The 72,089-nt window shown below is 38.6% G+C and overlaps 5 protein-coding genes, 1 non-coding gene and 1 pseudogene across 6 annotated transcripts in view; 4 read left to right on the forward strand and 3 right to left on the reverse strand.

The window, feature by feature from the left end:
- The first annotated feature begins 2,135 nt into the window (after positions 1-2,135).
- LOC143591163 (endochitinase EP3-like) lies at positions 2,136-3,908 on the forward strand. Its single transcript, XM_077071457.1, has 2 exons — positions 2,136-2,544; positions 3,417-3,908. The coding sequence occupies exons 1-2, from the start codon at positions 2,136-2,138 to the stop codon at positions 3,824-3,826; spliced, it is 819 nt and encodes a 272-aa protein (XP_076927572.1). The 3' UTR covers positions 3,827-3,908.
- A 12,634-nt stretch (positions 3,909-16,542) lies between these two features.
- On the reverse strand, positions 16,543-17,460 carry LOC143591170 (metalloendoproteinase 5-MMP-like; annotated as a pseudogene).
- Positions 17,461-18,547: 1,087 nt separating this feature from the next.
- LOC143591164 (F-box protein SKIP16-like) lies at positions 18,548-20,531 on the reverse strand. Its single transcript, XM_077071458.1, has 4 exons — positions 19,781-20,531; positions 19,010-19,228; positions 18,818-18,924; positions 18,548-18,727 (listed from the first exon to the last, which is right to left on the reverse strand). The coding sequence occupies exons 1-4, from the start codon at positions 20,087-20,089 to the stop codon at positions 18,649-18,651; spliced, it is 714 nt and encodes a 237-aa protein (XP_076927573.1). The 5' UTR covers positions 20,090-20,531; the 3' UTR covers positions 18,548-18,648.
- A 12,587-nt stretch (positions 20,532-33,118) lies between these two features.
- On the forward strand, positions 33,119-38,771 carry LOC143591171 (5'-3' exoribonuclease 3-like). The gene is made up of 23 exons (XM_077071462.1): positions 33,119-33,301; positions 34,055-34,160; positions 34,545-34,621; positions 34,698-34,889; positions 35,005-35,124; positions 35,207-35,269; positions 35,366-35,404; positions 35,493-35,600; positions 35,676-35,846; positions 35,938-36,015; positions 36,106-36,255; positions 36,316-36,384; positions 36,460-36,552; positions 36,637-36,732; positions 36,794-36,993; positions 37,070-37,146; positions 37,225-37,265; positions 37,357-37,431; positions 37,521-37,660; positions 37,737-37,796; positions 37,868-37,943; positions 38,024-38,100; positions 38,396-38,771. The coding sequence occupies exons 1-23, from the start codon at positions 33,119-33,121 to the stop codon at positions 38,769-38,771; spliced, it is 2,667 nt and encodes an 888-aa protein (XP_076927577.1).
- Positions 38,772-61,637: 22,866 nt separating this feature from the next.
- LOC143591165 (beta-galactosidase 3-like) lies at positions 61,638-67,978 on the forward strand. The gene is made up of 16 exons (XM_077071459.1): positions 61,638-61,709; positions 61,823-61,915; positions 62,563-62,706; positions 62,796-62,884; positions 62,959-63,064; positions 63,151-63,238; positions 63,528-63,646; positions 63,727-63,891; positions 64,133-64,305; positions 64,411-64,520; positions 64,619-64,728; positions 64,807-64,914; positions 65,071-65,181; positions 65,279-65,487; positions 66,474-66,789; positions 67,808-67,978. Exons 2-16 carry the CDS (start codon positions 61,829-61,831, stop codon positions 67,916-67,918), a joined length of 2,046 nt encoding a protein of 681 aa, XP_076927574.1. The 5' UTR covers positions 61,638-61,709; positions 61,823-61,828; the 3' UTR covers positions 67,919-67,978.
- A 293-nt stretch (positions 67,979-68,271) lies between these two features.
- Positions 68,272-68,345, forward strand: TRNAV-AAC (transfer RNA valine (anticodon AAC)). The gene has a single exon. It is a non-coding gene; the product is annotated as a tRNA-Val (tRNA).
- Positions 68,346-68,897: 552 nt separating this feature from the next.
- Positions 68,898-72,089, reverse strand: part of LOC143591172 (uncharacterized) — a gene marked incomplete at its 5' end in the record, with an annotated part of 5,314 nt that continues 2,122 nt past the window's right edge. Inside the window, 8 exons of the mRNA XM_077071464.1 lie at positions 68,898-69,186; positions 69,390-69,482; positions 69,561-69,778; positions 69,857-70,023; positions 70,362-70,504; positions 70,586-70,804; positions 71,355-71,435; positions 71,539-72,049. Of these exons, the coding sequence (XP_076927579.1) occupies positions 69,031-69,186; positions 69,390-69,482; positions 69,561-69,778; positions 69,857-70,023; positions 70,362-70,504; positions 70,586-70,804; positions 71,355-71,435; positions 71,539-72,049 (1,588 nt within the window). The remainder of the gene's footprint in view (positions 69,187-69,389; positions 69,483-69,560; positions 69,779-69,856; positions 70,024-70,361; positions 70,505-70,585; positions 70,805-71,354; positions 71,436-71,538; positions 72,050-72,089) is intronic.

A 72,089-nucleotide genomic window follows, 5' to 3' on the forward strand; every position in this document is an offset into this window, starting at 1 on the left:
TACAACAAAAAAAAAAGTGAAACAACCAAGAGCTTATAATAACAATCGTAGTACCTTAGTAATTATCCTAATTTCAATTGCAGTCGGCCTTAATTATAACCTGCAACAATAGTCGAAAAGATCTATAAGATTATAAAAAAACCCTAATTAGAATGAAACCCTAATAGCGGGAGATGAAGATGAAGAAGGAAGAAAGCGTGATTACCTGGAACCAAATGATGGAGGAGGTTATACAGGGAGGTAAAGTGGTTGTGCTGATTCAAGGTTTAAATTTTAGAAGAACCTAGGCGCGATTTTGAAAATTGGGCAGGTTTATAGATTTTATTGGTAGATGACGTGCTCTTTTTTTTAATTGCAACTTTTTTTCACGACACTAAATCAATGACACACAAAAATAAGTGTCGTAAATCTTATAAATTTTAAAATACATGACATATTTTCAATGACACGCACATTTGCAGGTCATAAATCATCGCATGTCATAGTGTGCATGTCATTAAATGCATTATTTCTACTAGTGTCAAGTTATAAGTGACGGGCATGTGTTCTTATGGGGGATTTAGAGGTTACCGTTAGCTTGTATGATTTTTATGCATATATGTTATTCTCTTAAAAGTTTACAAAGAACACAAGTACATGAAAACTAAATTAAGATTAATGTAGTTCATCAAACTATATACACATCAAGTTCTATAATAGAAAATATGTAGACTTAAAAGGTCAAATTATTGGGTGGATGACTTATAACAAATATGTGGACTTAAAAAGTCAAATTATTGAGTGGATGACTTAAGATTAATAGTCTTTTGACTAGTTTAAAGATATAGTCTTCTTTTACCACCAATTGGTGGTGACTTTTGACAAATTCAAATTTCAAGTGATAGCCATTAACATGGTCATTAAAGTCTAAGTGGGTGGTAAAACATTCATAAGACTAGTGTAGTTTAATAGTTTTTTTGAAGCGCGCTGTATAATATTTGCGCAAGATCTAGGAAGGAGTCGGATTGCGTCGCGATCTGATGTACGTCACCTTACCCTACTCTTTATGCATAAGGCTGTTTCCTGTGGCTAGTAAAATAACAAAAAAAAATTGTAACGATTTGTAAAAAATAGACGGTTTTGAGTTGATTCAACCTAAAGTAACAAGAAATTATACGTTACAACATCTAACACGTTCATTTTATATCTCAACTAAAGTGCGTAACTATCATATGTAATTACAATGCGTAATTATTATAAGGACGAATAAAGCCATATACCCCTTGTCATACTGCATGTGTAATGTGTGATATCCTGATGGCGTCCTACACTTCTAAGGTTAAAACACATATGTACTATTTATCTTAACTCTCAAGTAATAACTTTAACAAGTTACTTAACAAACCCATGGATAGTTACTTCTAATTCTAGCCCTGCATTAACACGGTACAAAATATATATTTCACTTTTTTTCATAAGTATGCCCTATGAAATAAAACTATATTTATAGCGAGGACCAATAAAGGTTTGGAGGTGATCGACGACTGAGATTTGAGATCTTTATGGTCTTAGATGCTGTTTGTTTATATCTGAATGGAACCATTCAGATGGAAACATCTGATTCATTCGGACTTCAGCCTCTGAATAGTTAAAATTTGGTATGAATTAGTCAGACTCTTGTTGTTGAATAAGACAGAGGCTTATTCAGATCTGAATGAACCAAACAGTCCCTTAAGTTTTAAAATCTGACTCAATGGGGTTTTCCCATTGATGGTGTTCCTGAGTTAGTCGTGCCGGGAGTGTCAAAATTATTATGAACAGTTAAAATCTCATTTATGGAATACTTGAGGGTAGTTCCAAACACTATTAAAAAAACTATGACCAATTAAGGTGGAGGAAAGTTATGGCTTTAATCAAAGGGTCCGTATGTTAGTTTAATCTATTGGCATGATATACACTTGGTTCATTTTGTTTGGGAGGCAGTGAAATTTATTTTTTTTACTTATAAATCAGTAAACAAATACCAACCAATGTAACTCTATATACCTGCTTTGCACCACCTTTTAAATGTACTATTGTACGTAGTGGGAGACTTTGTAGTAGACTTTCACCTTATAAATATTCCTTTTCACCCTTTAATTAACCAAAAAAAAAAAATGAAAACAAAGCTCTCAACCCTGGTATTCCTTGGAGTGTTCCTGACGGGAACACTCCTTTCCGAGCCAGTTACATCTCAGAAGTGTAACTGTGCTAGGGGCTTGTGTTGTAGCAAGTACGGTTACTGTGGCACTGATGATGCTCATTGTGGAAGAGATTGTCGAGGCGGCCCATGTTCTCTACCGGCCCCTCAAAATAATGTTGATGTCTCTAGTATTGTGACACAAGCGTTTTTTAACCGATTATTTTCCGGGGCTGCAAGCAATTGTCCCGGAAGAGGTTTTTACACACGAGAGGTGTTTCTTAAAGTCATTAGAGACTACCAACATTTTGGTAGATCTGGTTCGGTTGCGGATTCAAAGCGTGAAATTGCGGCTTTCTTTGCTCATGTTACTCATGAGACAGGACGTAAGTTACTGAGTCATATATTTATCTTAACATGCTTGTTGTTATTGTAATCGTTTGGTACTTATAACGTGGGATTATAACGAAGATTTGGTCTAAAGGACTTATGGACTAATCCCCTAAAGGAAGCCTATAATTGGGCCTAACAATGGGCCTAATAAGCCCGAACCAGTTATATATAACTTGGGCCCAATACAAATAGGTAAGCTTTTCAAAAATCTAAAAATCCACAAACGAAGTCATTGAGCAATACAGGACAGCACATTTATACCATTTTCAAATTGAGCCGAGCCGAGCCCGAGCTTGTTTGGGCTTGAGCTCAGATAGCTAGAATTTAAGAGGGTTTGAACTTGAGATTGGCTCATTTAAATTTATAACTTTAAAGCTTGAGCTCGGCTTGTTTATTAATTACCAACTATTTAAATTTTTTGATGTGTATTTTATAACTATTTTCTCATATAGTCATGGTTATAAATTTTGTATATAATATAATATACAGTATGTATATATTTTTATCATATTAATATACATAATAATAGTTATTACATAGATACATTAAATAAAAATTATACAAATAAAAAGCTCTTTTAGGCCCGAGAGCCAGTTCGAGCTGGGCTTGAGCTTGTTTATTAAACAAACATTAATGAAAGCCGCAAACTTGTTTAAACGCGACTTTATTCAATTTTTTTAACTAACTGAACTCGAGTAGCTCAAAAGTGGCTCGACTCATTGACAATTTGCACCCCGAATCCAAAGGACCAAAATACTTCTATGGTCCTATATACACATTTATTAAAATGAATACAACACAAGTATAATAATATACATACAATAACATTTTACTTCTGATTTTGAATGTATGCATGCATACATAGACTTGTGTTACATAGAAGAGATTAATGGTCACTCAAAAGACTATTGTGACAAGTCGAAAACCGACTATCCATGTAACCCGAGGAAGAGTTACCACGGTAGAGGCCCGATTCAACTCTCGTGGAACTACAACTATGGTTCAGCGGGTGAGAGCCTAGGGTTCGATGGGCTTAACAACCCGGATATTGTGGCCACAGACTCAATTGTTTCATTTAAGACCGCGTTGTGGTTTTGGATGGAAAATGCTCATTGGGACTTTGCTTCTGGTACCGGGTTTGGTGACACAATCCGAGCCGTTAACAAGATAGAATGTGATGGTGGGAACCGAGGCGCTGTGAACTCTCGGGTTAGGTACTATACCGATTATTGTAGGCAGTTTGGTGTCGCGACAGGAAATAATCTTATGTGCTAGACTTATGTTGTAACTTGTATCGTGTCATATGAAAATGGTCTTGTGTAAGTCTAGCTAATTACTAATTATGTAATATATGTATTGTATGGAATAAGTATTCTCATGGTGACAAATATTGTAATAAATAGACATATAGTTGCTTCAAACTCGATTGGTATCAGTTCGGTATGTTATGATATCGGTTCGTACTATGTAACTTAATGGTACTTGAATGTTAGCCAGATTAAAAATGTTAAATTAGACTAGAACGTAAAACATAGAAAAAAATAAATAAGTCGAATAGTTAAAGAATGTTACACATATAAAAATAATTAAGTTGAAATGATAAATAACATTATTCAAGCGGGTTTGACTTAATAAAAGTATATAATAATAAACAAATTTATAAAGTATATGATTTATTAATTGAAATCAAATGTATAAAGTAGTCATAAGTGTTCTCGTGGTGACGAATATATTGCTTTAAACATGTGCGTTGCAACATAATCTCAGTTGGTATTAGTTCGGTTTGTTAGGATACATGTTCGTGTCATAAGGTTCTTTGTGTAACTTAAGAAACCCGAGGGTTACCAGATTAAAAGGTTAAGAAATTAATTAATTATATTATATTATAGGAAACTGTTCTAAAATATTATGAATAGGGTTACAAAATATTTACAAAAGAGGAAATGATACAACCTTGTCTCATTTACAAAAAATAAACTATACAACGCTAGATTTGCACAAAATAAACAAGGGTATTTTTGTAATTTCAGTATACCAGCTTATATTTATGTCATCATTCTGCTTGTTTTTCTATTTATTTTCCTGTTTATTTAAGAAGGCCAGCTAGCTTGTTCTTTCTTCTTCTTCATTACTAATTTACTATTCAAAGAGTTTAATATCATTATGTTCCAAATGCATACAATCTTGCCGGATTCACCGCTTCGTAAACGTCATAAATCATCGGTTTTACAAGAAACTAATGAGGTTTTTGTTTATGTTTTTGTTCAGCAATTTATATTACTGTGTATATTGTTTCTCGGAATGATAAAGAGTACTAGGGTTTATTGTTATTATTGTTTCTCGGAATCATAGCGGGGGCAACCGTCAGCAATTGGACGGAACCCACCTGGTGCTACATGTTCCAAATGACGCTTGTTGGGGCTGCTAGAGCTTGGTTTGATCGTCTACCGGTCAATCACATCTACGACTGGGCAGACTTCCAGCAGAAGTTTAGCCAACACTTCAGCCAGCAACGGAAGTATACCGAGGAGCAATGGACAATCCTCAAATGCATACGAGAAGAAGATGAATCCCTGCCAAACTTCATCACTCGCTTCAACTCAAAGAAGCTAAGTTTGGGCAATATCAGCGAAGATCTTGTTCGCGCTGCCTTCATCCAGGGCGCGCATGACCCAGAGCTCATCCGCACCCTAACGGGTAAAGATGGCATGCCGTCCACATGGGATGCCATCATGACAGCAGCAAAACGCTATGCGGAAACGGAGAAGCAACTGGGTAGAGATCTCCCCCAGAGCACAAACCTCTACACTCAGAAAACGAGAGAAGACAACGTCCTCACCGCCCGATTAAATAAAAAGCGGAAGCTAGGCATTTGGCAGTCAAGGGTAAACTTTGACACCTCATCCGGCTTGCAACATCGATTGGGCGGAAGGGATAATGTACATCCGCACCGAAACTCCAGATGGACGCCACTCACCAAGAGCGTCACTGAGATATTCGCTACTGAAGAGCTCCCATGGCCAAAGCCTCCAATAATCCGACATCGTCATGATGCTGATCGGAGCAAATACTGTGACTTTCACAAGATAAAAGGCCACAACACTGAAGAATGCATAGACGTAAAAGACATGGTCGAAGCATTTGTCAGAGATGGGACGCTCGCGCACCTCGTGGCGCAATAAAGGCTGAGCAGGCGGGTGCGTGTAGAACCCCAGCTGGGGAAAACACGAATCAAAATTCCAGCTTCAATATCGAGACTACATGCTGCGTAAAGAACGAGATCCCGAACCAGGTGCGTATCGGCTCGATGGCACTCCCATCCCAACATGATGGAAGGGAGCTCATTTACACAGTTTGCATGTAAATCAATTCCAATTTGTAAAGAAAATGCCAAGAGCCACTTCTAATGGAAATGATTCTCTTTAAGAACATCGAAGCTGATGATTTTACATTTATACTTTTCTGAACACTAATATGCCGGTTTTCACCGCATAATTACGTGAAGTCATTGCATGGGAAGGCGGTCCTACCCGCCCGAACCCAATAACGTGACAAACCTTCACGCAGGTCAGTTGAAGGGGAAAAAGTTCAGCACCCATTAAATGAAAGTGCCGGTCTATCCGCATGAATCATTAAAGGAAACTGAACAAAAACCTATCAACAACCGCGCGTCGAACGGTTAAACTATGCAACACTGGTGACGGCACACATTACGTGAAGTCGTTGCGTGGGAAGGCGGTCCTACCCGCACGAACCCAATAACGTGGCAAACCTTCACGCAGGTCAGTTGAAGGGGAAGAGTTCAATTATCCCATTAAATGAAAGTGCCGGTCTATCCGCATGAATCATTAAAGGAAACTGAACACTAACCTATTGACAACCGCGCGTCGAACGGTTCAAAACAATTCTTAAAAAGGATGAGGAAAACCTACACGCAGGTCAGATAAGGGTAAAGTTTTGCCATCCTACTAAGTGCAAGTGACGGTTCTACCCGTACAATCACGAAAGAGGAAGCAAAACTTCACACCTATTATCAACCACGTTCAAAGGTTAACTTATCCTCAAAGGATGAGGAAAACCTACACGCAGGTCAGATAAGGGTAAAGTTTTGCCATCCTACTAAGTGCAAGTGACGGTTCTACCCGCACAATCACGAAAGAGGAAGCAAAACTTCACACCTATTATCAACCACGTTCAAAGGTTAACTTATCCTCAAAGGATGAGGAAAACCTACACGCAGGTCAGATAAGGGTAAAGTTTTGCCATCCTACTAAGTGCAAGTGACGGTTCTACCCGCACAATCACGAAAGAGGAAGCAAAACTTCACACCTATTATCAACCACGTTCAAAGGTTAACTTATCCTCAAAGGATGAAGAAAACCTACACGCAGGTCAGATAAGGGTAAAGTTTTGCCATCCTACTAAGTGCAAGTGACGGTTCTACCCGCACAATCACGAAAGAGGAAGCAAAACTTCACACCTATTATCAACCACGTTCAAAGGTTAACTTATCCTCAAAAGATGAGGAAAACCTACACGCAGGTCAGATGAAGGTTAAAGTTTAGCCATCCTACTAAGTGCAAGTAATGGTTCTACCCGCACAATCACGAAAGAGGAAGCAAAACTTTAACCCATTATCAACCACGTTCAACAGGTTAACTTATTCTAAACACTTGGAAAATTGCTAATTTAAACTAAGTATGCAAGTCATAAGTTTATAAAGCAAGGAACCCAAAGAAGGAAATAACAATCTTATACGCAAAAAGATTTATATTTCACAAATGAATTATTACAAGAATGGCCGGGTAACTACCCGCCTACGAAAAGAAAAATAAATACATCCGTACAAGACTATCCTAGCAATGGGAAGGGATCTTCGGGATCAAGCCTCAGGGCCGCCTCCACTTGGACCCGCTCCATCAGAACGGGCCGGTTCGAGGAAAGCTTTAAGGATAGCTAACCCATCATCAGCAGCAGCTACTTGGTTCACCTTCTCCACCACTGGATGCGGGAAGGCAGCATATTGGTTTACTGCTTGGTCATATATGGCTTCAGTGTCAACATTGTACAAAGGGAAGTTGGAAGGCGGGAAGCCTTTCTCAACGAACCCTAGACCAAGCAGGAAGCCAGCCCATTCCCCATCCTCGTGAGAAGCATTAAGAGCTGCACTCATAGCATCGTCATAGGATGTCTCTGAGAAGACCCGATGCACAACCTACAAAGAAAACACAAGTGTCAAAACATCTTTTCTATGTACAAAGGAAAGCGTGAAGACGTAAAGCTAAAATACCTGAGGCAACGCTTCTCGAAGAAGCCATTCCTTGGCAACCAGGGCTTGGGTGCAGGCGCGTTCGGCTTCGCTTTTATTGAGGTTGGCAAGATGCACTTCCTTTGCAGCAGCCTCTTCAACGCCCTTAAGCTTCCGCTCTGTGTGGTCAAGCACGCCCCTCTGGTCCAGGATCTCTTGGAGCTTCTTGGCATCTTCCATGGCCAAGGCATCATGAGCACGTTGGAGAGCCTCTAATTGGGCCTTGAGCTCCTCGTTCTCCATACGTAAAGGCTCAGCAACGGCTTCAGCCTTGGTAGCCCTCTCAGTCGCGTTCCTCGCAGTCTCCTTAGCCAGCCGAAGCTGTTCGTTAACAGCTTGGGCAGCCTTGGAGCGGGCCTCGAGTCGCGCTTGAACTTCAACCTCGAGGGCCTTGAAAGCCTTCTCCTTCTCCGCAGCAGCTGCGGTCAATCGTTGGTTCTCCTCCCGAAGAGCACGCGCCTGAGATACATCCTTGGCGCGAGCTGCTTTCAACTTGTCGTTTTCACGACAAAGCAGCTCGACGCGCGGCTGCATCCGGGCTTGGAGAACCCGAAGCTCATTGGTTAGCCTACCCTCCTGGTAGCTAGCCATGGCTTCCCCCAACGCACCATGGGGAGCAGCGTGGCGAGCCCATTCCACGCACTCCACAGGGGTGCGAAGGGTTGTTCCTCGGCGTATGTTCCATCGCGGAACATACACTTCATTGGAATCCGACACTGCAAAAAACAAAAAAGCAGTTAGGAAAAGATGATAAAAATAATTTAAAAAGGGCCAAAGGAACCCTACGCACCTGTAGGGTCTATAACAGGCCGATAACCGCCGAACCCATCACCTGAACCCAAAGGAAACCCATCCAAAAGGTCAGGCAGATGGGAAGGTGGCAAGGACTGGCGAGTACTCCCATGCGTACCTGATGGGCCGGCCATCGGTGCCGGTGGCGGGGGCATGGTGGCAGCCGCCGCAGTCGCTGCCGCAGAATCCGCAGCAATCGTAACCGCCGGCTCGGTGAAGGACGCCGTAAAAATCGCACTCACGGCCGGCGGTGGCGTAAACTCGGCTGGAACAGTCGGCTCAGAATGAGCAACTGAACCAGCGGGACCAGGCGCAGGCGCCTGGGTCGACGCCTCAGGTAGGCTGACCAAGCCTACCGTCATCGGCGGAGAGGTACTACTCGGTACTTCACCCTGGAATGCGTCAACATCCACGCCTGCACAAGAAGATAAGTGTTAATAAATTTATGAAGTGATAAATCTACAAAAAGAATGTTTGTACTTACGGGTTTTCTTGAGCCTGAACGTACAGAGGGGCGGGGACAAGCCCGATGGGGCCGGTCTCTTGACGCCGGTCACCGTCGTCGTCATTGGTTCTCCGGAGATAACAGTCGTAGCCTCCGGAGCAGTGGTCTTCTCACCACCGGGGTTCCCCGCCACCTCTTCACTATCTGACTCGGTGTCAGATAGAAGCACCGGATCAGCCGTGGAGGCCACCTTCTCCTTTCCCTTCCCTCCGGCAGCCTTCTTCTTCCGCACAAGGGGAGGACCATCTGCGGATTCCTCAGAAGAAGACAGGATGTAAGGATTTCCAGCAGCGGGTACAGCATTGAGGGGTTGAGGATAGAATATCGCCTTACCTGGCCGCCGGTGGCTCAGGATCTCTTGGCCCGGCGGATAGACCTCCACAAACCGATCCGCCGTTTGCTCCAGGATGGGCAACTCATTGTCGTCCAGAGCACGAGTGCCCACCCGCACGGGACCGTCAGCTTCCCGCGGGAACAGGAGCGACTCCAAATTATTCCCCTCTGAAAGAAAAGAAACAGTTAGAAAATAAACTAATATCAGCAAGAAAGACAAGACATACCATAAGGAATAGAGTTCAAACCGTATTCGAGAAGGATAGGAAACCGAGACGCCACCTTCCATACCCGGCTCATCCCCAGCAGCACCATCCCGGACTCCGCAAACCGGTAAACCGGAGATTGGACCCGGGATATCTTCGCGAACCATTCCGCCTCCTGGTAGCTGGAAGCGTGAAGGCTCGGAAGCGCTTGACCCTTCTTGAACTTCATGGCAATGGGGATGGCGCGGGCAGAGATGTAGAAGAACTCCCGCTTCCACGATCGGAGACTGCGCTCGGTCACGCAGATCTTCAAACCCTTAATACGGGTTGTCAGGGTGTACCACCCCTGGACGCACCTCCAAGTATAGAAGGTCATCAGGCGGTCCACGTAGGGCTCAATACCCAGAATCCGGCACACCCACTCGAAGTGCCGGATCTTGGCAATCGCCATCGGATGCACCTCGGTCAGGTGCACACCGTGCCTCTCCAGGACACGGTACATAAACTTTGTCAACGGAAACCTAAGGTTCCCATAGACAAAGAATGCAGCATATACCCCGATCTTGCCACTGGGGGCATCGTACACAGTCTGGTGGGATTCAGGAAACTCAGGCTCAAGAGACTCAAGCATGAACTTCCTGACGATATACTGGTACTGATCGACAGGTAGAGCACACTGGCACTCGCCAGCAGTACTCCTATCGTCGGCTACAGCTTCAGCATCATGGGAAGACATTTTGCAGAAAGAAGAAAGTGATTTCGGGAAAATGCTTGCCTGAGAAGGGGAGTATTTGCCGGAAATCACTAAGAAGAAGAAGAAAGGTGAAAGTGTGGATTACAAAGAGGCCTCTCCCCCTTTATATACTAATCGCAATTAATGCGGTGAATTTAATGCGGAGGAGAGAGAAATCGAAGGTGCAATGAAACTATGACACGTGGCAAAAAGCAGGCTGGCAACAGCTGTTGACAGGACGTGTGCCAGTAATTTCGCGGCCACGCGCCCGAAAAATCGCGCCCACGCGCCGTAAAAAGCGTCTGGAATGACCATATAATGTCACGTCACCATAACTTCCTGCACGTCCTGACACAGTCAGAAGAAACTGTCGCACGACGTTTCAGAGGTTTGGACTGTTCCTATCTTTCCACCAACCTTTCGAATTTCAAAAATTCAAAATTTAAAAATATTAAAAAGTAAGCGGGAAAATACCCCTTACCTTGGCAAACAAGTAACCGTAAGACGGATGCGGGTACAGTGTAAAGGCAAAACCCTTCACATACCTAGCACCCGCAGGGAATTGAAGCCAAGAAAACTTTGGCGAACAAGTAACCGTAAGACGGATGCGGGTACAGTGTTAAGGCAAAACCCTTCACATACCTAGCACCCGCAGGGAATTGAAGCCAAGAAAACTTTGGCGAACAAGTAACCGTAAGACGGATGCGGGTACAGTGTTAAGGCAAAACCCTTCACATACCTAGCACCCGCAGGGAATTGAAGCCAAGAAAACCTTGGCGAACAAGTAACCGTAAGACGGGTGCGGGTACAGTGTAAAGGCAAAACCCTTCACATACCTAGCACCCGCAGGGAATTGAAGCCAAGTACCTCGGCAGCCAAGTAACTATAAGACGGGTGCAGGTACAGTGTAAAGGCAAAACCCTTCACATACCTAGCACCCGCAGGGAATTGACGCCAGGAATACCTTGGAAGTAAAGTAACCGTAAGACGAGCGCATGTACAGTGTAAAGGCAAAACCCTTCACATACCTAGCGCTCCGCTGGGAATTGAAACCAAGAAGGATCTTCTGGGCAATGCTTGCGGAAACGGAAATAACATCCCCGCATAGCGGGAACGTCGAGAACTACGTTGTTTGAAGCTCTAGGATGGAATTGGTGGTTTTAACATAATTGATCACTATGTTCAAAACTACCAAAACCTCATGGAGAATCCACACAAGTGGGACTCAACGCTCCTGACTTGCGAGGAGGTTACAGACCTACCCGCATCATACCCAAAGACCAAGCAGGAAACTCGGGAATTTCTGCAAGTGACAAGGACTTCCGCGGGAAGAATCCCCATGGAAAACCTTAAAAAACCCTTTTCAAAACCCTCTGCTTAAAGTCCAAAAGTTCACCTCACTTTATTAAACACTCATGAGAAGAACATTGGACTGGGGGGACTTGAAGAGGTAGGTCCCAGCAGAGCCTAGTTGGACCCGCAAGACTCACCTAAAAGAGGGACGTCTGCGCAGAAACCAACTGGATCCGCAGGACCAACCATGCTCAGAGACGTGACGTCCTTACGCGCAGTACGCAAGCTGGTCCCGCAGGAAATGCCTCCCGATGGTGAAGGACTCCGCCTGTTCCCGCAGCCTCGGATACAAGCCATCAGGGAAGGCCACCCGCGCAGCAAGGCTACACGCACAAGGCACTTAGCTCTCAATCACTCAGTGTCACCTGAAGGAATGAGCGAAGCCGGGAACAATCCCGCACAAGGGCGGGAGGGGGAATACTCCCGCCCAAATAAGCCAGTCCGTACGATACAGGAAGATCTTCTGTACTGTACCTGACGAGGTATGGGAAAAAGATCTGACTAAAGATACGACAGCTTACTGACAACAGTATGGCGAGCAGCATGTTCCTGCACTGTATGTCACTATTAGCCGCTGCCTTCTCACCAACTACTGCCATACCACGTGCGTAGCCGTCAGTTGGTGGAACAGGAATAGTATACAGCAGGCCTGGTCGCTATCAGCCGCTACCTACCCACCAACTACCAGCAGGGCACGTGCGTAGGCTACTGTTGGTGTGGAACAGGAACACTGTTGCAGCCGGCCATACCTCTTTGGAAACCTACCTTCGGCTATAAATACCACAAATGGTATGACCATCTGATCTCATCATATCTTACTACATTATCATCATATTATACCTGATATCTGCTCTAGCAATCTCTTAATATACTTTTATATTTAAAGAGCAATCTAGTCTGATTCTCACGCCGGAGGGTGGTCACAAGGAGGAACCCCCCCCTTCTCAGTGACGAGCTCACGGTGTCTGTTTTGCAGGTTATTAGAAGAACCATCTTCCAAGGGTCTAACCCCTCGTGGGAAACATCTCTCCAACCCCCAGGTTACCAGTAATCTGCCCGGGGTCTGGTTGGTGTTTCTTCAATATCCAATTAATGTTTCTTTGATTTTTAATTCAAAACCCAACTATTTGAATTTTTTTTCTTTTTTTTTATCATTAATTAGGTTTCTGATGTAGTACTTAAAATCTAAAAACTTGGATTTTATTTATTTATTATTATTATTATATATTATTTTTTTTGGTATCTCACATAGTTGGGTTTGGGCCAAAATGGGTTCAGGTTAAAACCGCTATTTCACGAAAATTATCAATTTAGTTCGGGTCATAACGGGTTCACCTTGAAAAAGATCTTTATCTTAGTTCATTAAAAAGTATCAAAATTGTGTTAGTAAATTTTATAATAGCGACTCAATTTGACCCGTTTAGAGTTTAGACTAAAGTTGACCCGTTGTATAACTTGAGTTGACCCAAACTGACCCGTTATAAATGCTATAAGTGTAGTTATATCTTTTGATTTAATATTTGCAGTGGAGCAATGAGTCCTCGGACTCAAACCATCCGCTTAACGAGCCCGGTCCTTTGGGCTTAAAGCTAAAGAAGACTCCATCAGAATTGGAGATATATAAAGCACATCTTTGTGCAGCCAGTACTGAGCAAAGCAAGAAGAAACGAAAGCCAAGAGCCCGAGCCTCGGGCCCTGCTGATAAAAAGGCATCCCATTTTCGACCTCTACTTTTAAGAATTGGGAAATGGGAGGTACACGTTCTTTTATACTTTGCATATTGTTTTGCGTAGCTGAGCGGGTTAAATGGGTACGGGTCAAGGGTCAAATATTGTGACCAAATTTGAAATTATATAAATATATAAAAAAAAAAGTTGAAACATTGGACAGAAAAGTATGGATGGGCTGGTTCAGGAAAGTAGCTGGTCAGAATGCTGCAGTGGCGAAGCTTAGACTAAGACACCGGGGGGGGCTCAAATGTATACAAAACTTCACAAACGAAGGGGGCCAGACTCAAAATTTCGGCCAAAAACAGCTAAATTTTACACTACGTATAAAAAGTTTGGGCGAAAACGGTTAAATTTTACACTACGTATAGAAAATTTCGGTCGAAAACGGCTAAATTTTACACTGTGTACAAAAATTTCCGGCCGAAAACAACTAAATTTACACTATGTATAAATAATTTCGGACGAAAACGGGAAAATTCACACTTCTACGTAAAAAAACAGGGGGGCGGGGCCACCTGGGCCCTAAGAAACCTTCACCCTTGTCAGAATGGGTAGGCTCAAAACATGTCATTTTTTAAAAAATATGTCAAATTTGTTTGGGTCGAAACTAGCTATGATCAAATTTGAAATTATGAAAAAGATGTTGAGAATTTGGACATAAAAGTTTAGGTGGGCCAAGTCGGGCCAAGTAACGGGTCATTAAAAAAATATCAAACTGGTTCGGGTTAAAACCTGTTACCGAATCTAGAACTATAAAAACCAGTTAAAACTTTTAACTTTTAACTTTTAACGTGTTGTTTGTGGCAGTATAAGTCGAATAAAGCGGACAATTTAGTTGCAAAATTTTACTTTGGACAGCATAAGATTGTATGGGAAGTTCTTTACGGCGGACTTAAGAAAAAAATAGAATTCGAATGGGAAAATATCGTGGGCCTCAAGGCCCACTGTCCAGTTAATGGGCCTGGCACCTTGTCTATTGTGGTATTCACTGTTCACCTTCTTCCATTTATATATTTATTATAGGGGTGTGCGTGGTGCGGTTCGATTCGTTTTTCCAGCTAAAACCAAATCGAAAACCATAACTTTGGTTTTCAGAGTTTTAAAAATTAAAACTGTTCGGTTTTGGTTTTTTCGGTTCCGGTTTTTCGGTTTGGTTTCGGTTTTTTCAGTTACTGCCATTTGAGCTTGAAAATTTTAGGCCGAAAAAAAAGTTGGCAAAAAATAATGAATTTAGGTACAAATATTTTGTTAATTGTAAAATAATGGACTATTATATATATGACCAAAAATATTTGAGTTACATGTTTATTAAATTCTTATAAATTACTTAATATAAAATATAAAAAAACAAAAATTTAGGAATCCGGTTCGGTTTTATCGTTTTTTATTATATGCAAAACCAAAACCGAACCGTTAGTTCAGTTTTTACAAAAACGTAACCCAAACCATCGTTTTTGTTACGGTTCGGTTTATTCAGTTTGGATTTTTCGGTTTTTTTGTTTCGGATCGGTTTTTCCGGTTTCTAGCACACCCCTAATTTATTATGCTATTTCTAAACATATTATTAGTTCTTAAATGAACGTGTTGTATTCCCTATTATTATTGTTGTTGTTGTTGTTTATTGATATGGTAATTTTTAATTTATAGCTTAATAAAAAACCAAAATTCTTCGGAGAGACCAATTCGGAACCTAGAAAACACACGGTTTGGGAAGAGATTTATGATTTTACTAATGAAGAGGCAAGTCGAAACAGGTATGTATGTGTACTTTTAAATTGTATATATAGAGCCCTTACGTAACCTTATTGACGCGCGTAGGGAGCATTATCTACTATGTGAACCAGGGGTGCTAAATCAACATTATGAAAAGTTGATGTATAACGATACACGACTTAACTTACTTAGCCAACAGGCGTCAAAAGAATCAGTTAAAGATTCAAATGCGTTAAACGATAATGGTTCTAGTTCGGCCCATGGTGATATTTCGAAAAATGATGGGCTTGTAGAAGGTTGGAGTATCGTGCAGGCAAAGGATACCGCGTTGGTCAACACAACTATGTCTATGCCTAATATTGTAGCTTTGGCAGAAATACCCGCTCGGGTCAATGAAGTCAACCAAAATGAGTTAGTCGAGGATATTTCTCCGATTGTGTTGACTGACACAGGGTTGACCGCACCTTCGGGTGAGAGGAATCCTGTGTTGGGAGTCAACTCACTATGTGGTATTGTTTTGGATGGAAATGACGGTCTCACCCCTTGGTGTAACCCGACACCAGTGAATGAGAATGTTGGGATGCCAAAGGCCGACTCGCATAGTGATTTTCTAACTTATCAGCCTCCATCGTTCGAGTCCATCGAGGAATGGCTTGGTGGAAATGACGGTTTTACCCCTGGGTGTAACCCGACACCCTGAGAATGAGAATGTTGGGATGTCGAAATCCGACTCGTGTAGTGATTTGCTAAATATGCTTTTCGTCGACACCTCTCAAGGGTACGATATCATGGGGTTCTAACAAGACTCGGGTGTTAGGGGTAAATATGGAACTAGATATTTGCATATATATATTTTGTTTATTATGTTTGGAACATTTCCAACCATAATTGATTATTTAAGAACTAATCATAAGCTTGTTTTATTTTTTATTTTCCTGTTATGACTAAGTTATGAATATTTGAATTCATTTTGGATTTTACTAATGATGTATAATACATGATAATATATGTTATACACATTGCTACATACAAACCACCGTATTATATGATATACTAGACGATTGTTCATGTGATAAAACAGGAAACATAGACCATGATAATAACGTAATAATATATATGGTTCATGTGTTTTAACACAAACAAATGTATATTAAGAGCACTACACAACAAATCACAAACATCAAACATGTCATTTTGTTTTATTTTATGAAGGTACAATGATAGAAAACAAACATTATTACATAGTTCCACTTTTAGTTATAAGCAAACTAATAGCAAGAAATCACCTTTTTATTATTCCACTCTTAGAACAATTTAACTAGTAACTACCATAAAGAGCTCGAAGCCCTCGGATGTCGTTCTAACGTCAACTCTTTCGATACTCCCGTGCTAATAGTAGCCCACATTATCGCATTTGGATATTGGCTATGACCAAGGCCAAGTAGATGCCCTATTTCGTGCAATGCCACAGTCTCAATATCATAAGCGTTAGAAACTGTTCCAATCGACCAACGTTCGTCCACGTCAAAGTGGAGCCTTCCATCCGTGGGGGGCAAACGCATGGGCCATAACTCCACCAAACCCGTCAAATGAGGTCACATCTCCATGGGCTCGACGTGCAAAACTAAACTTTAAGTCAGCACTTTGACGATTCCTGGCTCTTGAAAATGTGAAATATTGAAAAGTAGTAGCCCATCGGGTAAAAGCTCGTGCGACCGGAGGCATGAATCGGGTAGGGAAACGTGAACCAAAATCGTAAGTTAGATGACGTTTTCCTTTAGGCCATTTTGTTCTACTTGTAGATAATCGATAATGGGAGACAATACGTAAAGATTTATCATCTTTGTCGGGAAAGCCACAACGAGGCTTGACCATCATGGACATTGTTGGTGTGTCAAGTCTTCCGGTGACGTTGAGATGGTAATAGACTTGGTACGATTTGATGGCGGCCTCAAGAACGTCGTCAAAATAATCTTCTTAGGGTTTGTGACATTGGTTTGATAGTTTAGGTATCCAAACGACTAAGATAGAGTTTGAGACCGCTTAAGCCTTTAGTGTTCTTACCTTTTCGACACCCTTTCAAGGTTTTAAGAAACCCGAAAGGCGATGTATATGTGATGTTATCCGATAACTTGTTTTGTTGAACATGAGAGTATTGGAAACATGATATTGCAGGTAGAAGAAAACAGAAGAAAAGAAAGAAAATGCATGAAAATGAAGAGTGTTTTGATACCATTTCAAAGACTAATCTTCAAATGTTGGAACAAGTTGTAAAGCTTTCTGAGGTTTATTTATAGCATTAACACCAAAGGTATTGAGTTCCTTATGTCCATCTAAAATCTTGCTAGTGAAAACGTGTAAATCTTTTCTATATTCAGTTTTTGAATTTGTGAATACCGTTCAGTTTCGGTTTTTCAGTTTGTCTTCGTTCGGTTTTGGCTTTTTCACGTTTCCACTTTTCCTGAATCCACAGTTCTCTTTTACATTTTAACTAGGGTTGTAAATGAACCGGACGAAACCTTGTTTGTGGTCGTTCGTTATACTTTTGTCAGACAAACGGACGGTTCACAAACGCTACCGAACATATATTCATGTATATGTCCGCCCATTAAGAGATTGAGTTTGTCAGTGTCCATTTGTGTCCTTTAGTTAATATTGTAAACTAGGGATGAGCAAATTCGGTACAGGTGCCGGTACCGAAATCGATACCAATTTGGTACCGTCGGTATCGAATTGGTACCAAAGTTTTGAGTTTCGGTATCCGTACCCCTAGCTACCGGTATTTCCCATTTTTTTTACCTTCAATACCGGTACCGAAAATTTGCGATTTTCGGGACTAATATCGGTCGGTTCCGGTACGGTACCGATCTCATTCCTATTGTAAACTAATGTTAAAAGACAAACAAGCACTAACAGACCCTAACAGACACTAATGAACATTAATGGACAAACATACAAAAACGACTCTAATGAACAAAAGAACATAAACGATTACATATTAATTTCAAAAATATAATCATTATTGGACGGATGTTACCGGACTCTCACAAACACCATTGAACAAACACGGTTTTTGTCCACTTACCGAACGAGCTTTTATTGTTCAAGTTCGGTTCATTTATTAAACGGACGAACATTAACGAACTTCTTGTCAAACAGACGCCTGGTTCGTTTACAGCCCTATTTTTAACCAACTCTATAAATCAACCCATGTAAAATTAAAACCAAACAACCCTTCTATATATATATATTTCAAAAGTCTTGGATGTTACTTAGCACACAAGCACCAAGTGATATCTGTCATCAGACTCATCACACCATATTTATCAACATCCTTATTATAAACTAGACAGAAAAACAGCAAGCAAACAAACAAATGGTTTTAAGCTAAAGATAGTTGACCATGAAGAACAAAACAGTTTCATCAGAAGATGTAATCTGGTAACACCAGAGGAAACCTAGGAACTTCAACCTCAAAGGGGGCTCCTTTTGATTCAGTCAAACTACAAACATGTTATGCAAACATATTACTTTCTACCGTAACGAATCTTAACCAAAACAAACGTTGAAAAAAAAAAGATAACGCAACATACCTGCCCGGTATAAACGTGAAATAACCCTCAATTGATCCTGGTGAAGCAGGTGACGGTGTGCAACTTTCATACACAAACTCCTTCTGCCCCGGTCGTAACAATGGATACTGTAAAAAAAAAAACTAAACTTTATTTTCTTGAAAATTACATAGTATCATCAAGATAGATTGAACTGAGATAAAATAATGTTACCTGGCCTATCACAACTTCACCATTAGGATCTGCCACAACATTATCACCGGATTTAATAATCCAATGTCTCCAGTAGAGCTGGCACGAATCAAACTTCATACCGTGGACAAAACACCCCTCGGGTTTAAGCGACATACGGATCGAGTAAGCAAACATATATTTCCTAGCTTCATCCATAAGGTCACTAAACTCGGGTATAAACACAGCCGAAGCACGAACCTGCGACAATATAAGCGAATTATTATAACGTTAAGAGTAAACTGCGGTTTTCGTCCTTATGGTTTTTCACATACGCAGTTTTAGTCCAATAGTTTCAAATTTGCGATTTTCGTCCATGTGGTTTCATTTCACTTGCAATTAACCCCGAACTTACTAACCCTGTTAAGTCTAGTCGTTGAAAAACCCGTCAGCGTGCCCCTCACGTGAGGGGCAGTTTTGTCCTTTTTCTACCCACATAAAACCACGCCCTAATTCGCAAGCACCCTCACGTGAGGGGCTGGGTGTATTTGGCGGAAAAAGGACAAAACTACCCCTCACGTGAAGAGCACGTTGATGGGTTTAACGACCAGACTTGACGGGGTTAGTTGGGTAAGGTTTAATTGCAAGTGAAATGAAACCACAGGGACGAAAATCGCAAATTTAAAACTATTTGACTAAAACCGCAGATTTGGACAAACCACAGGGACGAAAACCGAAAACCACAGTTCACTCTAACGTTAAAGTTAAATTATTAGAACTAGAAATTGTATTGTTTTTATAATTTAACAACACCTGAACACCACATGTTGTAGCCTCTGAACACGCTGGTGGTTGTTCGTGAAACAAACTGATGCTTCGTATATTTTCTTCTTCGCATAATTTAATAATCCCATTTTCAAGGCGGCGAACATGTTCTTCTAGCCATAACAACATCGCATCTTGCTGGGGGGCGTTTCTTGAATCATGCACCGAGGTTATTAATTCATTCGGTACACACGGCATCATTTCACGATTAAGTAACAGGTTCTTAGTCCCGACATAGAGTTGACCAACCTCACAGTCAAGAAAAAACATCTTCTCGGAGTAATAAGAAGCCGCCATTACAATATACTTCGGTCTGGTAAACTTAACTCGGCGTGTGATATCTCTCGTCTCGTTAATTATAACGTTTAATGGTAACAAGTAAACGTTTACAAGAAAGTTGTAGTAAGAGTAACCACCAATCAACCCGCATAGATTTCGTGCTATTGTTTCACTTGATTCATCTATATCACAGCATGGGTTTTGACCGTCACAGAACCGATAGAGGACTCGAGTCGGAAGAGGTAGTTTGACTTTCAAAGACTTCTCTAGCTCGTTTAGTTCGGCCTCTGATGCACCTTTACGAAGGGTGGGCAAAACCTCTGGGAAATTAGCGGTTAACCATGTTTTAATTCGGTCCCAAACGTGTTTCACTCGTTTAACTTACGGCCATGGATACATACCATAAGCTTCCCTCCATGCTCCATAAGCTGCCTGGAATGTTAAAATACGCATCAATTTGTGATTTTTTGCACGAAATTATGTAACCAGATAATATTTAGAAGAAGAAAACATACACACAAGTTATAGATTCAAAGCTTCAATTGACTAATTATCTGAACATTCAGATAAACTACAAATTACCTAAGCATTCACAAGTTCAATTGATTAATTATCCTAACAATCACTTCTAAATAGGGCTGTAAATTTCTAAAACGAACCAGTTAACATGACACGAAACTATATGGAGTTAAACAAGTTTGGGTTTTAGCTTAATATGTTGTGTCGTGTACCCTGTTCCTAACAGGTTCGTGTTCGTGTTCGTGCTTGGAAAAAATGACACAATTAGTTATCGTGTCATGTTCATGTCTAGCACCACAAACAATCGTGTCTTGTCGTGTTGTGTATGTCTTATTATGCCAGCCCTACTTCTAAATACACTGACTCTAAACAGGTCGTGTCATGTGACCTGTTTCTAAACAGGTTAATGTACGTGTTTAGCACCACAGGCAATCGTGTCATGTTATCGTGTTGTTTGACCAGGTATGCCAGCTCTAAAGATCTAATTTAGTGGTGACCAATAACCAAAGTTACCGAACCATAATTAACCAAAAATTGGTAATGGTTATTTTTTGTACCCTCAGTTAACCAAAATTAACCAAACCGAACCGTTCATATATATATATTCTAGCTTTTATACCTCCATTTCATGTATTTAAACCAACATTTCATGTATATATGCATCAATTTCATGTAAATTTGAATTTGGTTATTAACTAAACCAAACGAAAACCGAAAATTTAGCCAAGTAAACCGATTAACCAAACGGTGCACACTACAATTCTTCGGTTTCCCCCCTTTGAATCTCAAATTGATGTCTAAATTCATTACCAATTCAAAATCAGTTAGGGTTGTTCACAAGTCGAGCCCGAGTCGAGCTTGAGCTCGAAACTAAACAAGGCAGCTCGGCTAGGCTCGTACTTGATCTCGAAGTTAAATAAGCCTAAGATCTGGCCAACAAGCCGAGCCATGAGCCGAGTCGAGAGTCAAGCTTGGCTCGGTTACAAAAATGAGCCAACTCAGCTCAGGTCGTTTCAAATCAAGTTTTCTTTAGCTAGTTTTACTTGAGCCATGAGATATGTATTACGTATACCGCAAATCCCCAAATTCACCGGTTATTTTTTATAACCCTCGGTTAACCGAAATTAACCAAACCGAACCATTCATATTTTTTTGTAACCCTCGCATGCGACTGCAGCTACTTCCGATGGTGAGAGCTTTGATATTATTGTGTGTAAAGCCAATCCGCCTATGGCTTCTAACTCCATTGATGCTGTTGTCGCCATTGGTATCGTTATTATTGATCATGAAAATGATTTGTTATTAACTTATTATTGTTGTTATGTTCGGTGGAGTTGTGGACCGGGACTTTATTGTTACATTGTCGTGTCTTCGGACGAGTGTTTATCGGCGTTGACATTAGGTGAGGTCTTCGGGCGAATGTTCATCGGCATTGACATTAGGTGAGAGATTTTAATAGGATCCTATTGTTTTTATTCTTATTCTTCTTATTATTATTATTAGACAAAATGGCAAAACATGTCCTTTATGTTTATAACCCACCATTACCGTTAATATCACAACCAGCCACCAGCCACCATCCCATCTAACCTCCCACAAGCACATACCCACGGGTAAAAACCCCTCTTCTATAAACCCTAGTCCCATCAGGAAAATTCACATACAAATTCACCTTGATCATAATAATTACCACCACCACCACCACCACCCGATTTCCACCCGTCCGATGCGATTTGAAAGAACATCGCGTCGCGAATCGAGCTTCCGACTCCAATTTCGCCTCTTGGTATTTTGAATCCAACCGTTCTCCTGCGAAGTCTTGGCGAGTCACCGGCGGTAACCCGATTAAATTCAAGAAATTGGTGAATTCTGGGTGCTTGAGGCTCGAAAAGGGAACCGACCCACCGTGTCCGTACACTCAATCGGATAATAACTCCAGTGATGAATCAATTTGGCGTTTTGTTAGGGTTTGATAAGATAACAATTTGGGGCTTTTAAGCTTTTTAACACTATCTTCAAACATAGCTAAAGCACCCAGATCCTCCTTCCCGCCGGATAACATATACGGCATTGCCGGAACTGCAATCGCCGGTTCGATCATGATCACCGTAGAAGGGTGTTCTCCGCCTGCTGGTGATGAACGGTGGACGGCGGTGTGCCGGTGATGAACGGTCGGGTGGAGGGGATCAACTGGGTCTGGTGGTGGTTGATTGGTGTGATGGTGGTGGCGATTAACTGGGTCTCCGGTGGAGGATAGTGGTGGTGGTTTAAACACAGAGAGAGAGAGAGAAAAAAAGAATGGAGGGAGAGAGAGAAAGAGAGAGAGAGAGTCTTTTATATATATATATTATGTTTTATTTTTAGTTATTAAATCTATTTATAAATTTACAAATATACTCTCATGTGCACATGACCAAATTTAACGAGATTATTTAATTGAGTTAGAGTTAGAGGACAAAACGTGATAGAGTTTTCAAATATAAAGGATGTTTTCTGCCATTAAGTTTGCTAAATGACGTCTATTAAAAACCGTGCAAACATAAAGGACCTGTTTTGCCATTTTGTCTTATTATTAACTTTTATTTAGTTTTTTATTATAATCAAATAATGTTTTATTATTGTTTTATCTTTTTTTATATTTATGTTTTTTTTCTATATATGGTATTCTCGTTTAAGAAAAATAAAAGAAATAATTATTATTATTTTGGGTTATTTTCTCTTATTCTCTTGTGTTATAGGGAGATTGACGGTTGTCTCGAATAAACCGTTTCAGTTTTCCTTGGACCGAAATGCGGGTGTATTCCGATGCAGTGAATTTAGCTAGTATCTCTTTTGGATGATTCATTAGTCGTTCAATATATATGCACACGCACACACACACATATCGAACTTATGTATTTTAGCTCAAATGTATAATCGTTGATTATTTATTGAGAAACCCCATAAAAGTAAAACTGAATGGTTTTCATAAACCAAAAAACAAAGTTTCAGGTTTTTATCGGTGTTAGCTCAGCACCGACTCAAATCTGATTTTCTTTATATCCATTGTGTTTCTAGGACTCTCTCCAATGCACATTTTATGACCTCCTGACCTAAGTGGCAACCAAATGTTTTAGCAAGCAGTGTCTTCTTCTTCTATTTCTTGTCATAATTGCATCACATTCACACCAACAACTTATTTACTTATGCAAGATTATGTTAGGATTCCTAATTATGTTGTTTCATCTTACAAATTTATACATATTTCGATCTCACCAAATATAAGTATTGGCAATCATCCGATTACGTAAGTGGAACAACCCTCAATAGTTACTCTAGATGATCAATTACCACATCCTACTACTTACAACGGGCCTCCGCCAAGGGGTCATTACTTACTTGAATCTCCAAGTTCGTTGGTGTGTGAAATGATAATAGTTTTCATAAAACGTGTATTCTACACCTTTTAACTTGTATCAACGTTTCCCTATGATTATGTAAATCTAAAAAGATTGAGCTAACAACTTTACAAATGAGTAATATAATTAGAACTTCCTATGTATTATTTTTGTGTGGATGCGCCTGCTTCCGCTGGTTCAGTTGCTCACTCCTTTGAGCCGACTGTTCCAGCTGTGATGACGTCACCGCCGGCTGTGAGTGCTGTTTTTACCGCATCTTTCACCGAGCCGGCGGTTACTTTTGCTGCGGATTCCGCGGCGGCGACCGCGGCGGCTTCTACCATGCCTCCGTCATCGGCAACGACGGCCGAACCTTCAGGTATGCATGGGGTTTATCGCCAACCTCTGCCTCCTTCCCATCTGCCTGACCTTTTGGATGGATTTCCCTTGGGTTCAGGTGATGGGTTTGGCGGCTATCGGCCTGTTATTGACCCTACAGGTGCGTAGGGTTGTTTTGGCCCATTTTATATATATTTTTATCATCTTTTCCTAACTGCTTTATGTTTTTTGCAGTGTCGGATTCCAATGAAGTGTATGTTCCACGATGGAACATTCGCCGAGGAACAACCCTTCGCACCCCTGTGGAGTGCGTGGAGTGGGCTCGTCACGCTGCTCCCAGTGGTGCGTTGGGGGAAGCCATGGCTAGCTACCAGGAGGGTAGGCTAACCAATGAGCTTCGGGTTCTCCTGGCCCGGATGCAGCCGCGCGTCGAGCTGCTTTGTCGTGAAAACGACAAGTTAAAAGCAGCTCGCATTAAAGAAGTAGCTCAGGCGCGGGCTGTCCGGGAGGAGAACCAAAGGCTTACCGCAGTGGCTGCGGAAAAGGAGAAGGCCTTCAAGGCCCGGCTCCAGGCCCGTTCCAAGGTTGAAGTTCAGGCCCGGCTCGAGGCCCGTTCCAAGGCTGCCCAAGCTGTTAATGAACAGCTTCGGCTGGCTAAGGAAACTGCAAGGAACGCAACCGAGAGGGCCACCAAGGCTGAAGTTGTTGCTGAGCCTCTACGCGTGGAGAATGAAGAGCTTAAAGCCAAATTAGAGGCTCTCCAGCAGGCTCATGATGCCTTGGCGATGGAAGACGCCAAAAAGCTCCAGGGTATCTTGGACCAGAGGGGGGTGCTTGACCATACTGAGCGGAAGCTAAAGGGCGTCGAAGAGGCTGCGGCTAAAGAAGTGTTGCTTGCCAACCTTAACAAGAGTGAAGCCGAACGCGCCCGTAACGAAGCTCAAGCTGCCCTCCAAGAAGCTCTGGTTGCCAAGGAATGGCTTCTTCTAGAAGCGTTGTCTCAGGTATGCTTTTTATTTCTTTACGCTTTTCTTTGTAAATAGAAAAGGTTCTGATACTTGTATATTTTCTTGTATGTTGTGCATCGAGTCTTTGCTGATACGTCTTATGACGATGCTATGAGCGCAGCCCTCAACGCTTCTCACGAGGATGGGGAAAAGGCCGGCTTCCTGCTTGGTCTAGGGTTCGTTGAGAAAGGCATCCCGCCTTCCAACTTCCCTTTGTATAATGTAGATAATGAAGCTGTATACGACCAAGCAGTGAATCAGTACGCCGCCTTCCCGCATCCGGTGGTGGAGAAGGTGAATCAAGTTGCTGCTGCTGATGATGGGTTAGCTATCCTTAAAGCTTTCCTTGAACTGCCACGATCTACTGATGGTGCTGGTCCAAGTGGAAGTGGCCCTGAAGCTTGATCCTGAAGATCCCTTCCCACTGCTAGGATAGATTTATCTTGTATAGATTTATTTTCTTGTAGGCGGGTAGTTACCCGGCCATTCTTGTAATGAATCATTGTGAAATATAAATCTTTGTGCGGGTAAGTCCGCTACTTTCTCTGGATTCCTTGCTTTATAAACGTTATATGACTTGCATACTTTAGTTTAAATTAGCAATTTTCCAAGTGTAGAATAAGTTAACCTTTGAACGTGGTAGATAATAGGTTGAAGTTTTGCTTCCTCTTTCGTGATTGTGCGGGTAGGACCGTCACTTGCACTTAGTAGGATGGCTAAACTTTACCTACATCTGACCTGCGTGGAGGTTTTCCTCATCTTTTTGAAATTTCTAAGTATTTAGGATAAGTTAACCTTTGAATGTGGTAGATAATAGGTTGAAGTTTTGCTTCCTCTTTCGTAATTGTGCGTGTATGACCGTCACTTGCACTTAGTAGGATGGCTAAACTTTACCTATATCTGACCTGCGTGTAGGTTTTCCTCATCTTTTTGAAATTTCTAAGTATTTATGATAAGTTAACCTTTGAACGTGGTAGATAATAGGTTGAAGTTTTGCTTCCTCTTTCGTGATTATGCGGGTAGGACCGTCACTTGCACTTAGTAGGATGGCTAAACTTTACCTATATCTGACCTGCGTGTAGGTTTTCCTCATCCTTTTGTTAGAAATTCTCTTGAATAAGTTAACCGTTCGACGCGCGGTTGTCAATAGGTTAGTGTTCAGTTTCCTCTATCATGATTCATGCGGATAGACCGGCACTTTCATTTAGTGAAATGACTGAACTTTTCCCCTTCAACTGACCTGCGTGAAGGTTTGCCGTTTTTTGGGTTTATGCGGGTTTTGCCGCCTTCCCCAACCAACGACTTTCCACGTAATTATGCGGTGAAAACCGGCATATTTGTTGAATAAATTAACCGTTCGACGCGCGGTTGTTAATAGGTTAGTGTTCAGTTTCCTCTATCATGATTCATGCGGATAGACCGGCACTTTCATTTAATGGGATGACTGAACTTTTCCCCTTCAACTGACCTGCGTGAAGGTTTGCCGTTTTTTGGGTATATGCGGGTTTTGCCGCCTTCCCCATACAACGACTCACACTTATGTATGCGGTGAAAACCGGCATCAGTGTTGATAGTTCATAAAGTATAAATGTAAAATCATCAGCGTCGATGTTCTAAGGAGAATCATTTCCATTAGAAGTGGCTCTTGGCCTTTTCTTTACAAATTTGGAATTGATCTACATGCAAACTGTGTAATTGAGCTCTCTTCCATGTTGTTGGGATGGGAGTGCCATCGAGCCGATACGCACCTGGTTCGGGATCTCGTTCTTTACGCAGCATGTAGTCTCCACATTGAAGCTGGAATTTTTATTCGTGTTTTCCCCAGCTGGGGTTCTACACGCATCAGCCTGCTCAGCGTTCATTGCGCCATGAGGTGCGCGAGCGTCCCATCTCTGACAAATGCTTTGATCATGTCTTTTACGTCTATGCATTCTTCAGTATTGTGGCCTTTTGTCCTATGAAAGTCACAGTATTTGCTCCGATCGGCATTGTGACGATGTCGGATTATTGGAGGCTTTGGCCATGGGAGCTCCTCAGTGGCGAATATCTCGGTGACGCTTTTGGTGAGCGGCGTCCATCTGGAGTTCTGGTTTGACTGTACATTATCCCTTCCGCCTAACCGATGTTGCAAGCCGGATGAGGTGTCAAAGTTTACCCTTGACTGCAAAATGCCTAGCTTCCGCTTTTTGTTTAATCGGGCGGTAAGGACGTTGTCTTCTCTTGTTTTCTGGGTGTAGAGGTTTGTGCTCTGTGGGAGATCTCTACCCAGTTGCTTCTCCGTTTCCGCAAAGCGTTTAGCTGCTGTCATGATGGCATCCCATGTGGATGGCATGCCATCTTTACCTGTTAAGGTGCGGATGTGCTCTGGGTCGTTCGCGCCCTGAATAAAAGCAGCGCGAACAAGATATTCGCTAATGTTACCCAGACTTAGCTTCTTCGAGTTGAAGCGGGTGATGAAGTCTAGCAAAGATTCATCTTCCTCTCGAATGCATTTGAGGATTGTCCATTGCTCCTCGGTATACTTTCTTTGCTGGCTGAAGTGTTGGCTAAACTTCTGTTGGAAGTCTGCCCAGTCGTAGATGTGGTTGACCGGTAGACGATCGAACCACGCTCTAGCAGCCCCAACAAGCGTCATTTGGAACATGTAACACCACGTAGGTTCCGTCCAACTACTGACGGTTGCCCCCGCTATGAATCTGTTCAAATGATCATCTGGGTCAGATATACCATCATATGTGCCTATGCTGGACATTTGTTTAGCACTTTTTGGGGCAATTGCTTCCGCAATGTCCCTTGCAAATTTGGACGTTCCCGCATTTGCAACATTTGGTCTGAATGTTTTGGAGAAGTCACGTGGACTTCCACCTGTGTTTTTTGGTTTGAAGGCTTCTCCAAAATGCCTTCTCGGTTGGGAGTCCGTTTCCTTACGCTTCCCTTTTGCCCTATGGCGAGGGTTCGCGTCGGAGTCGGATTCCTCCGAGTCATCGTCCAAGTATTCTTCGAATTCGTCAGCCTGTTGGACGGAACGCAAACGTTCGTCCAACTCAGCTCGGAATTCCCTCTGACGTGCCTCCGCCCATGCCTTAACTTCATCGAGTGTTTGGCGGGGGAGTCTTATTCGTTTCTCTAACTGGGTATCGGTGAATCCCAGTGAGCGATTATTTACTGCACTTGCCCCAGCTTGGGTAACTGGGGTAGTGTTCGTAAAATTTACTTCACTTGCCCCGGCTTGGGTAACCGGGGTAGTGTTTGTAAAAACTGTGTAGCCGGTATTCCCCCCAGTAGCTGGGGTTGTGGTTACCGGAGTTTCTTTAACCATCTTTCCAGAAGTTTGAAAAAACTGGAGAAAAATGAAGTTCTAGCTTTATGCACGGATGGCGCCAATGAAGAAACACTAACCGGACCCCGGGCAGATTACGGGTAACCTGGGGTTAGATAGATGTTTCCCACGAGGGGTTAGACCCGGTAAAGATGGTTCTTCTGATAACCTGCCAAACAGACACCGTGAGCTTGTCACTGAGAAGGGGGGGTTCCTCCTTGTGACCACCCTCCGGCGTGAGAATCATACTAGATTGCTCTTTAAATATAAATGTATATTAAGAGATTGCTAGAGCAGATATCAGGTATAATATGATAAGATATGTTGAGATATGTTTTGATGAGATGATCATACCATTTGTGGTATTTATAGCCGAAGGTAGGTTTCCAAGGAGGTGTGGCCGGCTGCAATAGTGTTCCTGTTCCACCAACAGTGGCCTACGCACGTGCCCTGCTGGTAGTTGGTGGGTAGGCAGCGGCTGATAGTGACCAGGCCTACTGTGTACTATTCCTTTTCCACCAACTGCCGGCTATGCACGTGGTATGACAGGAGTTGGTGAGTAGGCGGCGGTTAATAGTGACATACAGTACAGGAGCATGCTGCTCGCCATACTATTGTCAATAAGCTGTCGTATCTTTAGTCAGATCTTTTGCCCATACCTCGTCAGGTACAGTACAGAAGATCTTCCCGTATCGTACGGACTGGCTTATTTGGGCGGGAGTATTCCCCCTCCCGCCCTTGTGCGGGATTGTTCCCGGCTTTGCTCATTCCTTCAGGTGACACTGAGTGATTGAGAGCTAAGTGCCTTGTGCGTGTAGCCTTGCTGCGCGGGTGGCCTTCCCTAATGGCTTGTATCCGCAACTGCGGGAACAGGCAGAGTCCTTCACCATTGGGAGGCATTTCCTGCGGGAACAGCTTGCGTACTGCGCGTAAGGACGTCACGTCTCTGAGCATGGTTGGTCCTGCGGATCCAGTTGGTTTCTGCGCAGACGTCCCTTTTCAAGGTGAGTCTTGCGGGTCCAACTGGGCTCTGCTGAGACCTACCTCTTCAATCACATTCACACCAACAACTTATTTACTTATGCAAGATTATGTTAGGATTCCTAATTATGTTGTTTCATCTTACAAATTTATACATATTTCGATCTCACCAAATATAAGTATTGGCAATCATCCGATTACGTAAGTGGAACAACCCTCAATAGTTACTCTAGATGATCAATTACCACATCCTACTACTTACAACGGGCCTCCGCCAAGGGGTCATTACTTACTTGAATCTCCAAGTTCGTTGGTGTGTGAAATGATAATAGTTTTCATAAAACGTGTATTCTACACCTTTTAACTTGTATCAACGTTTCCCTATGATTATGTAAATCTAAAAAGATTGAGCTAACAACTTTACAAATGAGTAATATAATTAGAACTTCCTATGTATTATTTTTGTGTGGATAGGTGACATGAATTAACAACTTTTTAGATTATTCCAAGTTGGTGCCATCTCTATGGATGAACAAGTTTCATGAAGACAACAAGTTCTTAAGGATATCCATCAATAACTAATGGAAGTTATAAACTTTCAATAATAGTGATCAATTTAAGGTGGACCAACACTATCCATTTACCCAACCCTCTTGTCATATGTTGTCGTCACAATGTCCTATGAACGTCATACGAGGATGTTGAGCTGTCGTCTATAGTCCGATCACCATAAGGGCTTGCAACAGTGAGAAACAATTAAAAAAATTCAGGTGAAAGTGCGAAGATCTGTACCAGAGATGAAATTGTAATGATAAATGAACGATGGAGACTAGAGCTTTAATTCTAAAACACAATAACGAAAGCTAAAATGACAATCTATATAGGGACGATTCACATAATTTACTCTCATTCTTTTTCTTTCTTTCTTTTTTTTCGCAAGGTAATTTACTATCGCTCTAATATATAAAATAAAAAATAGATTACTAAAGCAACTATATATATATATATTTATATATTGCAAGTATAAAACTAATGTATGCTTATTTAAAGCAGAAAAAAGAAGTCCAATATACATTGGAGAGCACGGAGTGGCCTGGGGAACACCCGTGAAATACCAACCCGGCAACTCCAGGCACCCACCTATCCAAGGGTCGACCTTTCAACGGATTTCGTGAAATCACCACCGATCCTCAAGGTAGGGAATGTGTGAATGTGCCGTTGGTAACGATAACCAGACCATTAAAAAAATTAACCCTATATATATCACTTAATTCACTCAACATCTTGAGCAACAAAATCCAGTTTCCTAACCGATAATTAATAGAACGCCACTAACGTGGAGCTATGAAGAAGACGTGATGTTGGCAAAGGCTTGAGTCCATGTTTCGGAAGACTTGGATCTCGTGGGCATTTTGACAACGAGTTTTCAACTATTTTGTACAAATTAACGCTCGTGACAAGCACGCGTTGGAAGTGAAAACGAAAGTTAAAAACCGATGGAATTAGGAATATTATTTTCATGTATTTTTTTATTAATGAATAAGTGTTGTTTAATTGTTTATGTAATTTTTTTCAATGAATTTTAAAAATAAATCGATACAGATAACACTAGGACAAAATGAGATGACACCGCGTTATTTGGAAAATAAAAGACTTACATAAATTGGAAAAAAACTGATGTGGTATGTGAGATGAAATCGAGAAAATAGAGAAAACCGAAAGGATCCCTATGTTCTTATGGTAGATTGATAATGTTGTGTAACCGTATGCATGTGATTAGGAATAGTTTTTTTTTCATATTGAATAAATTAAAGAGCCATTTATACTTGGTATTTGATGATGAAAGGGTTTCACAAATAAATGAGATATGTATTTCTGTTTAAAAGCTACTCCGTATTTGAGTTTGATGAGACACATGACCCGTTTATTTTTTTACTTTAATTTTATTATAAATAATACATATATTTTTTTTAAAGAAATCATGTATTAGTTTTTAGTATATCTCTATTTTATAGGATTTTCATATCAAATATTTGTTGAGATTATTTATTTTTTAATTTAATGAGATGTTATAACCCGTCTAAGAAATATCTGGGTTTGGTGAGACCCATACCCATAAATTCGGGTCAAATGCATAAGGTGTTTCCATTTACAAATAAAACAATCCGGTGACTCCATAAGAGATTGGGAGCACCAGAGCGGCACACATAAGATTTTAGAGGTTTCGTTTATATATATTATAGATAAATTGTTATCAAAACGATCACCATGATCACAAAAAATAAACCAATTAAAAACAGACCTATCTTCAAATTACGTAAATTACTCTGTAGACCAATATCACGTAATATCAAATCTCCATTAATCCATTATTACCTTTTTAAAATTCAAAATATCAAAGGATCGATGCATACCTTAAACATTCAGTCACACTGTTATAAAAATCCTTTCTAGGCATTACGGGTGCAAACGAGCCCAGTCAAGCCCAAGCTCGGCTCGTTTAACTTACATATATAGCTCGAGCACGAGCTCGGCTCGTTTCGAGCTTCTCGTGAGTAGATTCTCAAGCTCGAGCTCGACTCATTTACTATTTGTCAATTATTTTTATATGATTTTAATTATTTTTATATATCTTTTTCTATTATAATTTTCTGTATAAAAATATATATTATTTAGTTATTTATATTTGTTTTTTCATAGCATTAAATATAATAATTAATAATTATTAAATATATATTTTAAGATATTATATAAAAGACAGGCTCGTTTAGGCTCGCGAGCCGGCTTAAACTCGACAAGTGAAGCACAGGCACGATCGAGCTTTTTAACAACTAGATCTCAAGTAGCTTGCGAGTAGCTCGGCTCGTTTGCACCCATGCTAGGCACTGATTAATCCTCGATTAGTCGCTAGTCGTCATCCTACCGTCTTGTCACCAATTAATCCATATTTGTCAAAAATCGGTCAAAATTAAGGATTTTATACATAAAATTTTGAATATATATATATATATATATATGTATATTTGAAAATTTACAAATATATATATTTCTACTAATCTCTAGTAGTCCGATTAATCGTTAGTCTCTACCCCACCGTCCAACCAACGCCTATGATTTTTACATCAACACAAGATACATATAATACATTTGTTATAATTCCATTAAAAAATTTTCAACCATTCAATTATTAAAGTGATTAGTTAATAGTTAACTAATTAATTTTGGCATTAATTAATTATCAATGAAATGAATGAATGAAATATACTCTTTCAACATCATATACTCTTTCAACATCTCGAGGTGTCGCTTTGGAAACTGCAACCCATCACTTCAAACCGCTGCTTAAATTAACATTAACAATAATATTATTATTACTAATAAACCTCCACATAAACATACAGTTACTCAGAAAAACAAAACAATAACATTTTGTGTGTTTCTTGAAGAGATTATAATATTAAGCTCTAGATCAAATAATATAATATATTTCTATATCAAATAATACATGGGTGTCCCGTCATTTTACCGGTGGCTTGCTAACAGGTACCCTAAAACGGTGGTGAATGCCGTTGAGTACGATGGAAGTCCGGTGAAGGATCCTAAAGTTGTTGAGTTTGATAATCTTTATTTGGATATGAATGGGATTATTCATCCATGTTTTCATCCTGAAGATTTAGATGATGATCAGGTTTATTATTATTATTATTATTATTATTATTATTATTCAGCATGCATGTCTATGCTTCTTTCTTTGCAACATATTATTATTATTATTATTATTATTATTATTATGATTATTATCATCTTTTCTTCTTCTTTCTTTGCAATATTATTGTAATCTTGTAATTTACTTATAGCATCAATGGAATATTTATCCATCCATGCGTGCTTTCATGCATCATGGAGATGATATTAAGCTTTTGTTATTATTATTATTTGGATATGAATGGGATTATTCATCCATGTTTTCATCCTGAAGATCTAGATGATGATCAGGTTTATTATTATTATTATTATTATTATTACTAATAAACCTCAGACCCTACCATAGCATTGCTATTGGTGGGATATACTGAGTACGATTATTATTATTATTATTATTATTATTATTATTATTATTATTATTATTATTCAGCATGCATGTCTATGCTTCTTTCTTTGCAACATATTATTATTATTATTATTATTATTATTATTATCATCTTTTCTTCTTCTTTCTTTGCAATATTATTGTAATCTTGTAATTTACTAATAGCATCAATGGAATATTTATCCATCCATGCGTGCTTTCATGCATCATGGAGATGATATTAAGCTTTTGTTATTATTATTATTATTATTATTATTATTATTATTCAGCTAACATGCATGTCTCTTGGTCTTCTTTCTTTTCTATATCATTTTTTATGCAATTAAATTTAATTATTTTATTTTTTTACAGGAGAACAGTCCCAAAACTTATGATGAAGTGTTTAATAATATCTTTGAATACATTGATAGAATCATGAACATTGTGAGACCCAATAAGATTTTGTATATGGCAATTGGTAATTCATTTCAAATACCTTTTAATATCCAAATTATTATTTATAGGGTCATACTATAACTATACTATAGCTACATCACCCCATCTGATATCACACCATCGAACGCGTATACTCGGTTTTAGAAAAAAAACAAAATGTCAAAACTTTGAAATTTATTGGTTGTTTAGACTAATTTAGACCGTAAACGGTCTATTTATGGTCAAAACAGTGTTGTTGACGGTCAAACTTTGAAAACTTTTAACCTAAAACGGTCGTCTGACCTTCATCTAGATGGTATCTAGACCGTTGTATGAAACAGTGTGGGATATCAGATGGTGTGTGTATAGCTGACCACTTATATTCTACTTTAGATATTTAAAGATCTAACTGGATATGTTTATACAGATGGAGTCGCACCGCGGGCGAAAATGAACCAGCAAAGGAGCAGAAGATTTCGAACAGCAAAAGACCGGAAAACCCTTGTATGTTTTTTGAATGAAAATAAATTATTAATAAAGTAAATAAATTAAGTAAATAATGGATAAATAATGTGTATAGGAAGAGGAAGAAGATCGCTTGCGAAAACAATATGAACACGAAGGTAAAGATATTCTTCCAAAAGTGGAATCAGATATTCAAGATTCAAACATAATTACTCCTGGTACCGAGTTCATGTACGAGTTATCGAACCAGCTTCAGACTTACATTCGCCTGCGTATTGCAAACCATCCCGCATGGCGATCCCTAAGGGTGAGTTCATGCTAACAAATTTCACAATATTATTAATGTCTTGAGTAAAATATTGATGTAACATTTTTCATGTTTTACGTTATTGTCATTTATATATATATATATATATATATAGGTGATTCTCTCTGATGCAAATTCTCCAGGAGAAGGAGAGCACAAAATCATGTCGTTTATACGGTTGCAACGCACTTGTAATGGTTATGATCCGAATACAAGCCATGTCTTGTATGGGCTGGTAATAAAGCCAACTTGTTACAAAGTTTAAATCAATCGAACTCGCATTATAATGTGTTCTAATTTTATATTTTCTATTGTAGGATGCAGATCTCATTATGCTAGCTCTTGCAACACATGAAATTCATTTTTCGATTCTACGAGAGGTAATATATTTATTGGCCATATATTTACTCTTACTCATGTTGTTAAGTTCTTACATCATTCTTTTTTAAGCCTAATTTAAATTTTGGTGTCATCAGAATGTTCTCGCCGAAGCTAAAGATACAAGTAAAGCCAAGGTAGTGAAACTTATGAGGGTGATTTAAATATAACTTCTTTTTTTGTGTTACCGAATAAAAGTTGTTTTCCTATGCATACTATACATAGTCGGATTTGAACCGAGGAGTGGAAGAGATCGATACTACTGAACAAATGAGCGGCCTTAAAATTTCAGAAGTTAGCACGAAAAAGTCGTTGAAGAAGAAGCCGTACCAGGTAATGTGTTGGAATATAGTAGTGTGCGCTTATACTGAATTTTCGTGTTTATTTGATGGTTTGTTTATATTTCAGTTTCTTCGTGTTTGGACACTACGAGAGTATCTGAAGCTGGTTTTAAAAATAATCGACATGCCGGAGAAATTTGAGCCTGATGTCGAACGACTAATTGACGATTTCATATTCATATGTTTTTTCGCGGGAAATGATTTTCTACCGCATATGCCTACTTTGGAAATTCATGAGGTTTGAAATTTTTTTTATTTTTGTACTAAATAAAGATGCAATTGTTTTACTAAAATTGCTAATATTAAAATTTAAATTATTATACTTTTAGGGTGCTATTGATCTTCTAATGCATGTATACACTAAGGAGTTTAAAAATCTTGGAGGTTATCTTGTTAATGCTGAAAAGGTTAGTAATTATGTTAAATAAATTTCATTTTTAATCAAAGTATATGTCTTATAACTTATAAGCTTTTAAAACTTTGTTGATAAACAACAGATCAATGATAGGAAAGGAGGTTATATAAAGTTGAAAAGAGTCGAGAAGTTCATTCTCGCTGTTGGCGCGTACGAGGATAGAATCTTTACGAAGAGATCTAAAATTCATGACAGTAAATTGAGACACATACTTTCCGACGTCCAGGCTGCTGTATGTTTTTTTAGTATAATAATAATTACTATAATATGTATTGATTAATTTCTTATTCAGGAATGTCAAGACGAAGAGGACTTGTTTCGTGCAACGAGTAGTGCTGATGATCAGAAGGGTGCAACTTCGGTATATAATCACCGAATCATATATTTCATCGATTTTTTTAAATTACGTAACATGTTAATTTTCTTGTTTGCTCAGACGGTTAAGAACACGAAGGCGTTGAAAGAACAGTTAAAGTCGTATACTCGTGAGAAATCTGATATTTTTAAGAATGGTCTTGTTACAGACTCGGTATAGATCTTTATCTCAACCGTTGCCATTTTTGTGTAGTACAGTTTATCGTTATTGATTCTTGTTTAAACTAAATCTTGTTAGGTGAAATTTGGTTCTCCTGGATGGAAAAACCGATACTACAAATCCAAGTTTTCTGCGGAAACTGAAGCGGATATGGAGAAAATGAGGAAGATTGTGGTATGTATATGTATTGAAGTGAATATTTTGCTTGTGTTTTTAAATCATATTTTTTTTGTAGGTTGAAAAGTACACCGAAGGTCTTTGTTGGGTTCTTTTGTATTACTTCTCAGATGTGCCATCTTGGACATGGTTTTATCCATTCCATTACGGTCCATTTGCGTCCGATCTAAAAGGTCTTTCGAGTGTAAAGATTTCATTTAACAAAGGATTACCATTCAAACCGTTCGATCAACTTATGGCTGTACTGCCTCCGACAAGGTGAGCGCATGCATTGTTCATATATATTTGTTGATATATTTGTGATTGTGGTGTTTACTAATATTTGTTCATGTAGTGCACACGCGCTTCCGGCACCTTATGAATCACTAATGACCGATGAAGAATCAAATATTCTTGATTTTTATCCATCTGGTAGTCTTATTATTTAAACATGATATGCATAATTATAAAACATTCCAACTTTGATAATTTTTTTTATTTATACTTCAGATTTCGATACCGACACAGATGGAAAAAGATTTCTTTGGCAGGTTAGACTAATTAATATTAATTTTAACAGAAGCAATGTGTTCTTTGCTTGTAATAATATCTTTACCGTGTCGTTTTAATCCATTTTTAAAGGGTGTATGCAAACTTCCGTTTATCAATGAGGATCGCCTTCTTTCGGCAACAAAGAATATCGAAAAAGAGCTAAGTGTAAGCCCGAACGAATGAACAATATTCGTAATCTACCACTTAGCCATTAAGTTGACATTATAATATTATATCAACATGTTTATACTCAGGCGGATGAAGCCAAAAGGAACACAATGAATCTTGATAAGTTATTTCTACATTCATCTGAAAATCTTGCTTCACGAATCATCTCTTCTTTAAATGACGCGGACCATGATAACTCGATAATCAAGATTGATTCGTGCCTGAGGTTGTAATGTTTATTTTTTAAATTAAGTTCATATAATGTTTATTCCTTTCTTATGTTTTCTTGTTTTTAATTTCAGCGGTGATGTAAATGGTTTTGTTCGGCCTAAGCCGGAGACAATGAAAGATCCTGACGTCGTGTAAGACCATGTTTCGTAGTCAGTTTCATCGTTTAGATTATAACTTTTTTTAAATGTTTTATATTCTGCAGATGTGTCTATTATGAGTTACCATGCTTCTGTGTGCATATACCTCGCGTGCTCGCTGGATCAACCATCCCGGAATCAGTATACCATCATTTGTTTTATACATTTATCGTGTCTTATTTTAAACTAATTCATGTGCTATTATAATTTATTATCGTTAGGTTGTAAGCGAAGCGGACATAGAAGATAGACAACTATGGCATGATAGTTATGGTTACCATAATAATCGAAACAACAGGTTTGTTTGTTAAACTTTTATAGTCATGTATATATTTTGACATCATCGCGCGTGTATATATATATATATAGGATGAGTATCATTACAGAACTCTTAAATTATTTAAGAACTTGAAGGAACCCTAGAAAACTAACGTTTTTTATCAAATTTTTTGTATGTTAGTGTTATTTGAGTGTAGTTTTATCATTATACATACACACACACACGATTACAATTTTGAAAAATTAGTTTTTATACATATCTATGTTTTTTTTACACATCTAATATATACATTTGTTCTAATTTTTTGTTTCAGATATAACAACTCTAGTGTTGGTTTTAGGAATTCGAGCCCGAACGTTATAAATGTAGGTGCGGGAAGTGGTTGGAACCCTCGAGGCCGTGGGTCTGGTACTAGTGGTTCAAGCCAGGATGCAACAAGGAATAGAGGCTGGTGGGAAAATAATAATCCTCATGGTAGAGGTACTACTACTTCACAAGGTAGCGCGAGTGGTTACTACGCGCCTAGCAATTATCATACAAGGACCAACGGCTCGAGCGGTCAATTCTGGTCAGTGAGGTCAACGGACTCGAATTTGAGTAGTAATCGCTCGCTCAATAGATGGGGTGAAACACGATCGAGGCATGATCGAAAGGATGCCAACGTTGGTGGTTGGCGAAAATCCAACTGAGGATAGTTTTGAGTTTGCTTAAAAACTATGACATATTTTTGGTTGTTTATGGCAGTTAGAATTAGAAAAATATCCTTATAAATATTAAAGGATTGTTTTGTTTTATGAATTTGTTTTAATTTGCTTCTTCATGGTATGGAATGTTTTGTAGTTATTTTTTTGTGCTCATAAGTTTAAATTTAAAAAAAATTAAAATAGAATGAAAGAAAAATCAGGAATAGAAATCGATAAAACATATTTTTATAACTCGTACATAGATTTTATGTACACGTCTTGCACAATAATAAATTTTATGTACACGTCATGCACAATTATACTAGAAACTTAAATGTGAAATTCGTCGTTCAAAAAAAAAATGCGCGCATTATTATATTCACACGTTGTTAGATTTTGATGATGTTAGTTGATATACGCATTATCATATTCGCACAATGTCAAATTTTGACGATGCATGTTTGTCGTTGCATAATAGATATACTGTTATTATTTATATTATATTTTATAAAAACAAGTTATACGTAAAATAAGGTTTGTTTATAATTTGATTATACAATTGTTGCTTTTATAAAAACTAAATTTTGTTGTACTTTTGATGGTAAAGATAAAAATATAAACTAGTTACAACTTGGTTGTTCAAAAATATTAAAATGACGCCTTTCAAAATATAATGGGGTGTCAAAGCTGTCAAGATTTGACACATACACGTTCTATGCCATCTAAAAACACAAATGTCATGTTGTTAATGCTTGGTACGCCAACACAAAAATCTTTCTATATGGAACCGGCATATATGATACATATATATATGTCATGCATATATTTAAGTATACAACCAATTTTAAAACAAATTATTTTTAAAAAAATTATTAATTCTTTTTTTTTTTTACCAAAATCCAATGTTTTAAAAACTGGTATTTTGCTTGTACCGGATTGGACTAAAAAACGGTGCAACCGGTTGAACTAGGTTATACCGGAAGGTTCAACCGGTTGAATAGTTTACCTTATAATTTTCTATAAATGTACTTCAACTCCAAAAATAACCAAAAGTAAATGATTTCATAACAAAAAATAATCCAAAAATTAATCTGTATTAAAAAAATAATACAAAAGCACTCAATTTTTAAAAAAAATAGTCCTAAAGTTTACACGTTTGGATGTTAATTGTTGGGTTAAAAGTAATTTTAGAAAAATATGGGCCGCAAATATAAAAAAATTATCATACTTAAAACCGGTTTGCCGGTAAAAACCGGTATTTTAGAAAAAAATCGCCGGTACGATTTTCTAGCAAATTGACCAAATATACCAGGCTCAAAATACCAACATACTGTGCGAAATTCGGTATAACAGGTTCAACCGACCGATTTGAACCGATTTTTAGAACATTGCCAAAGTCTTCTAGCTTTTTACTTTGCACTCCAAACGGCGATTAATGAGTTTGCCGGTTGGTCTTTTCAGTGGGTCCTATATAAAACTTGTTTCATTCTCTCACATAATATGATAACAAACTATTAAACAAAGATGGACACTTACATGTGACACTTAAATGACTATATCATAAGATCTTTCAATGGCATCAATACTCCTCATGTTATTTTGTCTATCATTAACTAGGTTTAATTAGGACCCCGTGACATGACAGAAGCTTTTAACCGTAAAAAGAAGCACTGGTATGTTTCAGAACATTTAAAAGTGAGGTAACAAAGTTTAGACTGAAATGTAAAACATGATCAAGTTGCAACGGTAAAAAAATCCACGTAGGAGAAATTAAAAAAATAATACTTGAAAAAACTTAAATGAGTTTTTACTTGTTATCTACACTTGGATCCTTGTATGTTATCACACACGACTTTGTTTTGAATGAAACTTATGTCGAAATGTAGGTAAATAACAAGCTTGTCGTAACCGTAGATTTAGAATTATCATATTTTGTAAGTTATAAATGAATATATATATATATATATATATATATATATGGGAAAGTAAATACGGTGCTGTCATGCATGTAAGATTAGACGCAAAACTAATCAAAACTACGTCATTTTGATTAAAAATACTTAAAATTTAATTTTTTTCCCATAATTCCTACCATCCATATCCATCCCACCCACCATCTCCCCAGGCTTGGGACCTGAGAGTTAAAAGTTTTTCATTCTCGTGCAGCAATTAATGGTTAGCAATCATATTTTAAAATTGATTTATATTCTTCCCTATTTATTAATGATATACTTCGATTACATACGAACTTTTTTGTTTAGGTAATTCAATTAAAATCATATTGTTCATTCTTCTGCAATTCCACTTTTGTTTTATTAATATTTTAATATTAATAATGAGTTTTAAATCAATTAAATATTAATATTCTAATTTTTTGGATGCAATACCCACAGTTCACATATTTTGAAACAAATCTAATGGCTGACAATGCATTTATATAGTTTTGATTAAAGAATGCACTGATAGCATATCGAAACCTTAGGAGACAATGGATGAGAAGAAGATAAGGCTGTTGAGATAGTGATGATCCATGGTAGGGATTAGAGGAAAAAATTAAATTTTGAGTATTTTTAATCAAAACTACGTAGTTTTGATGAGTTTTACGTCCAACCTTACACGCATGACAGTACAGTATTCACTTTCCCCATATATATATATATATATATATATATATATCACCCAATAAAAAAATAATTTATTTTTTATTGGTGTGAGATGTAAATTGCAATTTAAATTAAAGTAAAGGTTGTCTTGTTGTAAATTGCATAGGGCTATTATGTAATATTATTATGTTTATAGGATTTTAATATCGAGTCGGAGGAAAAACTGAGTATGGATCGAATCACCGAATCGGATCAGAGTCTTAGAGACTTTCATACAAAATTTTATTACCCTACGAAATAATTAGATAAATAATCATGCCCTAACGCTGTAACACCCCGTGACCGCAGCGGAAACGTAAACGGGATGCAACAGACACGTCTGATATCAACAGCATTGCTTATAAAGAAAACACCATTACACTAATTTACATCATATTACATTGTTCCGAGTTTAGTTACCGTCTAAGCGTTAACACATAAGTTTTACCAACAGTACATTAACATATTTAATACAAAAAGATCATTAAGCTTCCACAAAAAGCACGCATCATCAAGCATGTAGCACTTATTCCAGTTTGGGAGTACCTAGAAAGCATGGAAAGAAAACGGGTCAACTACAAATAGTTGGTGAGTTTCACTAATTTAAACAACTGTGACAAATCATTATAATAATCATATATTAGCGATGTAATTATGCTGAGCCCACAATTGAAACCTCTATTAACCCAGTACTGTACCCGTTCCGGGGGCAATGTTAACCTAGAAACTCTAGGGGACATCTGGGGACACTGTTAACCCAGTACTGTACCCATTCCGGGGGCAATGTAAACCCAGAAACACTTCTAGGGACATCTGGGGACACTGTTAACCAAGTACTGTACCCATTCCGGGGACAATGTTAACCCAGAAACACTTCTAGGGACATCTGGGGACACTGTTAACCCAGTACTATACCCATTCCGTACGATTCCCGTAAAATCAAATATTTATAAATACACGCAAATCCATGCGTTCAGTATGTACTTAAACATTTCAATAGTAACATGCTTTCCGCCCCGGGAAAATATTTAAAAACAATTCAGAAAAAGGGGCTCGTGAAACTCACCTTATCGCAACAAGTAGGTATCACAGTACACCAGCTATTAATCCGGATCTGTAATACGATCCCTAAGTTCGTTACTATACAATCATTATTAACATAACTTTAACCGTGTTAACCGGTACATCTGGGAACACTGTTAACCCAGTACTGTAACCGTTCCGGGGGCAGTGTTAACCCAGAAACACTTCTCCGGACTCAGATTGTGATATCGTTTAGAGTTCAACAGTCAAAATTACTAATAGTTTGTTTTCCCCGTTTTGCGTGCCTAGCACGGTTACCCGTTTTTACGTTTCAAAAATGAGTTTGGTCACACATGACCCGAAAATAGTGGTTGACTGATAATTTAATTAAAGAGGTGAAATTAGAGCTCGGTTTAGACGCCCCGATAGGCCGCGGGACCCGTTTCCGTCTTTAGCGTACCGGAAACTGTTAAAATTACTCAAATCATCCGAATTATTTTCGGATGATTTATTTTTACTTGTTTAACTCAGTTATATGAAAATAGTTCATTTTTAGGGTTTTTATACACCAGTCAGCTCGCTTAAGCGAACTTTACCGGTTTACGCGTTTTAAGCCTCAAAAGTTTGTTTTTATTTTCTTTTTAGCACAAATAATTATCCGTTTAATATCGGATCTTGAAATTTTGCACAAATCACTTTTTGACAGTGGGGAATTTTATAAAAACATTTCCATAATTAATTTTTATATTTAAAATTTATTTATCTATTTTTAAACACCATTTAAACACTAAATATGTCGTAAATACCAAACGACCTTAGAAAAATCCCAAATTTTTCCTGGATGACCCCTGCCATCTCCATAGTCCCCTGTAATTTTTCCAGAACGAAAATCTCTTTTTACATTCCATTTTCACAAAAACCGAGCTAGAAAACCCTAGAACTCGTTTAACCGAAAAGCCTACTTAGACATCTCCAACTAACCTAAAATTTTGTGTGTGACTTATACATGTTATAAAAAGATTATCTGGAATTTTCCAAAATTTTTCATGATATTTAAGTATGTTTCACCATTTTTAGCCAAAACCGAGCATTAAATTCACCAAATATTCATCCTTTGTCTAAAAATTACCAAAATTTCACAGATTTCATATTTTCATGTATCTAACACCTCTGTAAAATTTCATGACCTAACTCTAAACGTATCACAATCTGTCCAAAATACAAACATCATACAAAAACCGAACTACCTTGTGTTTCTAGCTTCAAATCGCAAGGATCTCGCTTTCTAGCCTTTGATAACAACTAGATACAACACCTACAAGCACAATAACACCACACCAAGCAAGTTACACCCACAATCAAGCCATTTCTTTCATGGTTTCGGTTATGATTTAAAAACAAAGATTTAACCGTAAAAATTCGTTTTTTTGGTTCGTTTAACTCCTTTCTTGGACCAAGATCCCTTGTATAACCCGTATACATCACTTGATCATGCAAGAATCGGTTTTCATCTCGGGTTTTCACCCTTTTTCACTTGAAACCTCATTTTCTTGCAATTAATCTCGAGAAAAGAAGATGAACACGTAATTATCTCGATTTTTACCTCGGTTTTCTTGCTAAAATTCTGGATTTTAGCTCATGAAGTGGAGAGAAAAGTGGAAATGTTGAATGCTTGTTTTAAAAAAATAACAAAGGCATGGGGTTATACCCCCCTATGCCGATCGGAATCAAGGGGAGAGGTGGGGTGGGACCCACTTCTCCATTCTTAGCCACTCATTCGGATTTCTGAAATCTGGATAACGTTTTGGATAATCTGGTTCAGTTCGTTTTTCGGTTAAATGTTTAATCTAACTTAAAACGAGGCTAAAATGGTCGTTTTCGGCTTAAAAAATGAAATTTATTTAAAACCAATTTAAAAACTTAAACCATGACTTTCATTAACTTAAAACATCATATTATTAATAATTGCGCATCTTTTTCGGCTTGATCGATCGTCTCTTGCTCGGTTTGGTATTAAAGGTTTCGTTTAACGTACCGACGTATCATTAAATCGAAAATTCTTTTTCTGTGCTTTAATTAACTTATCCCGAAGCTTTAATACTTCGTAAACATCACTAAATATCATATATTTCGTCTATAATGTATCCTCGATTCGTTCGGGCTTCAATAACCGTTATTCGGTTAATCGTATTTCCAGTACGATTAACTGTATAATCGAGTATAATCCGTAATGTGAATCATACATACTCGTATAAACGCATTATAATTCATATATTCATTATTAAATAACACATAAATAGTATATACCGGTTAGGGTATACCTGATTCTGCCAGAATCGTTACATTCTCCCCCCGTAAAACAAATTTCGTCCTCGAAATTTTACGCGTCGACTACTTCCTTTTGAGGAAATAGGTAGGGGTATTTCTTCCGAAATTCGTCCTTTCGTTCCCATGTATATTCTGGGCCTCGTTGCGAATTCCATCTAACTTTGACCAACGAAATCTTATTGTGTCTAAGTTGCTTGATTTTCCCGTCTACTATTTCTATGGGTTCCTCTACAAAATTGAGCTTATCACTTATTTGGACACCCTCTAAAGATAACACCGATGTCTCATCCGCCAGACATCTTTTCAAGTTCGATACGTGAAACACGTTGTGAACTGCACTCAGTTCATCGGGTAGTTCTAATCGGTATGCTACGGGACCGATTTTTGCAGTAATATTGAATGGTCCAATATATCTCGGGGCTAACTTCCCCGCCTTTCCAAATCTGACTACACCCTTCCAAGGTGATACCTTCAAATACACTTTATCACCTTTCTCAAACGACAATGGTTTTCTACGGGTATCGGCATAACTCTTCTGCCGATCCCGCGCGGCCTTCAGATTGTTCCTAATTTCAAGGATTTTGCTGGTCGTTTCCTGGACCAGGTCTGATCTAATAACCTGAGTGTCGCCCACTTCAGTCCAGCAGAGTGGTGATCGGCACTTCCGACCATAGAATGCTTCGTAAGGCGCTGCCTTTATACTGCTATGGTAACTGTTATTATAGGAAAATTCAACGAGTGGGAGATGTTGATCCCAATTTCCCTTAAAATCCAGTACGCATGCACGAAGCAAATCCTCCAGGGTTTGGATGGTCCTCTCAGACTGACCATCGGTCTGAGGGTGGTAAGCTGTGCTTAGATCAATGCGCGTTCCCAGTGCTTCTTGCACAGCTTGCCAAAGATTGGAGGTGAAATGGCTATCCCTATCGGAGATGATTGAGATGGGTATCCCATGACGAGACACAATTTCATTTATATAAATCTGCGCAAGTCTCTCAGTGTTATAATTATTCCTAATCGGGATAAAATGTGCCGATTTGGTTAATCGATCCACGATTACCCAAATTGCATCATGTCCTCGGGACGTTTTAGGGAGATGTGTCACAAAATCCATCGTGATTTGCTCCCACTTCCATTCGGGAATTTCCGGTTGTTGTAACATCCCCGAGGGTTTCTGGTGTTCCGCCTTAACTCTCGCGCAAGTCGTACACTTACCGACATACGTTGCGATATCCTTTTTCATACCCGGCCACCAGTAGAACTCCTTCACATCCTTGTACATCTTATCCGATCCTGGATGTATGGAATATTTCGATCTATGCGCTTCGTCCATGATTAATTCACGAAGATCATGGAGGGTCGGGATCCAAGCCCGATTTTTGCAATAGAGAATTTCATCCACGCGCTGTTCGAAATTCTTCTCATTGCCGTAAAGTCCCTCCTTTTCCAATTCTTCTCGAAAAACTGAGTGTGGGTCGAACCAGCGAATCGAATTAGAAATTCGGTCTTGGTGACTTCCATACTATATTTTATGACCCTACGAAAGAATCGTATCAATCATTATGCCCTAGAGACACCCCGAGGCCCATTGTAAATTTTTCAGTATTGCCAAAGGGTTATGTTCACCGAGCAGGAGGAAAAACTGAGTATGGGTCGAACAACGGAATCTGATTATAAATTCGGTCTTGGAGACTTCCATCCTATTTTTTATAACCCTTTGAAAAGAAACGGATCAATAATTATGCCCTGACGCCACCCCGCGGCTCGTTCGAAATTTTGCCAGTATTGCCAAAGGGGTATGTTCACCGAGCCGGAGGAAAAACTGAGTGTGGGTCGAACCACCGAATTGAATTAGAAATTCGGTCTTGGAAACTTCCATACAATATTTTATGACCCTACGAAAGAATCAGATCAATCATTATGCCCTGGCGACACCTTGCGGCCCATTGTAAATTTTGCAGTATTGCCAAAGGGGTATGTTCACCGAACCGGATGAAAAACTGGGTATGGGTCGAACAACGGAATTTGATCAGAAATTCGGTCTTGGAGACTTCCATCCTATTTTTTATGACCCTTTGAAAAGAAACAGATCAATAATTATGCCCTGACGCCACCCCGCGACCCGTTCGAAATTTTGCCAGTATTCCCAAAAGGATATGTTCATCGAGCCGGAGGAAAAAACTGAGTGTGGCTCGAACCACCGAATCGAATTATAAATTCGGTCTTGGAGACTTCCATACAATATTTTATGACCCTACGAAAGAATCGGATCAATTATTATGCCCTGACGCCACCCCGCGACCCGTTTGAAATTTTGCAAGTATTGCCAAAGGGGTATGTTCACTAAGCCGGAGGAAAAACTGAGTACGGTTTGAACCACCGAATCGGATCAGAAATTCGGTCTTGGAGACTTCCATACAATATTTTATGACCCTAAGAAAGAATCGGATTAATAATTATGCACTGACGCCACCCCGCGACCCTTTTGAAATTCTGACAGTATTGCCAAAGGGGTATGTTCACCGAGCCGGAAGAAAAACTGAGTATGGGTCGAACCACCGAATCGGATCAGAAATTCGATCTTAGTGACTTCCATACATTATTTTATGACCCTACGAAATAATCGGATTAATAGTTATGCCCTGACGCCACCACGCGACCTATTCGAGTTTTTGCGAGTTTTGCCAAAGGGGTATGTTCACCGAACTGGAGGAAAAACTGAGTATGGGTCGAACCATCGAATCGGATCAGAAATTTAATCTTGGTGACTGCCATACAATATTTTATGACCATACGAAAGAATCGGATCAATAATTATGCCTTAACGCCACCCAACCTCCCGTCGAATTTTTGCTAGTATTTCCAAAGTGGTATGTTAACCGAGCCGGAGGAAACTGATTGTGGGTCGAACCACTAAACCGGATCAAAAATTCGGTGTTAGAGACATCCATATTATATTTTATGACCCTTTGATAGAAACGGATCAATAATTATGCCTTGACGCCACCCTGCGGCCCGTTCGAAATTTTGCCGGTATTGCTAAAAGGGTATGTTCACCGAGCCGGAGTAAAAACTGAGTGTGGGTCGAACCACCGAATCAAATTAGAAATTCGTCTTGGAGACTTCCATACTTTTTTTTATGACCCTACGAAAGAATTGGATCAATAATTATGCCCTGATGCCACCCCGCGGCCAGTTCCAAATTTGCAGTATTGCCAAATGGGGATGTTCACCGTGCTGGAGGAAAAACTAAGTATGGGTCGAACAACTGAATCTGATCAGAAATTCGGTCTTGGAGACTTCCATACTATGTTTTATAACCCTTTGAAAAGAAACGGATCAATAATTATGCCCTGACGCCACCCCGCGGCCCATTCGAATTTTGCCAGTATTGCCAAAGGGGTATATTCACTGAGCCGGAGGAAAAACTGAGTACGGTTTGAACCACCGAATCAGATCAGAAATACGGTCTTTGAGACTTCTATACAGTATTTTATGACCCTAAGAAAGAATCGGATTAATAATTATGCCCTGACGCCACCCCGCGGCCCGTTTAAAATTTTGACAGTATTTCCAAAGGGGTATGTTCACCGAGCCGGAGGAAAAACTGAGTATGGGTTGAACCACCGAATTGGATCAGTAATTCGGTCTTGGAGACTTCCATACAATATTCTATGACCCTACGAAAGAATCAGGTCAATAATTATGCCCTGACGCCACCCCGCGGCCCGTTCGAAATTTTGCATTATTGCCAACGAGATATGTTCACTGAGCCAGAAGAAAAACTGAGTATGGGTCGAACAACTGAATCGGATCAAAAATTCAGTCTTGGAGACTTCCATACTATATTTTACGACCCTTTTAACGAAACGGATCAATAATTATGCCCTGACACCACCCCGCAGCATGTTCTTATTTTGCCCGTATTACTAAAGAGGTATGTTCACCGAGCCGGAGGAAAAACTGAGTGTGGGTCGAACCACTGAATAGAATTAGAAATTCGGTATTGGAGACTTTCATACTATATTTTATTACCCTACGAAAGAACCGGATCAATAATTATGCCCTGACGCCACCCCGCGGCCTGTTCGAAATTTTGCCGCATTGCCGAAAGGGTATATGTTCACCGAGCCGGAGGAAAGACTGAGTATGGGTCGAACAACTGAATCGGATCAGAAATTCGGTCTTGGAGAGTTCCATACTATATTTTATGACCCTTAAAAAAGAAACAAATCAATAATTATGCCCTGACGCCACCCCGCGGCCCGTTCGAAATTTTTCCAGTATTGCCAATGGGGTATGTTCACCAATCCGGATGAAAAACTGTGTGTGGGTCGAACCACCGACTCGAATTAGAAATTCGGTCTTGAGAATTCCTTACAATATTTTTTGACCCTACGAAAGTATCAGATCAATAATTATGCCCTGACGCCACCCCGCGGCCCGTTCGAAATTTTGCCAGTATTGCCAAAAAGGTATGTTCACCGAGCCCGAGGAAAAATTGATTATGGGTCGAACAACTAAATCGGATCAGAAATTCGGTCTTGAAGACTTCCATGCAATATTTTATGATCATACGAAAGAATCGGATCAATAATTATGCCCTGACGCCACCCCGCGACCCGTTCGAAAATTTTCCAATATTACCAAAGGGGTATGTTCACCTAGCCGGAGGAAAAGCTGAGTATGGGTCGAACCACCGAATCGGATCAGAAATTCGGTATTGGAGACTTCCATACAATATTTTATGACCCTACGAAACAATTTGATCAATAATTATGCCCTGATGCCACCCAGCGGCCCGTTCGAAATTTTGCCAGTATTTCCAAAGGGGTAAGTTCACCGAGCCGGAGGAAAAACTGAGTTTGGGTCAAACTACCAAATCGGATCAGAAATTCGGTCTTGGTGACTTCCATACATTATTTTATGACCCTACTGTTAGTGCACGGTTTCGGTGTCCGTAGCGATCGAATAACTTATAGATAGTCTTGATTGAATATTTGTTGTAAATGGCCCATTCGCTATGGTTTGTACAGCGAATGAGGCCCATTCGTTATAGTCTAGGCTAGTTCTTTAAGTATATAAGCCCATTCGTTATGAAAGCATAACGAATGAGGGATAGTTCGTTAAGGTATTACCACTCGTTATGGAAGCATAACGAATGGACTCTAATTTGTTATGAAGATATAACGAATTAGATTAAATTAACGAACTGGAGCATGTGGCTTAACTAGGTGGTCCCATGCTCATAATTAAGTGAGATCACACGTATGAGAGGTGTGAGGTCCTAGATCTAAGTTATATCCTCTCCAAAACTTATTATGTAATTATTCATTATTTATCGATAAACTATGTATTTGAAGTATTCATATCGTATTGTATAATCGATGTATCGATGTGGCTAGATCTTGGAAGGTTTCACCAATTGGTATCAGAGCAGGAGCTGCTCCCGTTACATTGATTAAGGTATGAATCTTAGTTTTTCGTGTTCTTCGTGTTCTTCGGGTTTTGGTCATATCTGGAGTAAATTAGTGTGTTATTGGTGGATTTGTTTGTGAATTCGTGTTTGTTGATGGAAGATGAAGCTTCCTGTGTAATTTGGTGTTAAGTTATGGTGTAATGAAGAATCTGCCATGGAAGAGCATGGTTATGGTTTGATTATGTTTATGATGATTTAGTCAGTGTTAAGTTAATTGGATGATGGATTTGTGTTTATTATTGAAATCCGCATGTTTCTGTGGATTTTGGTGGTTAATTATGGTGAATTGAGTGTTTCACCATTGAAGAGCATATTACGGGTTGATTCAATTGGTGTTGAATCAATGGTTATTTGTTGGAATGGTGGATTGATTCATGTTCCTGATGCAATTCCAAGTTTCCGTATGTATTTATGTTGGATAATTATGTTGTTTTGATGATTTCACCATTGTTGAAGTTCAAAATATCCAGATTCCGGCCATATCTAGTTTTTTCGGCCATTGTAACTGATTTTTTCGGCGAATCACGTTTTTTCGGCGAGCAGTTCAAGTCCAACAAACTAATTCGTTATATTACTGTAGATGATTCGTTACAGGAGTCTAACGAATTACTGTAGCAATTCGTTATGGAAAATTTAACGAATTAAGTTAATTCGTTAATGTAATGATAACGAATCAAGGTAATTCGTTATGGAGATTCGTTAAGTTAAATGTAACGAATTAAAGTATTTCGTTAAATTAATTCGTTAAGGTATTGGTAACGAATTAATGTAATTCGTTATAGGTATGACGAAGTGGAAATCATAACGAATGGGAGGCCATTCGTGTAAATGTTATAACGAATTAGAATGGTAACGAATTGAGCAGATTCGTTAAGTATGTAACGAATCAGTGAATGGTTGACGAATGGTGGATATCTATAACGAATTGGAGTTTAATTTATAACGAACTGGAGAGCACGGACTAAGATTGGATATTTATAACGAATGGAGAGTTGATTCGTTAAAAAAACAAAAAGTAAAATGGCGGGAAAATTTTTCTTGCGCGAATTTTTTTCTGAATACTTCTCGTGATTGAGATTTCATTCACGAAAATTTTGGCGATAATATTTATTTTTCGAAAATTTTCTGTGAAATTTTGGCGGGAAAATCAGGAAAAATTTTCTTAATTGAAATTTTTCTAGGATGTTCCTAATGTATTGGGTACTCTTCTCTCAACTTTTGGTAATATATTTTCCGGCCAACTTTTACGCGTTTCAATTGGCCGGGGGGCGAGTAATTTAAGGAGGAGTTTGTTTTGTGAATTTTGGAGATTGTTCAAGACCTTGCTGAATTTGTCAAGAAAAGGGGGAGATAAAACTATTATTTGAGTTTATTTAGCATGTATCTTCCAACGTGTGCAAGGTTTCTTGAAAAATTACTGCATTTCTGGTGGTAATTCATACTTGCAAAGCTACGTTTGACTGAGTTCAAGACTGCAATTGTTCTTCGATTGGTGATTGATTTGTTCAAAGATTGAAACCTGACTATGTGGGATACGAGTGTCTGTTCGTTTACTTCTTTCTGAGGGACTTGATCCTGACTATGTTGGCTACGAGTTTACGGCGGATTATTTCTGTTGAGAGGGACGATTCTCGAATAGGTTGATCTTATTGAAGATATACGAGTCTTGTCATTGGATTGAAGAATTTGATCATTTGACGATTCTCGAACTCTTAATCTTATGCCCAAACATTAGTGCATCTTTGCGAATTGGATGTGGAAGAGCTTCAAAGGGTATATTTGGGATACACGTTATCAAGAGAGGGAAAACCGAAGTGAAAGATGTTGAATGATCGAGTTGTTCACGAAGATGTGTGACGAGGTTAAACGTAAAGATATGTTTTCTTTACCGCTGCTGACAGATAGCTGATGACTTGATGCTGATTGTTAAAAGATTGAACCATATCATACGCCAGTGGATGATCGGGATGATCTCCAAGAGTTGCTCACTTTGAGGGGGAGATCTAATGAAGCTACAAGTTAATGGTTTGCTGAAAAAGATTTAAAGATTGTTTGTCTGCACAAGCCCAAAAATCATCAGTCAAGGGGGAGTCTGTTAGTGCACGGTTTGTGACTGGTGATTTGCAGTTAAAGTATTCAAGGATAAAGTATTCGATAGCTACGGAAAAGGGAGAGTCTGTTAGTGCACGGTTTCGGTGTCCGTAGCGATCGAATAAATTATAGATAGTCTAGATTGAATATTTATTGTAAATGGCCCATTCGCTATGGTTTGTATAGCGAATGAGGCCCATTCGTTATAGTCTAGGCTAGTTCGTTAAGTTTATAATCCCATTCGTTATGGAAGCATAACGAATGAGGGATAGTTCGTTAAGGTATTACCATTCGTTATGGAAGCATAACGAATGGAGTCTAATTCGTTATGAAGATATAACGAATTAGACTAAATTAACGAACTGGAGCATGTGGCCTATAAATAGGTGGTTCCATGCTCATAATTAAGTGAGATCACACATATGAGAGGTGTAAGGTCCTAGATCTAAGTTATATCCTCTCCATAACTTATTATGGAATTATTCATTATTTATCAATAAACTATGTATTTAAAGTATTCATATCGTATTGTATAATCGATATATCGACTCGGCTAGATCTTGGAAGGTTTCAACACCTACGAAAGAATTGAATTAATAGTTATGCCCTAACGCCACCCCGCGGCTCGTTCGAAATTTTGCAAGTATTGCAGAAGGGGTATGTTCACCGAGCTGAAGAAAAAACTGAGTATGGATCGAACCACGAATCTGATCAGAAATTTGGTCTTGGAGACTTCCATACAAAATTTTATGACACTACAAAATAATCAGATCAATAATTATGCCCTGACACCACCACGGAGCCCGTTAGAGTTTTTGCTAGTATTGCCAAAAAAGTATGTTCACCGAACCGGAGGAAAAACTGAGTATGGGTTGAACCACCGAATCGGATCAGAAATTTGGTCTTGGTGACTTCCATACAATATTTTATAACCCTATGAAAGAATCGGATCAATAATTATACACTGACGCCTCCCAACGGCCCGTTCGAAATGTTTGCCTCTATTGTCAAAGGGGTATGTTCACTGAGCTGGAGGAAAACTGAGTATGGGTCGAACCACTGAATCAAATCAGAAATTCGGTCTTGGAGACTTCTTTACAAAATTTTATGACCCTACGAAAGAATCGGATCAATAATTTTTCCCTGACGCCACCCCGCAGCCAGTTTGAATTTTTTACCGGTATTGCCAAAGGGGTATGTTCACCGAGCCAGAGGAAAAACTGAGTATGGGTCAAACCACCGAATCGGATCAGAAATTCGGTCTTGGTGACTTCCATACAATATTTTATGACCATAAGAAAGAATCAGATCAATAATTATGCCCTGACGCCACCCCGCGGCCCGTTCGAAATTTTGCCAGTATTGCCAAAGGGGTATGTTAACCGAGCTGGAGGTAAAACTGAGTGTGGGTCGAACCACTGAATCGGATCAGAAATTCGGTCTTGGAAACTTCCAAACTATATTTTATGACACTTTGAAAGAAACAGATCAATATTTATGCCTTGACGTCACCCCGCGACCCGTTTCAAATTTTGCAGTATTGTCAAAGAGGTATGTTCACCGAGCCGGAGGAAAAACTGAATATGGGTCAAACAACTGAATCAGATCAGAAATTCGGTCTTGGAGACTTCCATACTATATTTTATGACCCTACGAAAGAATCGGATCAATAATTATGCCCTGACGCCACCCATCGGCCCGTTCGAAATTTTGCAGTATTGCCAAAGGGGTATGTTCAACTAGCCGGAGGAAAATTTAATATGGGTCGAACAACTGAATCGGATCTGAATTCGGTTTTGGAGACTTCCATACTATATTTTATGGCCCTTTGACAGAAACGGATTAATAATTATGCCCAGACGCCACTCCGCGCCCGTTCGAAATGTTGCCAGTATTGCCAAAGGGGTATGTTCACCGAGCCGGAGGAAAACTGAGTATGGGTTGAACAACTAAATAGGATCTGTAATTCGGTCTTGAAGACTTCCATGCAATATTTTTTGACCCTATAAAAGAATCGGATCAATAATTATGCCCTGACGCCACCCCGCGGCTCGTTTTGAAATTTTGCCAGTATTGCCCAAGAGGTATGAACACCGAGCCGGAGGTAAAACTGAGTATTGGTCAAACCACCGAATCGGATTAGAAATTCGTTCTTGGAGACTTCCGTACGATATTTTATGACCCTAAGAATCAGATTAATAATTTTACCCTAACGCCACCTCGCAGTCCGTTTAAAATTTTGATAGTATTGACAATGGGTATGTTCACCGAGCCAGAGGAAAAACTGAGTATGTGTCGAACCACTGAATTGGATCAGAAATTCGGTCTTAGTGACTTTCATACAATATTTTAAGACCCTGCGAAAGAATCTGATCAATAATTATGCCCTGACTCTACCCCGCGGCACGTTTGAATATTTTACTGGTATTGCCAAAGGGGTATGTTCACCGAGCCGGAGGAAAAACTGATTATGGGTTGAACCACCGAATCAAATCAGAAATTCGGTCTTGGTGACTTCCATACAATATTTTATGACCATACGAAAGACTCAGATCAATAATTACGCCCTGACGCCACCAAGCGGCCCGTTCGAAATTTTGCCAGTATTACCAAAGGGGTATGTATGTTCACCGAGCCGGAGAAAAAACTGAGTGAGGGTCGAACCACTGAATCGGATCAGAAATTCGGTCATGGAGACTTCTTTACAAAATTTTAGGACCCTACGAAAGAATCGAATCATTAATTATGCTCTGACGCCACCCCGCGGCCCGTTCGAATTTTTTACCAGAATTGCCAAAGGGGTATGTTCACCGAGCCGGACGAAAAATTGATTATGGGTTGAACAACATAATCGGATAAGAAATTCGGTCTTGGTGACTTCCATACAATATTTTATGACCCTACGAAATAATCGGATCAATAATTATGCCTTGACGCCACCCCTCGGCCCGTTCGAAATTTTGCTAGTATTGCTAAAGGGGTATGTTCATCGAGCCGGAGGAAAAACTGAGTATTGGTCGAACCACCGAATCGGATTAGTAATTCGGTCTTGGAGACTTCCTTGCAATATTTTATGACCCTACGAAAGAATCGTGATAACAATTATGCTCTGACGCCACCCCGCGGCCCGTTTGAAATTTTGCAGTATTGCCAATGGGGTATGTTCACCGAGCAGGAGGAAAAACTGAGTATGGGTCGAATAACTGAAACGGATCAAAAAATTCAGTCTTGGAGACTTCCATACTATATTTTATGACCCTTTGAAAGAAACGGATCAAATATTATGCCCTGACGCCACCCCGCAGCACGTTCAAAATTTTGCCAGTATTGCCAAAGGGTATGTTCACCGAGCCGGAGGAAAAACAGAGTATTGGTCGAACCACCTAATCGGATCAGAAATTCGGTCTTGGTGACTTCCATACAATATTTTATGACCATACGAAAGAATCGTATAAATAATTATGCCCTGACGCCACCCCCGCCCCGTTCGAAATTTTGTCAGTATTGCTAAAGGGGTATGTTCACCGAGCCGGAGGTAAACTGAGTATGGGTCTAATAACTGAATCGGATCATAAATTCGTTCTTAGAGACTTCCATACTATATTTTATGAACCTTAAAAAATAAACAGATCAATAATTATGCCCGGACGCCACCCCGCGGCCCGTTCGAAATTTTCCATGTATTTTCAAAGGGGTATGTTCACCGAGCGGAGGAAAAACTTAGTGTGGGTCGAACCACCGAATCGAATTAGAAATTCGGTCTTGGATAATTCCATACAGTATTTTACAACCCTACGAAAGAATCGAATAAATAATTATGCCCTGACGCCACCCCGTGGTCCGTTCAAATTTTGCCATTATTGCCAAATGGGTATGTTCACCGAGCCGGAAAAAAAATTGATTATGGGTCGAACAACATAATCGGATCAAAAATTCGGTCTTGAAGACTTCCATGCAATATTTTATGACCATACGAAAGAATCGGATCAATAAATATGCCCTGACGCCACCCCGCGGCCCGTTCGAAATTTTGTCAGTATTACCAAAGGGGTATGTTCACCTAGCCAGAGGAAAAACTGAGTATGGGTTGAACCACCGAATCGGATCAGAAATTCGGTATTGGAGACTTCCATACAATATTTTATGACCCTATGAAAAAATCGGATCAATAATTATGCCCTGACGCCACCCAGCGGCCCGTTCGAAATTTTGCCAGTATTGCCAAATAGGTAAGTTCACCAAGCCGGAGGAAAAACTGAGTATGGGTCAAACCACCGAATCGGATCAGAAATTCGGTATTGTAAAGTTTCATACATTATTTTATGACCCTACGAAAGAATCAAATTAATAGTTATGCCCAGACGCCACCCCGCGGCTCGTTCGAAATTTTTCCAGTAGTGCAGAAGGGGTATGTTCACCGAGCCGAAGAAAAAACTGATTATGGGTTGAACCACGAATTGAATCAAAAATTCGGTCTTGGAGACTTCCGTACAAAATTTTATGACCCTATAAAATAATCGGATCAATAAAAATGCCTGACACCACCACGCGGCCCATTCGAGTTTTTGCGAGTATTGCCAAAAGGGTATGTTCACCGAACCGGAGGAAAAACTGAGTATGGGTCGAACCACCGAATCGGATAAGAATTTCGGTCTTGGTGACTTCCATACAATATTTTATAACCCTACGAAAGAATCGGATCAATAATTATGCACTGACGCCTCCCCACAGCCCATTCGAAATTTTTGTCTGTATTGCCAAAGGGGTATGTTCACCGAGCCGGAGGAAAAACTAAGTATAGGTCGAACCACTGAACCGGATCAGAAATTCGGTCTTGGAGACTTTTTTACAAAATTTTACGACCCTACGAAGGAATCGGATCAATAATTATGCCCTACCGCCACCCCGCGGCCCGTTTGAATTTTTTACCGGTATTGCCAAAGGGGTATGTTCACCGAGCCGGAGGAAAAACTGAGTATGGGTCAAACCACCGAATCGGATCAGAAATTCGGTCTTGGTGACTTCCATACAATATTTTATGACCCTACGAAAAAATCGGATCAATAAATATGCCCTGACGCCACCCCGTGCCCAGTTCGAAATTTTGCTAGTATTACCAAAGGGGTATGTTAACCGAGCCGGAGGTAAAACTGAGTGTGGGTCGAACCATTGAATCGGATAAGAAATTCGGTCTAGGAGACTTCCATACTATATTTTACGACCCTTTGAAAGAAACAGATCAATATTTATGCCCTGTTGCCACCCCGTGGCCCGTTTGAAATTTTTCAGTATTGCCAAAGGGGTATATGTTCACCGACCAAAGGAAAAACTGAATATGGGTCGAAAAACTTAATCGGATCAGAAATTCGGTCTTGAAGACTTCCATACTATATTTTATGACCTTACGAAAGAATCAGATCAATAATTATGCCCTGACGCCACCCCGGGGCCCGTTCGAAATTTTGCAGTATTGCCCAAGGGGTATGTTCATCGAGCCGGAGGAAAAACTGAGTATGGGTCGAACACCTGAATCGGATCAGAAATTCGGTCTTGGAGACTTCGATACTATATTTTATGACCCTTTGAAAGAAACGGATCAATAATTATGCCCTGACGCCACCCCGCGCCCGTTCGAAATTTTGCCAGTATTGCCAAAGGAGTATGTTCCCTGAGCCGGAGGAAAAACTGAGTATGGATCGAACAACTGAATCGGATCAGAAATTCGGTCTTGAAGACTTCCATGCAATATTTGTTGACCCTACAAAAGAATTTGATCAATAATTATGCCCTGAAGCCACCTTGCGGCCCGTTTTGAAATTTTGCCAGTATTGCCAAAGAGGTATGTACACCGAGCCGGAGGTAAAACTGAGTATGGGTCAAACCACCGAATCCGTTTAGAAATTCCATACAATATTTTATGACCATAAGAATCGGATTAATAATTATGCCCTGACGCCACCTCGCAGCCTGTTTGAAATTTTGCCAGTATTGACAAAGGGGTATGTTCACCGAGCCGGGGGAAAAACTGAGTATGTGTCGAACCTCTGAATCGGATCAGAAATTCGGTCTTGGTGACTTTCATACAATATTTTAAGACCCTACGAAAGAATCTGATCAATAATTATGCCCTGACGCTACCCTGCGGCCCGTTCGAATTTTTACTTGTATTGTTGGGTATGTTCACCGAGCCGGAGGAAAAATTGAGTATGGGTTGAACCACCGAACCGGATCAATAATTCGGTCATGGTGACTTCCATACAATATTTTATAACCCTACGAAAGAATCAGATCAATAATTACGCCCTGACGCCACCAAGCGGCCCGTTCGAAATTTTGTTAGTATTGTCAAAGGGGTATGTATGTTCACCGAACCGGAGAAAAAATTGAGTGTGGGTCGATCCACTGAATCGGATAAGAAATTCGGTTTTGGTGACTTCTATACAATATTTTACGACCCTACGAAAGAATCGGATCATTAATTATGCCCTGACGCCACCCCGCTGCTCGTTCGAATTTTTTACCAGTATTGCTAAAGGGGTATGTTCACCGAGCCGGAGGAAAAACTGAGTATTGGTCGAACCACCGAATCGGATCAGAAATTCGGTCTAGGTGACTTCCATACAATATTTTATGACCCTACGAAAGAATCGGATAAATAATTATGCCCTGCCGCCACCCCCGGCCCGTTTGAAATTTTGCCAGTATTGCTAAAGGGGTATGTTCACCGAGGCGGAGGTAAAACTGAGTATGGGTCGAAACACGAATCAGATCAGAAATTCGGTCTTGGAGACTTCCATACAAAATTTTATGACCCTACAAAAAAATCGGATCAATAATTATGCCTTGACGCCACCACGCGGCCCGTTTGAAATTTTGCCAGTATTGCCGAAAGGGTATGTTCACCGAGCGGAGAAAAAACTGAGTATGGGTCGAACCACTTAATCGGATTAGAAATTCGGTCTTGGTGACTTACATACAATATTTTACGACCCTACGAAAGAATCAGATCAATAATTATGCCCTGACGCCACCCCGCGGCCCGTTCGAATTTTTTACCGGTATTGCCAAAGGAGTATGTTTACCGAGCCGGAGGAAAAACTGAGTATTGGTCGAACCACCGAATCGGATTAGAAATTCGGTCTTGGTGACTTCCATACAATATTTTATGACCCTACAAAAGAATCGGATCAATAATTACGCCATGACGCCAACCTTCGGCCCGTTCGAGATATTGTCAGTATTGCTAAAGGGGTATGTTCACCGAGCCGGGTGAAGACTTAACGACGTTACACTTTTTTCCGAATTTCAAATTAATGTTTTAGGGCTTTTGATCGTAAGAAGAATACGAGTCAATTGATGTAAATCTTCGCTCGAAACGATGATCCAAACAACTTGATTTTTGTTAATTGTAAGTTCAAACATCCGAATAGAAGCATTGTTTCGTCATTTTGGAAAAAATTAACCTGAAAGTCGGGGAAAAAGTTTAACGCCGTTAAGTCTTTTTTTTTAACGAAGGACCATTAGGGGCCAATTTTTTTAAAATTTGGGACCGTTACTGGCTATAAAATGAATTGGGATTATTATCGGTCAATACCACCTAATAGGATTACTAAAATCCAATAAACCATATCATTACGTAATGTTAAAAGCATAAGTGTAGCCAACGAGCTTGTGGTTAACCGGTAATCATTTTTGAAAGATTCGTTAATCGTTAAAAAAAAGTGTATATATATTAACTAAAAATGTTTCAAAAAGGTAAATAATAATAATAATTTTGTAAATTAATTTATAGGAAATATCTCATCCATTATTAAAAAAAGACTTTAAAACTCTTATAAAAAGCTTCAAGCTTTCATCAAAACTGAAGTGAAAGAAGGAAGCTTTCTTGAATGGCTTCTTCCACTGGTTGTACTTTGTTTCTGTTAATATTATTCAGCTGCTGCTTTGTATGGTTGTACATTTCACCATTTGCAGAAGCTGGTAGTAACAGTGTGAGTTATGATAGCAGGTCACTCATCATCAATGGTGAAAGAAGACTTATTATTTCAGCTTCTATTCATTACCCTCGTAGTGTTCCTGCTGTAAGATTATTGTTTATAACCATCCATCCATAATAAATATATATATATATATATATATATATATATATATATATATATATATATAATTGTGGTTTTTTGATTATTATGTATAAATGTTATCTGTTATTCTGTTAAGTTTTAAGCTGCTATATTGTATTGTGTATTATTCAAAAAGTTATTTTTTTAAATTATTATTATTATTATTATCATTATTATTTTGGTATGATTTATTGATTTTTAGATGTTTTCTTGAATCAGGTATTTGTAGGGGTGTGCGTGGTGCGGTTTCGTCTAAAACCAAACAGAAAACCAAAACATCGGTTTTTGAAACCGTTCGGTTTTGTTTTTTTCGGTTACGGTTTTCGTTTTGGTTTCGGTTCGGTTTTGTTTTTTTGGTTTTTGCCATTTGAGCTTGAAAATCTTAAGCCGAAATTAGAGGTGTCAAACGTGTCGGTTGGCAGGTTGAACAGGTGAACCAAACCTGAACACGACCCGTATATTTATTCGTGTTGAACGTACTTAAAATCAGATCATGTTCGTGTTATGTTATCTGTGAAATGAGTAATATCTACCGACTTAGTAACAACTTTTTTTTAAAAAGAAATTTATGTGAACTTTATTTAAAAATCCTTAGACGGGTTAACAAGTTAACCCATTTATTAAACAGGTTGTGTTCGGGTTGACCTGTTTAAATAAACGGATTATGTTATCCAACAAAGGATTATGTTATCCAACCCAAAACCTGTTTATTTTCGTGTCTTGTTGAGGTCTTGTAGTTATGCAACTTTTAATTCTGGTAGATGTGGCCCGGATTGGTAAAAACTGCAAAAGAAGGAGGTGTAGATGCGATTGAAACATACGTATTTTGGAACGGGCATGAACCTTCACCAGGCAATGTGAGTGGCATTTTAGATTTCAGAATTTCCCACATTAAAGTTGACTTAACTTTGACTTTTCCAAGAAGTCAAATTCACCAAATGATTTTTTTTTTTTTTTTTTTTTTGATGTGGTGTTATTAGTACTACTTTGGTGGAAGGTATGATTTACCCAAATTTGTAAAGATAGTTCAAGATGCTGGTTTGCTTTTAATTCTCCGGAGTTGCTGCAGAATGGAACTTTGGGCAAGTTTATCATTATTATTATTCATTATTAATTTAATTTCAAGATTGCATTTTTATGCTTAAAAGGTTCTTTTTATAATGAATTGCTAACAAGTTGTTGTAAAATATTCAGTGGTATACCTGTTTAGTTGCATTATGTGCCCGGGACCGTGTTTAGAACCGACAATGAACCTTTCAAGGTTTGAAATTGTTAATGTTTTCTATCTAATTTTTAAACAAAAAACTGATTCTTGAGTATAATATTATTATCTTTTCTAAAAATATTAATTTGTGTTGTTGGCGGAAAATGCAGCATTATATGCAGAACTTCACAACTGTTATTGTGAATATGATGAAAAAAGATAAGTTTTTTGCATCACAAGGTGGTCCCATCATTTTAGCTCAGGCAAGTAACAATCAAACTAGTGTTTATAAAAAAAGTTAAAGTTCTGTATTTTTTACACGTATTGATATGTATAAAAGAGTTCATCACTCGGATGCTCCTTGTGCTTAGCCTATAACTAGGGGTGCATACAAGCGAGCCGCTCGCGAGCTACTCGAGATCGGCTAGTGAAAAAGCTTGATCGAGCCAGTTTAAACGAGCCCGGGCTCGAGCCTAAAAGTAAGCTCGTTTAATAAACGAGCCTAAGATTCAGTTATCGAGCTCGAGCCGGCTCGCGAGCCTAAACAAGCCTGTCATTTATGTTATTTTTTATATAATATATACATATATATTTAATAATTATTAATTTATATATATAATGCTATGAAAAAATAACTATATATATATTATGCTATATAAAATTATAATTGAAAACAAATATATAAAACTCAATTAACAAATGAGCCGAGCTTGAAAAAACTAGTCGCGAGCCGAACTCGTGCTCGGCTTGTTTGCACCTATAATGCATGTTTGCTCCTCCCTTTTCTAAAATTACATATATGTATCCCCCCCCCCCTTTTCTCCACCCACGGTCTCTAAAACGAGTGGACGGGCATTAGATTTTTCAGTTAAGTGTGTGTAAAAAGACTAAAATGCCCTTACTATTGTAGGTGGAAAACGAGTATGGATCCTATGAGCTTTCGTATGGTGAAGGTGGCAGATCATATACTCAATGGGCAGCTAAAATGGCTCTTTCTCAAAACACAGGTGTACCATGGATAATGTGTCAGCAATGGGATGCTCCCGATCCAGTGGTACAGGTCCCACGTGCCGTATACTTATAAGTAACTCGATAATAATCATGGTCCGACTTCTAAAAAATCTCATTTAATAATCTTTGCAGATCAACACTTGTAATTCATTTTACTGTGATGAGTTCAAACCAATATTTCCAACAATGCCCAAAATATGGACCGAGAATTGGCCAGGATGGTATGTAAATGATACTTTAATATTTATATTTTTTGCTCTTTAAGTTAAATTTTATTTTTTCCATGTTGGCATAGGTTCAAGACATTTGGTGGCAGAAATTCGCATCGTCCGCCTGAAGATGTTGCATATTCGGTTGCTCGGTTTTTCCAAAAAGGAGGAAGTGTGCATAATTATTATATGGTATTGTTTTGATGAGTTCTTATACTTCATAAATGCATAACTTCTCCATCATTTGACTTTGACTTTGTTTTTCGTGTTGAGTTTAGTATCATGGTGGGACGAATTTCGGGCGTACGTCTGGCGGCCCGTTCATCACCACAAGTTATGATTACGATGCACCGATTGATGAATATGGTAACAAGAACTCTATTTATTTAGTGTTCATTTTCATACTTTTGACTTTGACTTTGACTATGAATGTCAAACTAGTATATCTAAAAACTTATAAATAGCATACATATTCTTTACATTTTTAGCATAACTTGGTTTCCAAAGTATATATTATATTCTCCTTCATGTAGTTATATATATATATATATATATATATATCTTTAAACAATTAAGTACACACATAATAATTTTAAAGCCAAAAGTAGCTCATTTGACTTTCTAAATAATCTCTAAATATTTTCTTGCATTACAGGATTACCAAGGTATCCAAAATGGAGTCACCTAAAGGAGCTTCATCGAGCTATTAAGTTGTGTGAACACACACTATTGAACAATAAACCGACCTTGGTTCAACTTGGTTCTAAACAAGAGGTACGTACTTCGTTTATTTTCAAAGATTCCACTTCTTTAAACATGCGACTAACAGAAAAGTTTTTTTTTTCATCATTTAGGCAGATGTTTATGAAGATGCATCGGGAACATGTGCTGCTTTTATCGCTAACATAGATGACGTAAACGAAAAAACTGTTATTTTTCGGAATGCTTCATATACATTGCCAGCATGGTCGGTTAGCATTCTTCCCGACTGCAAAAATGTCATCTTCAACACCGCCAAGGTAACTTCTATTCATTGTTGACTTTTGAGAGTCAAACCTGCTATATAAAAAATATAACTTAGACACATCATTTTTCATGTTATAAACTTTAAGTTTTAGATTTTAATGATTTCATCTATGACTACATAATATGATATAAAAATACTTGGAAAAGAAAATTTGTAGTGCTCGAAATCTGGGATTTAAAAGTAGTTTGTTTGACCTTAAAAGTCAACTAACATTGTGCATGTTTTTTAAATAGGTCGGATCTCAAACGTCTACCATTACAATGTTGCCAGAGCAACTGAAGAATAATTGGGAAATATTTGTTGAGAAAGCCGGGATTTGGGGAAAAGCGGATTTTACACGCAACGGTTTTGTGGATCATATTAATACCACAAAAGATACTACTGATTACCTTTGGCATACAACTAGGTTTGTGTCTATATAAAGATACTTTTTTTTAACTATTTGTCAACTGTCTAAAAGAGCTTTGACTCATAAAAGTCAACATTGAGGAATTTTACAATTTTCTTGTAGATTATTTGTTGACCAAAATGAAAAATTTTTAACGAACGGAATCAAACCAACGCTCGTTATTGAATCAAAGGGGCATGCTCTTCATGCCTTTGTGAATGGCATACTTCAAGGTTTGACTTCTGTTATTCATGAAGTTTGACTTTTGTTTTCTGCTTATTATGTCATTATTTTTACTTAAAATTCATTTAACATTTTACGTTTTAAATAGCTAGTGGATCGGGAAACGGTACCGTGTCACCCTTCACGTTTAAGAGCCCGGTTTCTTTGAAGGCGGGAAATAACGAAATTGCCATTTTGAGCATGACTGTTGGCCTCCAAGTAAGTTACTAATTTTATTTATTTTACCCTTTTGTTTTACGGGAAATATGAATGTGAATGTGGGTCCCATTTTAATAGAATGCCGGGTCGTTTTACGAATGGGTTGGAGCCGGTTTAACGAGTGTGAAACTCGAAGGTATTAAGAATGGAACCATGGACTTAACTAACACTGCATGGACCTACAAGGTATACAACTTTATATTAATATATGACTTTATATTAATATTTGACTTTAAAATCTAGAAGGATTATATTACATGGTTACTACTTTGTATTATTAACATGTGACTTTTGAATATTGTAAGTATCATGTTTGACTTTTTCATTTCTGACTCTTTGCAGATCGGTTTAGAAAGTGAGCATCTAAGAATATACAATGCAGACGGTGCCAAAAATATGAAGTGGACAAAGGTTTCCGAGCCACCTAAAAATCAACCATTAACATGGTATAAGGTATGCACATTAGGTTCCATCTGTTTTAACTTTTAACCATTTTTGACCATGTTGGCGGTTTTCTTGGTTCTGTTCTACTAACTATTGGATCTTGCAGGCTATCGTGGATGCGCCACCTGGCGATGAGCCCATTGGACTTGACATGGTTCACATGGGAAAGGGGTTGGTGTGGTTAAATGGGAAGCAGATTGGAAGATATTGGCCCCGAAAAGCTCCATTTGATAAGTGTGTTAAAACATGTGATTATAGAGGCAAATTTAACCCGGATAAATGCAATAGAGGGTGTGGAGAACCGACACAAAGATGGTAAAACGTCTTCCTCGTGTTTAATATTTTCATAAAAAACACTAGTAATTATATGCAATTATAGACAACAATAAAAAAGTACATTCTTTATTCACATAAAGCATTTTACTACAATTTTTCATTTTTGCAAACGGGTCGGTAAAAATTCAGAAAATGAGCCTTCCATATAACGGGTCAAATTGGTAATATGATCATTAGCTAACGGGTCAAATTCAGAAAAATGAGCATTTCAGGTAACGGGTCAAAATGGGCTCATGTAAAAACATGTACCTTTTTTGTCCAACTTTTAAAAACAAAATTTGTATTTTTTCCTGCCATTTTTACAACGGGTCAAAATTCAGAAAAAAAAAGAGCATTTCAGGTAAAGGGTCACGTGGGTCAAAATGATCATTAGCTAACGGGTCAAAATTCAGAAAATGATAATTTGAGCTAGGGGTGGCAAATGTGACCCATGGGTTGAATGAGTTGTATTAAAATGTATATAATGAGTCAAAATGGGTCAAACTAAAAAAATAATTTGATTGAAACGGGTTGACAAATCTCAAGTTTTTTTTATGGAACGAGAAAGACGAAGAAAACTTTTTAGTATTTTTACTTTTTTAGTTTTTGATTTATATTTCAAGTTATTAATTTTTTTTTTCAATTTTTTAATGAGGGGTTTTTGAAATCTCAACTCATTTCGACCCATTTCAAAAACCCCTCATTAAAAAATAATTAAAAAATCATAAATCAAAAACTAAAAAATAAACGTACTAAAAAGTTTCCTCCGTTTTCTCGTTCCATTAAAAAAAACTTCAAGAAATGTCAACCCGTTTCAATCATATTCTTTTTTTAGTTTGACTCATTCTGACCCATTATATACATTTTAATACAACCCATTCAACCCAATGGGTCACATTTGCCACCCCTAATTTGAGCGTCTCAGACGTATAGATTTAACAGGTCAACGTTCTATGTTTGTGATTCTAACTACATTTTCATTCTAGGTACCATGTTCCAAGATCTTGGTTCAAGCCATCAGGCAATGTGTTGGTGATATTTGAAGAGAAAGGTGGCGACCCAACTCAAATTAGTTTTTCAAGACGAAAAGTATCCGCTCTTTGTGCTCACGCGTCTGAAGATCACCCATCATTTGTCACTAACAATATGCAAAACATTAAACCAAGATTGGAGTTAAAATGTCCAAATATTAAGCACATATCTGGTTTTAAATTTGCTAGTTATGGAACTCCTACGGGTACTTGCCAATCGTATGGGGTTGGAGACTGTCATGATCCTGATTCCATCTCCGTTCTTGAAAAGGTAATCACTTTCTCAATCTTTGATAAATAACAATTATCGGTCGGTTTGCATGCATATTCATGATATGCATGTAAAACCTCCCATACCTTTTTTTAAAAGGTTATGTTATCATGTGGTTTCGGTTTTTATTATTAGAGTAAACTGCGGTTTTTGTCCCTGTGGTTTGTCCAAATCTGCGGTTTAGTCCAATAGTTCCAAGTTTGCGATTTTCGTCCCTGTGGTTTCATTTCACTTGCATTTAAACCCGAATTCATTAACCCCATTAAGTATGGTCATTAAACCCATCAGCGTGCCCTTCACATGAGGGGCTGTTTTGTCCTTTTTCCCCAAAATACATCCCATCCCCTCACGTGAGGGGGGGCTTGCGAATTACCATCCCCTCACGTGAGGGGGGGCTGTTTTGTCCTTTTTCTCCCCAAATAAACCCGAGTCGTAATTCGCAAGCCCCCTCACGTGAGGGGGGGCTTGCGAATTACGACTCGGGTTTATTTGGGGAGAAAAAGGACAAAAACGCCCCTCACGTGAGGGGCACGCTGATGGTTTTAACGACCAGACTTAACGGGGTTAATGAATTCGGGTTTAATTGCAAGTGAAATGAAACCACAGGGACAAAATCGCAAATTTGAAACTATTGGACTAAAACCGCATATTTGGACAAACCACATGGACAAAAACCGCAGTTCACTCTTATTATTATTTTTACTTTTTTGGAAATACTTTTGAACAACTTTCACGTTTTGTTCTTTAGGTATATAGCAAATTTCACTTTTCGTCCTTAAATGAAGGAAACAACATAAATCATCCTTTCATGTTCATATGTGTTTACGCCCTTTCCACTAATGGGCGCTAATTTTTGTTTCTGTTAAGTCTAGGCATGTGCTCTGCACATGAGGGTATTTTTGTCATTTCACCACCACCATCATGTGCAAGGCATATGACTGGACTTAGTAGAAAAGTTAATGCTCGTTGGTGGGTAAAACACTAAAATGTGGTTTCATTTCTCTCATTGTTTTTGCAGCTATGCTTGAATAAGAACGAGTGCGTAGTGGAATTGAGCGAAGAGCATTTCAAGACGGAACTTTGTCCCGACAAGACAAAGAAACTTGTTGTGCAAGCAACATGTAGCTAAATCTTGCCATTTTGATATTAATTCAATGTATGCGGTTATGCTTTATGTATTACCACAAGTCGTTTTCATGGATTGTTAAACTTGAAACTAGTGCTTTGACACTAGGTTTATAAGTTTATGTAACGGTTATGTTATGGTAGCTTTTCGGTTTAAATTTAAAAAATAGAGCGAGTTATAGTTTGGTCTTTTATCTTTCTACCAGCTTGCAGGTTCCGGCATGGCGACATTTATTACTATAAGTTTACTTTCATCCAAGTTTGTAAGTTTAAGTTAAAAACAGTTTTAAAAACATTGCCTTTTTTAACTAATATGATACAGTAAAACAACATTTGTTTTAGATGGTAAACAACAATGGTTTCGTGGTGTAGTTGGTTATCACGTCAGTCTAACACACTGAAGGTCTCCGGTTCGAACCCGGGCGAAGCCAATTTTTTTTTTTTTGCCATTTTGTGTATTTTTTTCAAGAATATTTCTTCGACCCCTGAACTATAGATAAACAATTAAATAGTCCTTAGAACATTATAAGGAAACAAAATGCCTCCATACTTGTTATTAAGTGACTTCTTACAGGCCAAATGTAAAAGATATTACAATGGTGGTGGCGGCAGTGACAAACAGACAACAGAGTCGCGATGAAAGTGGTGTGTTGACACGAGAAGGTGTTGGAAACAAATAATGGTCATGGGTGGTGGTAACTCATTTGGATGCTTTCTAAGTTTATACATTTTATAATAGTTGTTTTGACCTTTTGCCTAATTTGAGTATACTTACCGTAATGGCTAATCCGAGCAAGATCCGGGTGTTTGGTTTTCGGTTCTCACTATTATTCTAACCTTATGGTATACATAAGATTTATCGAAATAGCGACACAACCCAAACAACTTCTTCCCTGATTTGGAATTCACATTATATGTATTTTTTTTAAATATTACATGTCACAAATATATATATATGTGTATATATATATATATGTTCTCATTTCACCATGCCAATATCCAAATAATCCTATCAAATTACTGACTCCTCTGTAAAATGATAACAAAATCATATCTCATATGTACACAAAAATTAATAATTATTCCCATACACAAATACATACTAAGAGCTCGTTATCAGCTCGAATCTGCAATAACCGAAGCCAAGATTTCGTGTCTTTTAAGCTCTTGAGCTTTCCTACGGTTCGACTCCAAGACAATAAGGAGCGCGGTGATGTCAGCAGGGCTAACCCCGCCAACCCTGCTGGCTTGACCAATAGTTTGTGGCCTTACCTGAAAACGAACCGACCAAAGATCACAATATTTTAAAATAAAAGAGTTATTATTTTTGTTTTAATTTGTTTAAAGTTAAGGGTATTTTGGTCATTTCACATTCAAAATCGCGTAATTAATTCAAAATAAAGTAGGAGATTAGAATATGAAAGGTTTGTGTTTGAAATAATATTTATATAATAACTAATTCTTGGTTAAATTACCTTAGATAGCTTTTCACGTGCTTCATGCGATAAAGTTTTCATAGAATGATAATCCAAGTCGGCAGGAAGAGGTTTATGTTGTCGATGAACCATCTGAAAAAAATGTATCACATTCAAAACACTACGTACAAGTGTTTATGAGGATAATTTGAGATAATTAAGATTATTAACCTGTTGCAACTGGCTGTGTTGGCGTGCAATCAAGCCTTCGTATTTGATATCAATCTCTATGCATTCCTTTTCAGTCCTTGACAGGTCATCGTTTCCTAACCCGTGTTTATCAAACAGTTTGTATTCAATATGTGGTTTTTTAAGTAAGCCTTCAAGTGTTGACTGGTTCTTAACTGGTTGACCAGACAGAAGAGTAACTTCATTGACTAATTCTTCACCTGTTTAAGAACTTTTTAGCTTTTTGTTCATACGATTAAATAGCTGATCTACTGAAAGAAAAATTTTTTTTATCTTACTTGTGACTCGAACACTTTTTAATCTTTTTTTCTCTTGGGAGATTCGGGCTTGTTTTTCTTGGTATGCGGTCCATCTTTTGTCATCTATTAAACCAATTTCACGACCTAACGGTGTGAGACGGCTGTCAGCGTTATCAGATCGAAGAATTAACCGATATTCTGAGCGGCTGAAAAGAAGTAAGTATTTTGATTAAAATATGATATTTTAAACTATGCTTTTGTAATATATTTTAATGATTTAAATAACATACTTTTTCATTTTACTAGTTAATCATTCTAAAAAACATCAATAAAACCTTAAATACCATTTATGAATATTATAATTGATCCTAACCTTTATTTTGAAGAAAGAATCTAAAAAAACCTATTTATTCTTGCATTATTTCTAATTTTTGCTCCCTAATTTAGGCCAGTAAACGCACTGAACACGAACATGCCGCGTTTGTTTTCGTTCGGTTCTTTTGCAAGCCAACCTAAATTAGCATAATTCAGTGCATCATAGTACCTTGTGAGCATGCGGTACGTTTCTCGAAGATCTTTGGTAACCAAATCATCAATTAAAGTACCAATATAACTGCTTTCTCTCTCAAGAACAATAAGCGGTTTCCCATCTGCATGTCTAGCAGCATTTATTCCAGAAATAATTCCCTATAAACATAATAAATCAACTGAATAAAACCAAATAGTAAATAAGTAAAAAAAGAAAAAAAAAACAAAACAAGGTCAAACCTGAGCAGCGGCTTCTTCATAACCTGTTGTTCCGTTTATTTGACCCGAGAAAAAAAGTCCTTCAATTTTTTTGGTCATAAGTGACCTGGAACACTGATGAGCTGGCAAGTAATCATACTCTACAGCATACGCGGGTCTCAGCATTGAACAGTTCTCCAGTCCAGGTAATGTTCTTAATAACGGTAACTGTAGTCTTTCAGGTAACCCGGTTGAAAAACCCTGTAATGTGGTTAAAGTTAAGCACGGAAAGGAAAAAAAACGTGGGTCGATATTCACATTATAAATGAGTCTGACACTGTCTCTAATGATTCAACCGGATAAAGTCAAACAAAACAGGTCAAGTAAGTCAAAAGTTACATAAAGTGCAATGCCTCGTTTTAGGCCTGTAAACGAACCGAACGTTAAGTGAAGAGCCTGTGAATATCCGTTTACATTCGTTAATATATTCATTACTTTTTGTTGGCCCATTAAAACTTAGTTCAAGTTTAATAACTTTTTAGGCCCAACACATAGTTCTTCACATTACTTTAAACTGGTTTTTGCTCAGTAATTTTCGTTTTATGTTTGCGAACCGTTCATTTATACTGTTAACGTACAAACACGAGCATGCTCATTTTCTTAAAGAACGAACACAAACGGGAATACACCATTTGTTTAACTGCTCTGTTGGTGTTCGTTCGGTTCATTTACAAGCTGACCTCATTGTATTAAAAAATTATATTATTAGTAATAAAACTACTGTAACCAAATTATACTAGAAGAAGCGTACTTGCACATAGAGATCAGGTACACTTCGACCTTCTGGTTCAAGGAATATTTGATGAGAATCTTTATCTTGGAATCTCACAATCTAAAACAACAAACAACAGCACATGATTCATGTAATAAGTAAATGGATTATAAAGACTAATTTTCAAAAAAAAAAAGAATGTGAAAATGAAATAATAAAGTACCTTGTCTTCAATTGAAGGGCAATATCGAGGCCCCTTAGCTTCCACCCATCCTCCATAAGTAGGAGTCTCATGCAAATTATCTTTTATTAACTGGTGAGTCACTTGTGTTGTACGTGTGAGATAACAACACATTTGATCCCGTTCAATGTGGTACGTTGGATCAAAACTAAACCAATGCACCTCTTCATCTCCGTGTTGAGGCTCCAACAGAGAATAATCAACAGTGCGTGAGTCAACACGTGCAGGTGTCCCGGTTTTTAACCGGTCAGTTTCAAATCCAAGTGACTGTAAATGTTCTGTGAGACCGTGAGAAGCTGACTCGCCTGCTCTGCCAGCAGGCATTGATGTTCTGCCTACCCAAACTTTTCCACTCATGAAAGTGCCAGTTGTAAGAACAACGGAATTTGAATAAAATGTCATCCCAAAAAACGTGCGAACGCCTTTGACGTCATCGTTTGATCCTAATACAAGATCGGTTACCATTGCCTCTCTAATGGACAAGTTGGGAGTACTGAAATTACAAAGGCACAATTAAAAATTTAATATAAATA

Source organism: Bidens hawaiensis, unplaced genomic scaffold, assembly GCF_021521415.1.
Source record: "Bidens hawaiensis isolate Kalapana, Puna unplaced genomic scaffold, B.hawaiensis_p1.1 tig00039350_1, whole genome shotgun sequence".
In the NCBI taxonomy this organism is placed as follows: Eukaryota; Viridiplantae; Streptophyta; class Magnoliopsida; order Asterales; family Asteraceae; genus Bidens; species Bidens hawaiensis.

Excerpts from the sequence above, each read along its gene's own strand:
- LOC143591163 (XM_077071457.1), top strand. The coding sequence starts at position 2,136 with ATGAAAACAAAGCTCTCAACCCTGGTATTCCTTGGAGTGTTCCTGACG. Across the intron at positions 2,545-3,416 it reads TGTTACTCATGAGACAGGAC|ACTTGTGTTACATAGAAGAG; the intron begins GTAAGTTACTGA and ends ATGCATACATAG.
- LOC143591164 (XM_077071458.1), bottom strand. The coding sequence starts at position 20,089 with ATGGCGGCTTCTTATTACTCCGAGAAGATGTTTTTTCTTGACTGTGAG. Across the intron at positions 18,925-19,009 it reads GTGAAGTTGTGATAGGCCAG|TATCCATTGTTACGACCGGG; the intron begins GTAACATTATTT and ends TTTTTTTTACAG. Across the intron at positions 18,728-18,817 it reads TTCACGTTTATACCGGGCAG|TTTGACTGAATCAAAAGGAG; the intron begins GTATGTTGCGTT and ends ACATGTTTGTAG.
- LOC143591171 (XM_077071462.1), top strand. The coding sequence starts at position 33,119 with ATGGGTGTCCCGTCATTTTACCGGTGGCTTGCTAACAGGTACCCTAAA. Across the intron at positions 33,302-34,054 it reads AAGATTTAGATGATGATCAG|GAGAACAGTCCCAAAACTTA; the intron begins GTTTATTATTAT and ends ATTTTTTTACAG. Across the intron at positions 34,890-35,004 it reads CCGCATGGCGATCCCTAAGG|GTGATTCTCTCTGATGCAAA; the intron begins GTGAGTTCATGC and ends ATATATATATAG.
- LOC143591165 (XM_077071459.1), top strand. The coding sequence starts at position 61,829 with ATGCAGAACTTCACAACTGTTATTGTGAATATGATGAAAAAAGATAAG. Across the intron at positions 63,892-64,132 it reads TCATCTTCAACACCGCCAAG|GTCGGATCTCAAACGTCTAC; the intron begins GTAACTTCTATT and ends TTTTTTAAATAG. Across the intron at positions 65,488-66,473 it reads GGAGAACCGACACAAAGATG|GTACCATGTTCCAAGATCTT; the intron begins GTAAAACGTCTT and ends TTTTCATTCTAG.